At 42.6% G+C, this 72,089-nt stretch overlaps 1 protein-coding gene across 1 annotated transcript; it reads right to left on the bottom strand.

The window, feature by feature from the left end:
- Positions 1 to 15,668: 15,668 nt before the first annotated feature.
- On the bottom strand, positions 15,669 to 50,650 carry LOC306939510 (histidine ammonia-lyase-like; the record flags this gene model as incomplete). The annotated part of the gene is made up of 16 exons (XM_079524097.1): positions 50,617 to 50,650; positions 50,347 to 50,413; positions 47,925 to 47,962; positions 47,630 to 47,755; positions 47,357 to 47,496; positions 46,651 to 46,698; positions 45,870 to 46,017; positions 44,715 to 44,810; positions 44,475 to 44,533; positions 42,416 to 42,496; positions 42,158 to 42,223; positions 40,679 to 40,844; positions 39,052 to 39,186; positions 17,292 to 17,400; positions 16,287 to 16,356; positions 15,669 to 15,725 (listed from the first exon to the last, which is right to left on the bottom strand). The coding sequence occupies exons 4-16, from the start codon at positions 47,718 to 47,720 to the stop codon at positions 15,669 to 15,671; spliced, it is 1,266 nt and encodes a 421-aa protein (XP_079380223.1). The 5' UTR covers positions 47,721 to 47,755; positions 47,925 to 47,962; positions 50,347 to 50,413; positions 50,617 to 50,650.
- Between the last annotated feature and the right edge of the window lie 21,439 nt (positions 50,651 to 72,089).

Raw genomic sequence — 72,089 nt, 5'->3', positions numbered from 1 at the left:
TATGGGTGCACGCCGGAATTACCGCAATTTTCGGCATTTACCATTTCCGCAAAACCTTGAATTTGAACGTGTGCCATGACAAAAATCACGTTAGGTCGGGAGCTGTCGTACGCTTTGTCCTCACCTGTTTTTCTGTCGTAGAACAGCGGAGCAGCATTGTTTGACCAGCTGAGAGGCTGTCACAGGCATCGAAACATATGTATTCACTCCTAAAATGTTAATATAAAACTATGTATATATGGGCTACATGTAAAAAAAAAAAAAAGAAAAAAAAAAAAAAAGAAAAAAGTTATAGGCCTACATCACGATAACAACGATGTGTCTTTGTGCCATATGAAATTGGTAGGAGATTACCAACTTTACAAGCAATTAAAATTGCGCTATTAAAACAATGTTGCAAGTTTAGATGCTTAAGCCCCGGCCAATAGGTGTGAAGTGTGAACGGTTTGGGGGACCATTTAAAACAAAGGCGGCTTGCATGCTGTGGTTTACTAACCAGAAAGGCAAGCGAGGCGAGAGGAGAAACAGACAGGGTAGGCCTACAGCTTTATTTAATTAATGCAGGTGTTCGTTCTTTATATATTTAAGATACAACACACCAGCTGGGCTTGCAAGTTGCGTGTGCGTGCGTGCGTCTGTGTGTGTGTGTGTGTGTGTGTGTATGAGAGGGGGGTGAGGCGGGGGAAACTTTTTTATTAGCTTTTTCCATTGTGTAACTATGGTTACCATGCGTTGTTTGGTCGTATTGCAGTTGTGCATGTCGCAAAAACGAGGGCGAGGCTTGATTTCATAGGGCGTGCCAGATTGATTTCAGCCGTCACATTTATCACTGCTAGGAATGAAATTCCAATCCAATCCAATTTTATTTATAGAGCACATTTAAAACAACCAAGTTGAACAAAGTGCTGTACAATTAGGCAAAGCAGTGATAAAACATAATATAATACAGTAATAAAAACATACAATAAAATGAAACACTCAGGAGTAGGCCTACACATTATTCACGGTTTAAAAGCCAGGGAATAGAAATGAGTTTTAAGATGTGTGTTAAAAACAGGTAGTGTTGGAGCCAGCCTGACATGGCTAGGAAGCTGGTTCCACAGTTTAGAAAGGCTCGGTGCCCTCTTCTCTCACACCTTGCCTTGGGGATGACAAGGAGCATTTGATTGGCTGACCTCAGTGATCGAGATGGAACATAGGGTTTTAGGAGATCTGAAACATACACTTGCGCTGATCCATTTAAAGATTTAAAAACAATTTACAATTTACAATTTAGGCATTTAGCAGACGCTCTTAATCCAGAGCGACTTACATTAAGCAAGAACAAAAAGCATGGGAATACATCACATATGTAAAATGCATTTATCGCGAAACATGCGTAAGCTAAGAACGTGACTAGAACATATCTATATAATGACACTATACATATAAACTATAACTAGAACATATCTATATAATGACACTATACATATAAACTATACATATATGCTATACTATGCTGTACATATGAAGTGCTATGACTACATACAATGCACTTATTGTGCTGTCTACATGACATGCTATAAGTCTGTTTCAAATGCTATATAAGTCTAAGAAGTGCTGAAAAACAAACAATAAAATCTTAAAAATGGATTCTAAAACGTACTGGGAGCCAGTGTGCATCTAAAACGGGAGTGATATGTTCATATTTCCGGCTTCCTGTTAAAAGTCGTGTGTCAGCATTCTGAACAAGTTGAAGGCGGGAGAGGGAGGCTTGGGTGATGCCGGCGTAGAGGGCATTACAATAATCAAGGCGAGTTGTAATAAAAGCGTGTATCACTCGCTCTAGGTCCTTAAAAGATAAAACTGATTTGATGTGTGATAAAAGCCTCAAATGATAAAAACTAGATCTAACCACAGCATTTCAGTCAGACAACTCAAGAAGGATGTAATATATATATTTATTGAATATAGATGAGCAATACAGTATATTTATTATGGTTTGGCGATGTATTGGATCTGCTTTTTAGGTACTTAGATCAAGCGCATCAGTCCCGACCATAGGGACTCTGAATCCCCCAAACACAGCACAAAACATCCGAATCCCCCAAAAAGCAGATCATTCAACACCAACCTTAAGCTATACATGTGTACAACAGAGCACCTGTTGTTTCCTGAAACAGGAAGACCATACCGATATCCATTCCACGCAGAGACAGAAAAAATAAAAAGTGTGGGCTTGGATCAGACATAGGTCATGCTAACATTATGTGATGACTAGGTCAATGTGTTCAACAGAGCGCCTGTTGATCCCCGAAATTCAGGGATCACCATTCTATCATAATAATTAATCTGAAATCTGAAATCAGTACCCAGTAGCCTACCACCTGGAGCTGAGAGTTAGTGAGCCTTGCAGAAAGCGCAGTAAACTATGCCGCCTGGCGCGGCGCATATAGCATGATCATAAAGCAGCAGCAGTAAACTATGCCGCCTGGCGCGGCGCATATAGCATGATCATAGAGCAGCAGCAGTAAACTATGCCGTCTGGCGCGGCGCATGTAGCATGATCATAAAGCAGCGCAGTAAACTATGCCGCCTGGCGCGGCGCATATAGCATGATCATAAAGCAGCGCAGTAAACTATGCCGCCTGGCGCGGCGCATATAGCATGATCATAGAGCAGCAGCAGTAAACTATGCCGCCTGGCGCGGCGCATATAGCATGATCATAAAGCAGCAGCAGTAAACTATGCCGCCTGGCGCATATAAGCATGATCATAGAGCAGCAGCAGTAAACTATGCCGCCTGGCACAGTGCATATAAGCATGATCATGAGCGCAGCAGTAACTATGCCGCCTGGCACAGTGCATATAAGCATGATCATAAAGCGCAGCAGTAAACTATGCCGCCTGGCACAGTGCATATAAGCATGATCATAAAGCGCAGCAGTAAACTATGCCGCCTGGCACAGTGCATATAGCATGATCATAAAGCGCAGCAGTAAACTATGCCGCCTGGCACAGTGCATATAGCATGATCATAAAGCGCAGCAGTAAACTATGGCAGAAGCAGTTTAAGAGTATTTATAATACCCTGCAGCATAGGGAGATAAATAATGAATATATGTAGCATGTGTGTAGCATTTGGAACTTTTGGTGCCGATCCTGAAGAGTGTGACGTGTAGCGATCAGGAGGCAGCCCACGGCCTTGACACAGAAGATGCAGCTTTTGCAGAACCAAGGACCGGATATGGCTTCCCGGAATCCATCATGAACAGGGGCTCATGACATTTGCGGATGGACAGCATGGCAGAAAACGAGGCATGGAAGAGAAAGGACAAAGACCAGTGTTAGTTGCTGTCACAGATATACCTTAATGAAATTAGTTGTTTTGAGTGATTTTATGGTGGGCATCCAAGCAAAGTCAGAAGTGGAAATATCATGCATAGGATTCACCACATCTTGAAATGAAATGAAATGAAATGAAATCTATATTTACCCAGGGTATCTGGGCTAAGCTCAAGAACTTGTTTCCAGCCAGGCCCTGCTCATAGAACACATTTCATCGTAGTGGTTGATGCCTTGTTCAAGGGCATTTCAGCGGTGGTAATTTTAACGTGTCGGACGGCTGATTCGAACTGGGAACCTTCCGGTATCTAGACCGCGCCGCTATCCGTTCGGCCACCGCTGCCACAACTTAGAAACCCATAGAAGGAAGTGAGACATCTGATTGTATGAGATCTATGTAAGGTAAGACTGAAACCCTTGGAGTTTGAGAACCAGTTGAAAGGTATTGAAAGAGTAATAGGATTGCCAGTAGATTACTCACTGAATGATCTGGAGTAAGCTGAACGTCAGCTATAATGCCTTTGAGATTAAAACAGTTAACTAAAGCACTACAAAATAGGATACACAGAAAGCAACTTGGAAAGATGAATAGGACCCTGCAGAGTCATAGGTTTTAAGCCGATTTGGCTGAAGCTTGCAGCTGTTTAAGAGAAGGCAGGAATAGTTTAGCATGGTTTGATTGAAAGTTACCAGGCTACTTCGAACCCATCAGCATGGCCTCTGGGCTAGAACATGAAATTAAACAGGACAAGCATCTCTACGTTGACAAACCTGGAATTAAAACAGGTCTTAGAATGAAACTATCCATAACACAGGTCCACGTTATACCACTGAGTAGCCTGTTGATAGATGGAACAGAGGAGCGTCCTTATTGATGGGTGATTGCAGATTCATTCATTATGACTGATCCGTTTCCCATTCCAGGTTTTATCCGACCAAAAGCAAGCCACCGCTGCTTATAAGGTAGCTCCAATAGCACAGAAGACTTACATCTGCCGGCAAATATTGAATTCAGCCATTTATCTGCAACCCATCTCCCTTCGTACTCTTCCCCCAACCGTAAAAGGAGCTGCGTCCATGTCAACAACTAATGCTACAGATGTTTCGGCCGAAACACTACTTAAGTGGCTGAGCGACTGCGTGTGATATGGAATTGAGAACTAAGAGAACAAATGCAGCCTAGGTGAAGATGCAGATTGATTAACTGATGACCTGCCTCATCTGAGTGGTTTCAGTAGCAGCAGCAGCAGCAGCAAATCCACAAATACCGCCAATGTGAGCCTATCCGGTAATGGCCGCAGCTGCGATGAAGACTGTATGCGGCAACCCACAGGAAGGACCTTCCCAGCACCCAAGGTTCATCCCATCAGTATGATCACCATAAAGGCCTGTCGCTCAGGAAATGGAAAACAGAAGCAGTATGAGGTCAGCGCTATGAATGAATATCATTTTAAAATGACATGGATATAGCTAAAGTTGACGTTAAAAGCAAGTTAGCTTCAGTCATAGTGTAGTATCATCTAAGCCGTAACGCTAATAGAATTAAAATCATCATCATTTAGCAGCAGTGTTAGCAACGCGGTAACACCATACCTCTTTTCCTGGGCTGAGCATAGGAGAAACACCACACCTGTTTCTGGGCTAAGCATAGCAGAAATGTTAGCAATGAGCCAATGCCTGTCTCTAAAGACGTTTATTTTAATGTTAAACACTACCCTGGCGCTCCATATGCACTTACCTGAAAAACAGAGCCAGAGAGTAAGACGGTAAGAATGGCGCAGCTCTTCTACAAATGGGTAGAAGGACCGAAGTAGGCAGAAATGCATGGACCCATGCAACAGCCCAGCTTTAGTGATCTTAAATCCCTATATGTTAGATTGTTTGTAGTAACCATACGACAAACATATTAGAGACTTTAGTCATCACTGAATAATACTTTTAAAAACAGTTGTCATGTTGCACACTTATTTGCGCCGCTGAAAGCTCGTTGAAAACAATGTATTCAAACTCTGCTTGTCCGCCTTTCAGACTGCATGAACAGCGCTCGGTTTCTAACCCCTCATCGTAACTCTTCTATTAGATGGCTCTGCTGTAACCTATGCCACCAATTTCTCCAAGCATACTTGCATAGGCGGCCCAGCGCGTTAAGTCCGGGGGTGCTTGAGGCTGAAGCACCCACTGACACAATGGACGCGTTCAGAAATAGCGCACTGTGCGATGCAAACAAAAGGACGAGTGCGCTCCCGCACTGGGGGCAGGGCAGGGGGGGGGGCACCCACTGTCGTTATAAGAACTTTAGCGCCCGCATAGGCCTATATCCCGTGCGTCCGTACCACAGACTTGTTTCTCCAATTATGAGCATGAGCATATATATATATTTTAACCATCCGTGAGCACTTCTGCATCTGATTAATTGAAAAGAAGGACCCCAACGTAACCAAGCCAAAGTGCTTTTCTGGGCATTTTTAAAATCCTCTAGCTGCAGACCACTTATATTGAACTGCGCTTTGACAACTGGTAATAGTTTGCAATAGATCTTCCTGATCATTAATCCCCTATCAATTAGCCTCCTAAAGACCTCATAATACTAATGAAAAAATATGGTTGTGATTCCTGAATGTGCAAGCATCCACCTTATGCCAAGTAAATCGTTTACTTTAAACAGCAGGATCATTTAGTTTATATAGTTAGCATGAATCATTTGGCATTATATTGATTCCTCCAGCCAAAGATATCCAGCATGGCTCTGCCCACCCTAGGCCCATGATACGGTACAATTCACACTGAAATATTCCTTGGGACCCAGCAGCCATGTGGGCCTATGCAAACTAGCAACCTCTACTCCCTCAGTTGCTCTGGTCAACTCCATTTACTTCTGACTGACGCTGCATTGGACATTTCATTCTGATCAGAAAACTTGTGTTGCCATATTGGAAGAGACAAGCAGCCAGGTCCGCGAAAACAAGCCACAAAAACAATCTTGAATCCTTATGAAAACAGTCCAAACAACGTCAATAATTTTAACATATTAAACTGAGGGTGCTTCAAAAGCACCGTGGGTTTAACAACGACGTTTACCCGGCAAGTGACTTAAATAAAACAAGCCCAAGACGCTTATAATGACCAGACGTGGCAACATGCCTGACAGACGCGATGCGGACATACTCAGAGTAATCTAGTAATAGTGGCGACTTCCGTGGCAACAATGGAATGCGGAAGTGATCATTCTATCTCAACGGGATAGTTCCAGCCATAGGAACGATGTTGGAACTGGAGATCAAAGCGTGTCGCCACTCTCCTCCTACTTTACCTCTGGACAAACTAGTCGCAGACAGTGTATACTTTTAATCCGTATTACGTCCACATAAGACTAGTAGGCCTACTACTACGCAGTCAAGACAAGAATGCGCACTAAACGTGACCGCTGTCTGAATGATTATAAAACATTGGCCTGGATTTACATGTAAAGAACGGCGGAGAAGCAGAGCAACTCGATAGCAGGTAAGGCTGCTTCCTTGACTAGTGTTGTGAGCAGGACAGACCCAACGTGACATTCATTGGCTAACAAATGCGATCTCGGTGTTTGAGGCACAATACAACGATAAAATGGCAACAGAAGAGAACATTTAAGCAGCAGCTTCAACTTGATCTAGGTTCCGTCGGTGAACAAAGCAGTGCACGTTCTTCCCACCAATTCAAACCCCCTGACTTACCAGGTTTGCGTGGAAAACCGTGAAAGCAACGTCAGCAGCAGTAGAATTGCGCGGAAGGTTTGTATACAGCGGCACGCTGATACAGTAGCAGCAAGCAAGTTGTATACTGCAGCACGCAGGTATACGGTAGCAGCAGCGAGCAAGCAAGCAGAAGGAGGAATGCAAACCTCCGGTTAAAGTAGCCGGTATGAAGATGGAGTGAGTGTGTGATTGGCTGAGTGAATCATGTGAATGGGAGCGTGATGCTGAGGCGGTACTGAGGTTCCCTGACTGAACTTGCTCTGTGCATGTCTACGACAGGCGCAAATGCTCATTTATTTGTGTATCAAGTTTAAAAGCATTAACCATTTTAACTCCTAAATCGGAGACCATGGGAACCACAAAGGGTTGAAGTGGGCCCAGGTCTAAGGGAGGAGCGTTAATGACACTTGGTCCGAACATTATTACCTCAGTTTTTCTTTCATTTATATTTAAAAAATGTAGGGCCATCCAGGCTTTAATATCTTTTAAACATTCAAAGAGAGGGGATAGGGGGCTATTGCTATTTCTATTTAGGGGCATGTATATTTGGGAGTCATCTGCTTATAGATGATAGGAGATGCCATGTTTTTTTTTAGATATAGTGGATAGAAGATATAGTGAAAACTGGATGGGGCCAATAATTGAACCTTGGTATCCCTGATACCTATACACTGTGCTCCAGGCGTGATATTAAAATAGTATAGTCTATTGTGTCAAAAGCAGCAGTTAAATCTAAGAGTAAAATAATTACAGTGTCACCATTATCTGTGGAAATTAAAAGATCACTAGAAACAAATTTCAGGAAATTTGACTGGGTGCCTGCAGCTCGCCAAGTCTGTGCAGCATTTGAGCCACGGACCACCATTTGATGACATTTAGCCTCTCAGACCCTGTAAGGGTCCATTTGGTTGACTTTCAATGGGGTATTTTGTCTAAGTTTATTGCACATTACGTTGCCACCAACATTCTAATGCTAACATGCTAACATGCTAATACTAACATGCTGATGCTAACATGCTAATGCTAACATGCTAATATGCTAATGCTAACATGCTAATGCTAACATGCTAACATGCTAATGCTAACATGCTAACATGCTAATGCTAACATGCTAATGCTAACATGCTAACATGCTAACATGCTAATGCTAACATGCTAATGCTAATATGCTAATGCTAACATGCTAACATGCTAATATGCTAATGCTAACATGCTAATGCTAACATGCTAACATGCTAATGCTAACATGCTAACATGCTAATGCTAACATGCTAATGCTAACATGCTAATGCTAACATGCTAACATGCTAACATGCTAATGCTAACATGCTAATGCTAATATGCTAATGCTAACATGCTAATATGCTAATGCTAACATGCTAATGCTAACATGCTAACATGCTAATGCTAACATGCTAATGCTAACATGCTAATGCTAACATGCTAACATGCTAATGCTAACATGCTAATATACTAATGCTAACATGCTAATGCTAACATGCTAATGCTAACATGCTAACATGCTAACATGCTAACATGCTAATGCTAACATGCTAATGCTAACATGCTAACATGCTAATGCTAACATGCTAATGCTAACATGCTAACATGCTAACATGCTAATGCTAACATGCTAACATGCTAATGCTAACATGCTAATGCTAACATGCTAAGGGGTCCATTTGGTTTCGCTCAGGGGGGCGGCCCGGTTCTGGCGAGCCGCCCCGCGTCCGAAACGGTTGAGAAATGACAGAGTTACGTGTTTCCCCGAATTTCTCTATTGACTTTCAATGTGTGTGTGTGCGTGCACATGTGTGCATGTGCGTGCATTTGCGTGTGTGCGCGCGTGTGTGAGAGTTGGTCAGGTGACCTTGAATCATTAACAAAGTATCATTTTCACCTGGGCTAGTCTATGCAATGCAAACAGTATTGAAAGGTAAAGCACAGTGACTCTCTATGACAGAACGTATGTCCGAACAAATTGCTCTATCGCAAAAAGTAAAAGTCGAATGCGATTTTTGTTTTCCCCGTGAGTGACCCGAGGCATTGAGGTACGCCGTGTGCGATCGTGGTATTGGTACGATAAAAAACGTGGTTATAAGTGCGAGTTAAGAATTGTGCTTGTGATGAAAAAATTGCTGACTCATTCAGGCATTTAACATGGAGTTTTTGACACATTATGATGGTACACCTGTCGCTTTCAGGGCTGTAGTTCACGTACTGTATGTATCTGGGCTATGGTTGTGACATTGGGTGAAAGAGGACGAGTGTGGCTACAAAATTACCGAAACACATGAGTGTAAAGTGAATATTTTGGCCGTGAGGACGATTTGTTCGGAGAATTTCGGTATAGTCTTCACATTGGCTTCTCACTCTGATCCGCTCTCTCTCTGGGCGTGCGACACTCTGAGTCGAGAATATTTCTCAGACCACACACACTTTGAACTGCGATAGCGGGCAAACCGTGCAACGTATTCGAATTCCGTCTGAACCACCACAAAGTCGATGGCCTCGTGTGCTGTTTGACGTTTAAATCGTGTTTCTACGTAACAGTATGCCAGAGCAATGTGGCTCCAAAGTAACGTGTCGTTTTCTGTTTTTACACGCGTTTCCCCATCGACTTTGAATGGGGCATTTTTCGCGTCGTTTATTGCGAATTACGTGGGCACGGTAACACGAATCGGAAAGAAAAGCACAAGCACACCATTCCCGGCCGAGCCGCACGTTTTGATGTATATATTGCGGGGCTTTGGCAAACCGTGCGGCCGGCCGTAGACGTCGAAGTTTCGCGTATTGATTATAATAATTATTCTGGGTGCCTGCCATGCAATGGCAGAAACACAGGTTGAAATCTAAAACGCATACTTAATAATTATTATAATCAATACGCGAAACTTCGACGTCTACGGCCGGCCGCACGGTTTGCCAAAGCCCCGCAATATATACATCAAAACGTGCGGCTCGGCCGGGAATGGTGTGCTTGTGCTTTTCTTTCCGATTCGTGTTACCGTGCCCACGTAATTCGCAATAAACGACGCGAAAAATGCCCCATTCAAAGTCGATGGGGAAACGCGTGTAAAAACAGAAAACGACACGTTACTTTGGAGCCACATTGCTCTGGCATACTGTTACGTAGAAACACGATTTAAACGTCAAACAGCACACGAGGCCATCGACTTTGTGGTGGTTCAGACGGAATTCGAATACGTTGCACGGTTTGCCCGCTATCGCAGTTCAAAGTGTGTGTGGTCTGAGAAATATTCTCGACTCAGAGTGTCGCACGCCCAGAGAGAGAGCGGATCAGAGTGAGAAGCCAATGTGAAGACTATACCGAAATTCTCCGAACAAATCGTCCTCACGGCCAAAATATTCACTTTACACGCATGGGTTTCGGTAATTTTGTAGCCACACTCGTCCTCTTTCACCCAATGTCACAACCAAAGCCCAGATACATACAGTACGTGAACTACAGCCCTGAAAGCGACAGGTGTACCATCATAATGTGTCAAAAACTCCATGTTAACTGCCTGAATGAGTCAGCAATTTTTTCATCACAAGCACAATTCTTAACTCGCTCTTATAACCACGTTTTTTATCGTACCAATACCACGATCGCACACGGCGTACCTCAATGCCTCGGGTCACTCACGGTGAAAACAAAAATCGCATTCGACTTTTACTTTTTGCGATAGAGCAATTTGTTCGGACATACGTTCTCTCATAGAGAGTCAGTGGGCTTTTAACTTGCAATACTGTTTGCATTTGCATAGACTAGCCCAGGTGAAAATGATACTTTGTTAATGATTCAAGGTCACCTGACCAACTCTCACACACGCGCGCACACATGCACATGCACGCACATGCACACATGTGCACGCACACACACATTGAAAGTCAATAGAGAAATTCGGGGAAACACGTAACTCTGTCATTTCTCAACCGTTTCGGATGCGGGGCGGCTCGCCAGAACCGGGCCGCCCCCCTGAGCGAAACCAAATGGACCCCTTAGCATGTTAGCATTAGCATGTTAGCATTAGCATGTTAGCATGTTAGCATGTTAGCATTAGCATGTTAGCATGTTAGCATTAGCATGTTAGCATGTTAGCATTAGCATGTTAGCATGTTTGCATTAGCATGTTAGCATTAGCATGTTAGCATTAGCATGTTAGCATTAGCATGTTAGCATGTTAGCATTAGCATGTTAGCATGTTAGCATTAGCATGTTAGCATGTTTGCATTAGCATGTTAGCATTAGCATATTAGCATGTTAGCATTAGCATGTTAGCATTAGCATGTTAGCATTAGCATGTTAGCATTAGCATGTTAGCATGTTAGCATTAGCATGTTAGCATGTTAGCATTAGCATGTTAGCATGTTAGCATTAGCATGTTAGCATGTTAGCATGTTAGCATTAGCATGTTAGCATGTTAGCATGTTAGCATTAGCATGTTAGCATGTTAGCATTAGCATGTTAGCATGTTAGCATTAGCATGTTAGCATGTTAGCATTAGCATGTTAGCATGTTAGCATGTTAGCATTAGCATGTTAGCATGTTAGCATTAGCATGTTAGCATGTTAGCATTAGCATGTTAGCATGTTAGCATTAGCATGTTAGCATGTTAGCATGTTAGCATTAGCATGTTAGCATGTTAGCATTAGCATGTTAGAATGTTAGCATTAGCATGTTAGCATGTTTGCATTAGCATGTTAGCATTAGCATATTAGCATGTTAGCATTAGCATGTTAGCATTAGCATGTTAGCATTAGCATGTTAGCATTAGCATGTTAGCATGTTAGCATTAGCATGTTAGCATTAGCATGTTAGCATTAGCATGTTAGCATTAGCATGTTAGCATTAGCATGTTAGCATTAGCATATTAGCATATTAGCATTAGCATATTAGCATTAGCATGTTAGCATTAGCATTTTAGCATGTTAGCATGTTAGCATTAGCATGTTAGCATTAGCATGTTAGTATTAGCATGTTAGCATGTTAGCATTAGAATGTTGGTGGCAACGTAATGTGCAATAAACTTAGACAAAATACCCCATTGAAAGTCAACCAAATGGACCCTTACAGGGTCTGAGAGGCTAAATGTCATCAAATGGTGGTCCGTGGCTCAAATGCTGCACAGACTTGGCGAGCTGTAGGCACCCAGTCAAATTTCCTGAAATTTGTTTCTAGTGTTTAATTTATTATTCTGGGTGCCTGCCATGCAATGGCAGAAACACAGGTTGAAATCTAAAACGCATACTTAATCGTAATTATTATCATCATCAATACGCGAAACTTCGACGTCTATGGCCGGCCGCACGGTTTGCCAAAGCCCCGCAATATATACATCAAAACGTGCGGCTCGGCCGGGAATGGTGTGCTTGTGCTTTTCTTTCCGATTCGTGTTACCGTGCCGACGTAATTCGCAATAAACGACGCGAAAATGCCCCATTCAAAGTCGATGGGGAGACGCGGGTAAAAACAGAAAACGACACGTTACTTTGGAGCCACATTGCTCGGGCATACTGTTACGTAGAAACACGATTTAAACGTCAAACAGCACACGAGGCCATCGACTTTGTGGTGGTTCAGACGGAATTCGAATACGTTGCACGGTTTGCCCGCTATGGCAGTTCAAAGTGTGTGTGGTCTGAGCAATATTCTCGACTCAGAGTGTCGCACGCCCAGAGAGAGAGCGGATCAGAGTGAGAAGCCAATGTGAAGACTATACCGAAATTCTCCGAACAAATCGTCCTCACGGCCAAAATATTCACTTTACACGCATGGGTTTCGGTAATTTTGTAGCCACACTCGTCCTCTTTCACCCAATGTCACAACCAAAGCCCAGATACATACAGTACGTGAACTACAGCTCTGAAAGCGACAGGTGTACCATCATAATGTGTCAAAAACTCCATGTTAACTGCCTGAATGACTCAGCAATTTTTTCATCACAAGCACAATTCTTAACTCGCTCTTATAACCACGTTTTTCATCGTACCAATACCACGATCGCACACGGCGTACCTCAATGCCTCGGGTCACTCACGGGGAAAACAAAAATCGCATTCGACTTTTACTTTTTGCGATAGAGCAATTTGTTCGGACATACGATCTCTCATAGAGAGTCAGTGTGCTTTACCTTTCAATACTGTTTGCATTGCATAGACTAGCCCAGGTGAAAATGATACTTTGTTAATGATTCAAGGTCACCTGACCAACTCTCACACACGCGCGCACACACGCACATGCACGCACATGCACACATGTGCACGCACACACACACATTGAAAGTCAATAGAGAAATTCGGGGAAACACGTAACTCTGTCATTTCTCAACCGTTTCGGACGCGGGGCGGCTCGCCAGAACCGGGCCGCCCCCCTGAGCGAAACCAAATGGACCCCTTGGCATGTTAGCATTAGCATGTTAGCATTAGCATGTTAGCATTAGCATGTTAGCATGTTAGCATTAACATGTTAGCATGTTAGCATTAGCATGTTAGCATGTTAGCATTAGCATGTTAGCATTAGCATGTTAGCATGTTAGCATTAGCATGTTAGCATTAGCATGTTAGCGTGTTAGCATATTAGCATTAGCATGTTAGCATTAGCATGTTAGCATGTTAGCATTAGCATGTTAGCCTTAGCATGTTAGCATTAGCATATTAGCATGTTAGCATTAGCATGTTAGCATATTAGCATGTTAGCATTAGCATGTTAGCATGTTAGCATTAGCATGTTAGCATTAGCATGTTAGCATTAGCATGTTAGCATTAGCATGTTAGCATTAGCATGTTAACATGTTAGCATTAGCATGTTAGCATTAGCATGTTAGCATGTTAGCATTAGCATGTTAGCATGTTAGCATTAGCATGTTAGCCTTAGCATGTTAGCATTAGCATATTAGCATGTTAGCATTAGCATGTTAGCATGTTAGCATTAGCATATTAGCATGTTAGCATTAGCATGTTAGCATATTAGCATGTTAGCATTAGCATGTTAGCATGTTAGCATTAGCATGTTAGCATTAGCACAGACTTGGCGAGCTGCAGGCACCCAGTCAAATTTCCTGAAATTTGTTTCTAGTTAAGTATGCGTTTTAGATTTCAACCTGTGTTTCTGCCATTGCATGGCAGGCACCCAGAATTAAAAACTTTGAGCAGTACAGACTCAGTGCTATGAAAGCTTTACAACCAGATTGAAATGTTTCAAGAATGTTGTGCTCATTTAAAAAAAGTCTGTAACTGTAAAAGTGCTGTTTTTTCTAATTTTTTGGAAATAAATGGAAGCTTGGTGTCCAGGTTGGCTTTTTTGATTAGGGGTTCCACAACTGCTACTTTAAAATGTGCTGGTACAACTCCTGTCGCAAGACTGCTGTTTATTATGTTATGGACTGAAGGTCCAATAGTCCCCCAGACCTCCTTAAATAAGCGGGTGGGGATGGCATCTAACGGGCAGGATGAGGGTTTAATTTTTGCAACAATGTCACTAAGAGCTAAGAGCGACACAGGTTCAAAATGATTAAAAACAGGAACATGAGTATTAACAGACGTCGGGGGGTCGAGAACAGGGGGTGGAAAGAGGGCTCTGATAGTGGCTATTTTATCTATGACAAATGAGAGAAAACTTTCGCGTACCTCCGGGGAGGCTTCCGAACATGTGGATAAGGGAGGATTTAACAATACTTCAATGGTTTAAAATAATACTTGTGGTTTATCAGCATTTGATCAATCTGCACTCCCAGGTATTTTTAGGAGGAGATCTGTTTGATGTTATGGTTGTGAACACTATTCATACTGTGGTCTCCTATGGACCTGGGGTCAACTATGACCTCCTCTGTTTTGTTTACATTCATTTTCAGATTATTTAGATCACACCACTCTATAAACGTGTCTACTCCAGCTCTATGTCTGAGGATGTTATTAGCGCTCTTGAGCAGACTAAGTATCACGGTGTCATCTGAAAACTTGATAACAAACTGATTTGGATGTGAGCTGACACAGTCGTCCGTATACAAGGTAAACAGAAAAGAGGAACTGACTGTTCCTTGGGGCACCCCTGTACTACCAAGTGTCTCCTCTGCGAGAACCGAGTTAAATCTCACCCTCTGTGGTCTCCTAGGGAGATAAGAAAGGAAAAGTACCATTTTATTATAAAAGGGTTCACAACTAACTGAGCTAATTTACGGTATGGTCTATTATTGTTGATACTTAGTTATAACTTTCCTTGGCACTATCATATCAACACACAAGGAAATATAAGGTAATAGCCTTGGTGGCTGTGTCAATACTAGCATCCTCAAAGAAAATCCCAGTCAGTAGTTACTCTACTTTTACAATATAAATTGGGGTACCAGAGATATAAATGCCATTAAATCAGGGGACCGTAGCCTAATGCGTGTGAAACTGGGGGTCCTTGAAATTAATATGTTTCGGAATCACTGCTAGAGCCGTACAAATTATCGGGGTCACTGGCATATGTTTTCAAATGGGGGGTCCGTGACCTAATACATGTTTTGGGGGTCCTTCACACGAAAAAGTTTGGGAACCACTGTCCCAAATGATTATACATTGATTAGGAAACTTCTATCGTCCTTGTTATTGGGAGTACTTGGTTCAGTTGGTCATCTTTTTGCTGTATTTGTCCATGTAGGGTTGAACTGCCTCCCACACCTGAAGCAGGGAGACAAAGTCATTATGACATGATTTCGGAACCAAATGTCTTTACTAAAACGTTGTCATAGTTAGAGAAAATTAGCGAAATGTGTGGCACATCTGCAAAAAAATGCTTACCACTAGCTTTCTTCACAAATGTGTTCATAAAGGTGTCTACTATAACATATACATTTGTTCCAACCTAACTCCCTTGGGAAACTTTGACAAATACTCTTTGGGCTAAATTCGGCCATAGCCACTTGCCCATATGTGTCCAAATGTGCTGACCTCATCACATTTGTGATGATGGCTATGGGCATTTTAGGCAAAGGAGTGTTTTTGTGCAAAACTAATGCTTGCAATGGATTCAGAATCATGAAAACCCCCTAGTTTGACATGTCACATGCTACTTAAAGTATAATGAAATTTGGAAGTTTCCCAAGGGAGTTGGGTTGGAACACATTTATATGTGATTGTAGACCCCTTTATGAACACATCTGTGAAGAAAGCTAGTGGTAAGCATTTTTGTTGCAGATTTGCCACACATTTAGCTAATTTTCCTTTATCAGGGAAACTTGCCTTTTGCTCTTGGAGGAGAGCGTGAGCTGCCTCTATGTCAGGACTCATGCATCGATCTTTATTCCAAGGGCTGGTGAGAGAAATTTGGTCAACAACTTGTTTAGAGATGCAAGTCACTTACACGATTACACGATTTGAATCTAATGCTTAAAGGAGAATTCTTTGTTACGTCCCAACCAAAGAGGTCCAGGTGTTATTTTGTGCAAAAGTGCATTATTGCCTATATCCCCTAATATAAGCCCTCAATGAGGGTCGGGTTTTTGTGCTAATTTGCATATTTTCATTTACATTATGAAGAGAGGATATATACAAAATAAATAGATTTTTGAGCGATGGAAATAAGCGAATTAGCACAACACCCCGTAGCCCCATTCAATTCAATGCAATGAATTGACTGCTTATGGTAGGGAAAATAACCAATAATGCACTTTTGCACAAAATAACACCTGGACCTCTTTGGTGGGGACGTAACAACTACAAATAAAGGTAAGAAAGCCTTCTAGCATGGAATTCTCCTTTAATTTTTAGCATTATTTATATTTATTTAGCAATTTTATCTTCTGGGTCACTGTATTTGGATAGTACAACAGTGGCTGGTTATTATTATTTTTAATTGCACTGTGACCAGTTCAAAAGTCCTCCTAAAGCAGGAAACTTAATTAAACCATTATGTGGCGGGAACCCCTTTTGGTGTTTATAGCATGTTATACTTTAGCTATTGAAAAATAGCAGATCTACAAGCTCATACGAGGTTGTAGGTCTGCTATTTTTGAAAAATCGGGAAAATGTGGCGCAAACCGATTTTAACTCAAAAACATATTTTCAGATGGGGGTCGGCGGCCATTTACATATAATGTTTGGAGTCCTTGACATGAAATATTGAGTGATATAGCCCTAGAAACAGGTATTTCAGAAAACTGTCAGGATTTAGAAGATTTTGACGTCAGACCTAAAGGGGTTAAGAGTCATGTAGTGTGTTGTTTTCTATCACGGTGCAGCTCTTACCTGACCACAGAGCGTAGCAGGTCGTAGACCTTCTCTAGAGGATCAGTGGTCCTCAGAGGACGGAGGAACTCCAGGGCCTGACAGGAGGCAAGTAACTCAATAGCCAGCACTGTAGGTGAAATAATGGAGAATGTTTCAACCTATAGTCTTGTTGTAAGCCAACTTGGCTTACAACAAGTCTTGTTGGTTTACAACAAGACTGTCTCTTGGCTTAGCCAAGAGACAAGTTTCACTCATTGGCTTTCAAACTAACATCCCTATGTTGGGCACGATGTAATCAGTGTGACCCCTGCATATCCCGACTCCGAGTGGGAAGTGTATAGAAGATGTGTATATAAATGTAGATATTAGGGGTGTAAAGATATAGTAACCGCATAAAAAAAAAAAATATTTCAAGAATCGAAGTACAACGGCAACATATGGTATCGTTTGCAATGCAAATAATCGGCATCGAATCGTTTTGCAAAGAAAATAATCGATTGAATCAATACGAAAATACTTGTGCATTGTATTTGGCAATTTTAAGAAGAAGAAAAAATAAAAACGTGTTAAATTACTTCCATGCAATATCGCTTCGCTTGGTCTATTGATAAATGTGCGACGCGTATTCTGTGTTCATGTCAAGGTACGGATTTGTTCAAATATAATGTCCATGTATTTACCAGAGAATCACCGTTTACTTATTCCTAATAATAGTTTAGTTTATTTGATCATCTTCACAGTAAAAATACAACTTATTTGTTAACACACGGTTACAATAACAAAAAGGAACTGGAGGTGATCAAATGGAATAGGCTGAAGCTGAAAGCGTATAAATGCCTATCCTACGAACAACAAAATAAAAAATCCTCATGTGGTTACAGCAATTGAAGGAATTACAATAAACAATCCAAACAATTTAATACCATCGTCAAGAAGATTCACAATCAATTGACGATACATTTTTCCCTTAAATGGTAAATAAAATGGTAAATGGTGCATTTATATAGCGACTTTATCCAAGGCGCTTTACATAGATTGTGCATTACATTCACCCATTCACACACACATTCATACACCGATTGCGGCGGAAGCCATGCAAGGTACCAACGAGCACATTGGGAGCAATTTGGGGTTCAGTGTCTTGCCCAAGGACACTTCGACATGTAGACAGGAGGAGCCGGGATTCGAACCGCCGACCCATGGATCATTGGATGACCTGCTCTACCTCAAAATACCTGCACTATCCACATGTTTCACAGATTTAATTTATTTGCTAAATAGTTACTGCATCGATTTTAAATCATTGAATCGTATTGTATCGTATCGTCGGAATGAACCAATATCTTCCATGTACGTATCAACCACAACCATGTATCGTAACGCTGTTAAAATGTAGTTACCCCCCTAATAGATATAGATGGGCCTGGGCCGTGGCTCAGCGGTCCAGGCACCTTGGCCGGTAGCCCAAGTCTGGCAGTGTGCCATGGGTTCGACTCCCGATCCCGACGGCCTTTACTGCATGTCACCCCCCCCCCCCCCCCCATCTCCCTTCCCATTTCCTGTCAGCCTACTGTCTGTCCCTCTATAAAAAATATGAAAAAAATCACACCTGTGTGAACTGAGTGGTGCAACTCCCCCCCCCCCTCCGTCTCTCATTAGCAGGCAGCAGTGCAGCACTATCTCTCTCTCTCTGTTTCTGGCACAACAGCGCCACTTTTGGTACTCATTGGTACTGGTGCTCATAGTCACATACAGTGGAGTCCCATTCCTTTTTGCCTCAGTCTCAAAAGGACATTTGTGACGGTTACACACCGCCACTCCGAAGCACCCCCATTCCGACAACCCTCCTTTCCGACGCACCCCCTTTCCGACGCACCCCCATTCCGACGCATCCCCATTCCGACGTAACACTCAACCCCGCCCCCCAACCATCCAATACGCACATAACAGCAGAATGCATAATAAATTAATGATACCACAGCAGTGTGATATTTCCTTCCTGAATGTGTAGGCTATATTTCTATCCTTTTATTAAATAAAAATAAACTGTACATGATGTACATCTGTCTCGCCTGTTATTCTTGCTTTATGTCTTCCATCTGGAATAGAGAGATTCCGTTTTTTTCGGAACCGGTGGGGAATGTAATTATGTAAAGTAAGGCTGCCTTGCGCACAGCGCAGGTGGAGAGAGAGAGAGAGAGAGAAGCTGAATAACATTAGGTGCAATTAAAAGTCTGCGGCTAGATGGTTGGGCAAGCATTGGATTATTATTATTATTATTATTATTATTCCGGGAAAGCGCCTTCTTCTATGATTGATACTTTGATAGGACAGCCCACTTGATATACTTTCTGGAAAAGTATAATGAACGGCGCTGATTTACGTGACGTCGCTGTCTGTATGCATGCATGAAATATAAATTATATATTAATATGGCCTATTATTAAAATATATAGCCTCTGGGTGGCTGAAATTCCCCCGCAGGTAAGGTATAGCTAATCAGAGCTATTGAATTCTATATATCGTGTCTCTTTCCTCCTTTTTATGTTATTTTTTTGTTTTGTTTCGGTTTATAGTATATTAGAGTCCAGTGACACACATCTATCAGACACACTAGTGCTTTCGTAGTGTAGTGGTCTGTGTTTACGCCAATGGGTTTTTGCTGGATGTGGCAGCAGGTTCAAGTCCCGTTCATAGCAAACACGTGTTTTACTTTTTAGTTATCCTTCCTTATATTGTGTGTGGAGATAATTGATAGCTTTGATTTACGTTTTGATTTACATTAATCTGACAGCAACATCGTGGTGCATTGATTGATTGATTGATTGAAGAATTTATTAACAGTTTGCAGAATTACAGTACATTTCAAGCACAAACTCAATACAAAGGCTGTTAACTGTGAGTGGACGACCCAATTAAGCATTACACTTGTTTCCAACAGGGTCCACCATGTTCAAATCATCAAAACATTTAGAGACGTACAAATAGACACTTCTATAGACAGAACAGGAATTCATCAAAAAGGAGGTAAAAAGGGAAAAGAAATATATACAGTGAGGGAAAAAAAGGGGGGGGCGGGGGGGGGATTCAGATTTTACGGGGGCCAGTTTCGAATTGCAGCCATCCGTAGGTGCCCTTTGAGAGCGGTTTTGAAGGAGTCAAGGGATTCGCATGTCTTAATGACAGTTGGTAGGGCGTTCCACATTTTGGTGGCATAGGAGCGAAAAGAATTTAGTCCCTTGTTTGTGCCGAATCTGGGTTGTACATGGTTCGTTGCACTCCCTCTGGTGTTGTGGGTGTGGACTTCGTTAACATTAAGGAAGTATCTAGACAGGTACATGGGTATCTTGGTGGTGTATCGAATCTTGTGGACCAGACCCATTGCAAGTTGCTGTACTCTGTCGTCGACCCTAAGCCATTCCAGCCTGTCGAAGTGGGCAGGGGTGAGGTGGGTTCGGGGGGCTAGATCAAGTAGGAGCCTGACCAGTTTGTTTTGGGAAGTCTGGAGCCTGGTTTTAAGGGCCTTTGAGGTGCTGTGGTACCAGGAGGTGCATGCATAGTCAAAGAAACCCTGTACAAGGGCTCCTGTTAAGGTCTTCAAGGTGTTTTTGTTGACCAGTGAGGAGATCCTGTAGAGGAATCTTGTTCTATGGTTGACTTTTTTGATTACGTTGGTGGCCATTTTATCACCGGAAAGATTAGCCTCCAGGATGGAACCTAGGTAGGTAATTTCATCTTTACGTGTGATAACATTGTCACCCACTCTAACCAAGAAGCCATTTGCCTTGCTGAGATTACTAATAGAGCCAAAGAGAATGGATTCAGTTTTTCCCAGGTGTAAAGATAGTTTGTTATCAGCGAGCCAGGTGCAGATTCTACCGAGTTCAGAGCTGAGGGCATTTTCAACCTGCAGTTTGTCCCTGTCCGAGACCAGCAGTGCTGAGTCATCTGCGAACAGGAACAAGTTGCAGTCACAGGCTGAAGTCATGTCGTTTACATATATTAGGAACAGTAGAGGTCCTAGTATGCTTCCTTGTGGAACGCCACAGCTCACTGGGAGGGGGGGGACAGTGTTCCGTTCACTTCCACCATCTGTTCTCTCCCCTCCAGGTAGGATTGCATCCAGCTCACTGATGTGCTATCGAAACCAATTGCTTTTAGCTTGTTAACCAGTATGGAGTGGTTCACGGTGTCAAAAGCCTTTTGGAGGTCCAGCATGACCATGCCGCAGTATTTGCCAGCGTCCACCTCTTGTTTGATGTGGTCGCTTAAATAGAGAAGGCATGTGTCAGTGGAGTGGGATGTTCTGAAGCCAGATTGGAACTCGTACAATAATTTGTTAGTGGCAAGATACTTTTCAACCTGTTCATAGACTATTTTTTCCATCACTTTCGAGATGGAACTAAGAATAGAAATAGGGCGGTAGTTGCCGGGGTCTAATTTACTCCCTTTCTTGTGCAAGGGGGTTACTTTGGCCAGTTTGAAATCTTGGGGGACCTGTCCCTGTTTGATGGAGAGGTTTACTATGTGGGTGATGATTGGAGCTATAGAGATGGCTGAGTCTCTGAGAAATTTGGAGGGAATGTTGTCATGGCCTGTGGCCTTGTGGGGTTGGAGGGCACTCAGTTTCTTAATTATCTCATCAGTTGTTACCATAACTAGTTTAAAATCGTCTTTACAAACACCTAGGTTTTTGTAGAAGGTGCTTGATAACACTTCTATCAAGAAAGACGTATGTTTTAAACAGGCTTGTTGCTATGGTGATTGTCAACATTGGATTGTCAGCCAGAGGAAAGGAAAGAGAAACACGGAAACGGAAACAGATAAACGGAAACAGAAAAGGGGCGTTCCCTTGTTCCCTTCAGTCCTCCGTCCCGGACGGGCTCCCGGGGGTCTCGTGCCCAGGTGGGGGTCCGCGGGGGTCCGCGGGGTATCTCGGCCGTCCCTGGGCTGTTTCGGACGGGGGGAATCTCGTTCGAACCGGGCCGCCGTCCCGGACGCGCTCCCGGGGGTCTCGTGCCCAGGTGGGGGTCCGCGGGGGTCCGCGGGGTATCTCGGCCGTCCCTGGGCCCAGGTGGGGGTCCGCGGGGTATGCACACACACGCACGCGCGCAAGCCGCACACACACGCGTGTGTATAGAGGGAGGGCAGGGGGTCTCAAGGTTCGGGGACCCCCAGGGACCCCCACATGGTAACTCTTTAATTTCTCAACAGTTTTGGACAAGGGGGGGTTCGTTGGAATCGTGTCACCCCCCTGGGGGAGTTTTTGGGGGTCTCAAGGTTCGGGGACCCCTAGGGACCTCAAGGGACCCCCCAGGGACCCCCACATGGTAACTCTTTCATTTCTCTACCGTTTTTGACGGGGGTGGGTTCGTTGGAATCGTGTCACCCCCCTCGGTGCGTTTTTGGGGGTCTCAAGGTACCTATGTAGAGAGAGACAGAGATCATGTTCAGACAGAGAGAGAGACAGAGATCATGCCCCATCATGTTTGAAGAGAGAGACAACCCTAGCACACAACCCTAGCGCACACACACAACCCTAGCACACAACCCTACTTGTAGATTGGCTATTTTGTAAACCTTCTAGGGGCTATATCTCCATGGGGAAATGATATTAGAAGCCCAATTGATTTTTAGTGGCCTCCAACGCGTTAAAATCAATTAAAAATCCAAAATTTGTCCGTTTGTTTTGAGCAGGCAAATTCTTTCTTCTTCTCATCCAGCTGAATCCAATGAACTTGGTCCTGAGTCTCTACGACACTTTTAACTATCAAAGGTCACGCCCGAGACCTTTGTATGGCGTCAAGGCCCTTTAAGGCTATAATCGACAGGGAATAACCAATTTTTCTAAAACAAAGGGTGTTTATCCATGTCTGAAGCACGGGGAATCCAATGGAATTGGTTTCAAGTCTCTACGACACTTCTAAATATTTTAGATATTTTTTTAGACACGTTTTTCTTACCCCACAAACACAAATAATTTTTTTTATTTTTTAAAACTACTTACTCTGACTCACTTTTTCACGCTGGATTTAATGGAATTCGTCCCGTTGAACAAAAATGTTTTTTTCTTTTTCTAAACTCTATAAAGCCTCTAAGTCAAAAACCCTTGGTCATTAGGAGCCCATCTTTTAGTATGTTGTATAGCTTGTCAGGACGAACAATTTGACATGTCTCTCATTTCCGTCCGACACTCCTACACAAAGTTGATGTTTAACCTTCTAGGGGCTATAAAACCAAGGGGAAGTGACGTCAGAGGCCCATCTTCGGATATGTTGTAGAGCTAACCCAGACGAACACGTGGATATGTGTCTCATTCCTGTACGACACTTTTTTCCTGAGGGTGCCAGTTTGAGCGACATACATAGGGGGTATACTCCTTACAGGACCTTGAAAGACAACTTTTTGGAAGAAGCTTCTCCTAGGACAATCTTCGTGGGACCACACTTATATGGCCGTATTAAGCTCCTCAAGATGATCGTGTGGAGGGGTGTCACGTTTCTGTGCGACCTTCCTACGCGATGTTACAGGGTCTAGAAGTCTGGATTTCTTCCTAAAATCACTATAGGGTATTAAGGGTCGGTGTTTCGTAGTCAGGCCCTAATTTATGAGTTCTTTTTGGGAAAAAATACTTTGGAGCAAAATAACACCAATAACCCTAAGAAAACCCCAAAAAACACCACCGGAAGTAGATGTTAAGGCACTTCCCGTTGTCCGATTTGAAAAGTTCTTGCATATTCAAACTCAGCGCATATGAGTTAGGGGGGGTAGCCAAAATCCTGGCGTTCCTAGTGTAATTCTCTGTGGACTTGTAGATCTGTTATTTCCTAGCTTCTTAGGGGCTTTATTTCCATGGGGAAATTGTATTAGGGGCCCATCTTTGGGAATGTTATAGAACTTTCCGAGACGAACATTTTAATATAAGTTTCAGCCCTCTGCGATATTCCTACAAGAAGATACAGTTTTAGCCAATTAGCAGCCAATTAAGGTACTTCCTGTTGTTGACTCGCAATATAACCTACATATTCGGATTCAGCGCCATTGATTTAGTGGGGGTAGAACAAGTCTTGGAAAAAAATGACATTCATGCATGATATTATGAATTTTTGAAACTTTCACACCCATTTCTAAGTCAGCTACACATTTAAAACCAGCACCATTAGATTTCCCTTACTTGAAATAGGGGGGGGGGGGAGTGTATTTATAGGAATCTTTAAAAAATTGGATTTTTGATCACCTGCAACGCATTAAAATCGTAAAAATCAAAATTGGTCTGTTTGTTTTGAGCAGGACAAATTCTTCATCATCTCATCCAGCCGAATCCAATGAAGTTGGTCCTAGGTCTCTACGACACTTGGAACATTCCAAAGGTCACACGTTGACCTTTGGAGGCCGAAGGGACCTTTTAAGGCTATTTTCAGAAGGGAATAACCGATTTAAAAAAAACCAAGGGTGCTTATCCATGTCTGAACAATTCTGAATCCAATGGAATTGGTTTCAACTCTCTACGACACTTGTAAATATTTTACATCTTTTTTTAGACACGTTTTTCTTACCCCACAAACACAAATATATTTTTGAGTGGTGTAAACCACTCCTACAACTGGCTTTTGTGTGCAGAAAAAAATGAGCATGGTTGCTATGTTCAAAATAATTTCTGAAGTAATTAAATCACACCCGGGTGAACTGGATGACCGTAGCAACCATGCTCATTTTTTCTGCACAAAAAAAGCCAGTTGTGAAATCACATCCGGGTGTGATTTCATTACGTCAGACATGATTTCATTACGTCAGACAGACCTTACACCACTCAGTTCACACGGGTGTGATTTTTTCTTTTTCAAAAACTACTTACTCTGACTCACTTTTTCACGCTGGATTTAATGGAATTGGTCCCGTTGAACAAAAATGTTCAACGGGATGTTCAACGGGATGTTCAACGCCAGGGGGCGACACGATTCCAACGAACCCACCCCCGTCCAAAATGGTAGAGAAATGAAAGAGTTACCATGTGGGGGTCCCTGGGGGTCCCCAGGGGTCCCCGAACCTTGAGACCCCCAAAAACGCACCCAGGGGGGCGACACGATTCCAACGAACCCACCCCCGTCCAAAATGGTAGAGAAATGAAAGAGTTACCATGTGGGGGTCCCTGGGGGGTCCCTGGGGGTCCCTAGGGGTCCCCGAACCTTGAGACCCCCCGCCCTTCCTCTATACACACGTGTGTGTGTGTGCGGCGTGCGCGCGTGCGTGTGTGTGCATACCCCGCGGACCCCCACCTGGGCCCAGGGACGGCCGAGATACCCCGCGGACCCCCACCTGGGCACGAGACCCCCGGGAGCCCGTCCGGGACGGCGGACTGAAGGGAACAAGGGAACGCCCCTTTTCTGTTTCCGTTTATCTGTTTCCGTTTCCGTGTTTCTGTTTCCTTTCCTCTAGCTGACAATCCAATGTTGACAATCACCATAGCAACAAGCCTGTTTAAAACATATGTCTTTCTTGATAGTGTTATCAAATGATTTACAATGATACCTTTTAAAATGTAGCCTTTCCACTGAAGGTGACGTCAGTCTATAGGAAATAAATACTTTATATTTGAGTTTATAATAAAGTTTATATTTTGCTCAAAAAATAACTTTGGCTCTTTCATATCGTCACCTTATTAAACTAATTGCCCAAGTCATTTTTTCAAGGTTTTCAGGAAACACAAAAAACTGTGCCAAATGTAGAATATATTATATTTCTTAATTATTTCAATTCCAAAAAATATGACTATTGACATACAAATAAAGGTGTATGGATAATAGACCATGGTTTAGGGTCAGCCACAGAGTGTTTAAAATAATATCAGAGCACAAAGACATTTGATACTGAAGGGGAGTGAATGGGACTGAATGTGAGTGAATGGGACTGAATGGGACTGAATGGGAGTGAATGGGACTGAATGGGAGTGAATGGGAGGGACTGATACTATGGGAGTGAATGGGAGTGAATGGGAGTGAATGTGGGTGAATAGGAGGTACTGTTACTATGGGACTGAATGGGAGTGAATGGGACTGAATGGGACTGAATGGGATTTAATGGGACTGAATGGGAGTGCATGGAAGTGAATGGGATGAATGGGAGTGACAGTCCCATAGTAACAGTACCTCCCATTCACTCCGATTCAGTCCCATTCACTCCCATAGTAACAGTACCTCCCTTTCACTCCCATTCACTCCCATTCACTCCCATTCACTCCCATGCACTCCTATTCACTCCCATTCACTCCCATTCACTCCCTTTCGCTCTGAATTGGAGTGAATGGGATGAATGGGAGTGACAGTCCCATAGTAACAGTCCCATAATAACAGTACCTCCAATTCACTCCCATTCACTCCCATTCAGTCCCATAGTAACAGTACCTCCCATTCACTCCCATTCACTCCCATTCACTCCTATTCAGTCCCATTCAGTCCCATTCAGTCCCATTCACTCCCATTCAGTCCCATTCAGTCCAGTTCACTCCCATTCACTCCCATAATAACAGTACCTCCAATTCACTCCCATTCACTCCCATTCAGTCCCATAGTAACAGTACCTCCCATTCACTCCCATTCACTCCCATTCACTCCTATTCAGTCCCATTCAGTCCCATTCACTCCCATTCAGTCCCATTCAGTCCAGTTCACTCCCATTCACTCCCATAATAACAGTACCTCCAATTCACTCCCATTCACTCCCATTCAGTCCCATAGTAACAGTACCTCCCATTCACTCCCATTCACTCCCATTCACTCCTATTCAGTCCCATTCAGTCCCATTCACTCCCATTCAGTCCCATTCAGTCCAGTTCACTCCCATTCACTCCCATAATAACAGTACCTCCAATTCACTCCCATTCACTCCCATTCAGTCCCATAGTAACAGTACCTCCCATTCACTCCCATAGTATCAGTCCCATAGTACAGGACCTCCCATTCACTCCCATTCTATCAGTCCCATAGTAACAGTACCTCCCATTCACTCCCATTCAGTCCCATTCACTCCCATTTTGAAAGGTGTGTTAAAATGGCCTAAGTCACATTTTATTATGACTTAGGCAAAATAAAATGGCCTAAGTCTCACTCTTGACATAGGCCATTTTTTGTGAGTGGTGCAAACCACTCCAATAACCAGCTTTGTCTGTATACGTGTTTGTGTCTGTGTATGTGTGTACCTGTACGTGGGGCCCAAAAGAATGAGCATGGTTACTATGGTCACTGACATTACATCAGACCACAGCTGATCAAGCTATATAAGACCTTGCACCACTCAGTTCACACGGGTGTGATTTTTTTAATAGGGTGTTACAGGAAGGCCTTTTACGTTAGGGCTTAGGCGATTTTACCAGAGGTGGCCATCATCACCAGGAGTTGATTTAGGCCAAAAACTCATTTTCGGCAAAATAATGACTTAGGCCATTAGTTTAATAAGGTGATGATATGATTGTAGGACATTATATAAAGTTATACATTTCAAACCAGCCATTACCCAGCATGCACCACGATGTTGCTGTCAGATTAATGTAAATCAAAACGTAAATCAAAGCTATCAATTATCTCCACACACAATATAAGGAAGGATAACTAAAAAGTAAAATACGTGTTTGCTATGAACGGGACTTGAACCTGCTGCCACATCCAGCAAAAACCCATTGGCGTAAACACAGACCACTACACTACGAAAGCACTAGTGTGTCTGATAGATGTGTGTCAGTGGACTCTAATATACTATAAACCGAAACAAAAAAATAAAATAAAAAGGAGGAAAGAGACACGATATATAGAATTCAATATCTCTGATTAGCTATACCTTACCTGCGGGGGAATTTCAGCCACCCAGAGGCTATATATTTTAATAATAGGCCATATTAATATATAATTTATATTTGATGCATGCATACAGACAGCGACGTAAATCAGCTCCGTTCATTATACTTTTCCAGAATCTCGACCGTACACACACACACACGTACGCATCGGAGGCGGGGGGCGGGGTGATTGATGTACGTATCGGAGGCGGGGGGCGGGGTTCGGAATAGCGATGTGTTTAATCGTCGGAGTGGCGGGGTCTTACCCAAAGGGGAGAAACCCCGCCATTCCGATCAATGGAAGTCAATGGTCGGAATGGCGATGCGTCGGAATGCCGCTCTGTTCCCATTTGTGACCACACGTGATATAGAGCCTGCCATCGCGGGGGTGGCAATTGTTGAGGACAGCTGAAAAAGTATTTTCTTTGTCCTTTTTTATTTTTCTGTCTAAAATAATCTGAAGCTATATTATTATTCATGTCATGTTAGAGCAGGTCTGTAATAAATGTCAGAGCTGATATCGACATATAAATATGAAATAAATGCTTAAACATGTCACTATGTCTAATGTTATAACCATTGGGTTAACCAATGCTAACTAGACATACGGCTTCCCTGCTATAGTATGCAAATTCCGCTAAAATCCGCCTTTTTGTACACAATCGTTTTGGAAGATAATACTAGTCTTTTACTAACTGGCTAACAGAAATAGCACAGAAAGAAGTATTAACAACGATATTTTGTAAAAAGTGTGTTTATTTTGGTCCGCCTAAAGCTAATTCATGCTAATGTTCCAGCTGGGGGCACTGTTGACCACAACAATGGAAAATGCGGAAATGGCTTCCTATTTCCAATAGCAGAAGAAGAAGACTCGAATGAATGTATTGTAAACATTGTAACATTATGTCACCATAACGTGGTTATTATTAGTTGCTTTGGAATGTACCTGCCATGAAAATTAAGGTCATAATAACGCAGATCGCATCGATATGTAATATAGCGCGATAATGTACTTGTTTTAGCTTACAAGATTGATATCAATATATTAGCTAAATGTAGCTAACGGCTATCATTGTGGGGTTGCCAGTTTCTGCGAGAGAAATAAGCAACCCGGTATATGAAAACAAGCCCAAAATAAGCGAAAATAGCGGATCTACATGCATACAAACAACACAAATCTTGTGTCTGGCATAAATTATTTTCAGATGGGGGTCTGCAGACAAATAAAAATAATAACAGGCTAATGAAACAGAGGAATTAAGAGAAGAGCCAAGAGGGCACAATTTGTGCTGGGAGGGTTTGAGAGCAAACTGTCCTGTTGTCTGTTGGTTACTGTTTTTTTATTTTTTTATTTATTGCATTCATATAGCTCTTTTATTTGTACTCATCTGGAACATTTACATAGGCCTAATTTATCTGCCACTGTTATTTTCCCTTTTTCATACTACAAAAGGCCAAATAAATACAGTAGCCTATTTTAAAAAGGAGAGATAACAGGCAAACGATCAAGATAACAACATTCTCTAATTGTGTAGACTTATTGTAAATTAAGTAATGCAGATGTTTAACAATTATGTATATCTTGAGAGTGTAAAATGAAACAAAATGGACCTTTTTAAGGTTTCTTTTTACACTTGATAGTTAAAGATCTAATAAGGGTCCACTTGGTTACCAACTCTCCATAATCAACTACACTTTAAAAACAAGCCCAAATAATCAACTACACTTTATTTTTGTCAAATACATTTTTATTAACAGGTTATAAATTATTATAAAATTGGTACAGTAGGCCTATGCATTATTTTTCTTTAGAAACAAGGCCAACTAATTATAATAAGCAGACATGGCAACACTGCTGGTTGACTAATGGAGAAATGAAGGGAAAACAGCGCCCCCTAAAGTCACAGATCACTGAACTAAAGCTTAGAAGTCCATTTTCTCTGCTTGGTCTTTTTTCCACAACTCCTGCAAGACATTTTTCTATAAGCCATATCTCCAAAACTGGTGGGTCAAACTGAACAACCAATATGTCAATTTGAAGCTATGATTCCCTGCTTTCACATGACATGAAAAAACGGAAATTCAAAAAAATCCAATGGCAGCCCCTCGGTCAAATCTGGTCACATTTATCAGAACCCAGAGGTACCTCTGATAGACACACCCACAGACCCACCCCCAGATTCTCAGCCACACCCACAGGTTTATTTTAATATGTGGAGTGGCCATTCAACCACCAGGTGGCTTCAAGCCATGATGAGCAGAGCTGCACTGAGTATAGCTTGCAATATGCAGTGGAGTGGTGGAAAAAGTATCACATTTTGTACTTGAGTAAAAGTATCAATACTGCAATATAGAAATACATTGAAATACATACTGTTACAAGTAACAGTCCGGTATTCAACATTTACTTGAGTAAAAGTACAAAATTATTGGTATCAAAGTGTTTGATACCAAGTTTTCAAATGTATACAAATCTTTTGAAAATAGCAAATCTACAAGCTCATAATCTAGCACATCACGACGTATTGTGAGCTTGTAGATCGGCTATTTTCAAATAGTCTACTATACTGAGGAAGTGGTTAATGCATGTTTTTTTATAATAATCAAAATCTCCAAAGTAACTAGTAACTAAAGTTTGCAAATAAATGTAGTGGCGTACAAATACAATATTTGCCTCTGAGATGTAGTGGAGTAGAAATAAAAGTATTGGAAATTATGAATACTAAAGTAAAGTACAAATGCCTCAAAATTGTACAGTACAGTACTTAAGTAAATGTACTTAGTTACTTTCCACCACTGTGGAATGGTGAGTGGTGACTTTCTTAATATCATTTAAATATAAAAACTTAAATTAATTGGTTTACCATGCAGGCCAAAATAAGATTTTTTTTTGTCCTAAGTCAATGGTTTTGTTATGTCATCAGGAGTAAGTCAGTAACAGTTTATATTTACCCCTGACTGTCATGTCATGAAATGTAGTGGAGTAAAAGTACAATATTTGCCTCTGAGATGTAGTGGAGTAGAAGTAAATAAAACCTTAACAACTTCAGCCCTATACACAATTTGGCCATTTCATCTACAAGCTCACAATCACCACGGTGCGATGAAGTGTGAGCTTGTAGATCTGCTATTTTCAAAATATTTGTATGTATTTGAAAACTTGAAATGAAAAAAAAAGTTGTTCTCTCTCTCTCTCAACCCCCTCTCTCCGGTCTGAGAGGTGTGAAGATACGAGATCTGGAGACTGGCTAGTGGCTGGCTACCCCCTGCAGCCCACCTAGGCTTTTTCAGTGTGTATTCTTTGTCCAGACAGAGAGAGAGAGATAAACAAGCTTCCTTTTCAAGCAAAAAAGTAAATCAAGTAAAAAGACTTTCACTAATGCTTATTGTAGAACTTTACACAAATTATTCTTCAGTGGTGGAAAAAGTACAAATGTTTTTACTTGAGTAAAAGTATCAATACTGCAATCAGCCATTTATGTCCATTTATGCCCATCTAGTTTCCCTGTAAAGTAGCTTGAAAACTTATAGTTGCATGTTGCCGTATTGGGCTTAATTGTTTCTGAAGCTTGGTTGCTTATATAAAAAACCCCAACTTGTAGCAAGCTTCACAAGCTTTGCTTTAGAGTTGATCGATTAATATAAGAATTGAGAGTTGAGATTGAGAATAATGGTATCTATCTAGTGCTATCTGGCCCTACACAGAGAAACTGTATGGGGTTCACTCAAAAACCTGAGTAGACCCAGACATGTTTTAAAGAGAAAACAAATACCCCTTTAAACTAACTTAAAACCAAGTAGTGGAAAAAGTACTAAATGTTTTTACTCGAGTAAAAGTATCAATACTGCAATGTAGAACTATTTTGTTACAAGTAAAAGTTTGTAATTCACCATTTACTTGAGTAAAAGTAAAAAGTATCAAAATGATTATAATAATTAAAAGTACAGGAGCAGTCTGGGGACGCATGGTCCTCCAGCCAGAGGTGTCTGCATGGTGGGGGTGGGGAAATGTTTTTTCTTTTCTTTTTCTATCAGTGGTGAGAGAGAGAGAGAGAGAATTTCCCACATTATTTTTGCCCTTGCAAAGTAGCCTGTAGTGCTGGTTTGCAATAGTTTGTCAAAGTTTTAAAATCAGTGTTTTATACTATACAATTGTATAAGTACAGAACAAAGAATGTTTGTTTTTGCCATCTTTGTTGAAGAGTCTGAGAAATGATGTTTTAGTTTATTGTATGCCAGTGTTAATTTTTAGTTGGCTAAGACTAGATAGTTTAAGCAGCCTGAGACTGAGCTTAAATCAGAAATAAATTTGCTACTAAAAGTAACACTAAGACTAAGTTGCTAAAATACTTTGTCTTACTATAATTACTAGGTTCCCCCTGCCGTTTACCTGTGCCAAGCAAGTGTGTGTGTGTGTGTGTGGGGGGGGGGGGGTGGGGGGGTGCAGGCCTAATGTCTAACACCTAATAGGTGTCTGAGCACTAGGCCTGGCCATGCTAAAGGCAGTATAACCAGTTTCCTCAGCTACAGCCTTCCCAATGGGCTCTATGCAGCCAACACTTCCGCGTTCAGTTTGGGCCGCCGGAACGCTTCCGGTCGGCAGAAACTCATTCACTGTGAACGTACGGTCGTGATTTTGTAGGAATAAAGTTCAGTACTTTATACAACACTATTTCATTTGATAATGTGATGGCATAGTTTTTCGTAGTTTGTATTATTTGTGTTGCGACGTTGACATGATGACATGAGTTAGAAACGTCTTAAATCTCCTGTTAAAAACGAGAGCTCTTCATGGATTTCTCCGTTGTTGCCATGTCCGCTTGTTATAAGCGACTTGTCAACTCATGTCATCATGTCAACGTCGCAACACAAATAATACAAACTATGAAACACTATGCCATCACATTATCAAATGACTCACGGTCGCAGAAGACAAGGGGAAAAACAGCTCCACAGCAGTTGTTTTAAACTTTGAAAATCTGCATACACACACAGGTAGAGAAACACACTCTGTTCTTTTGCACTTATTCTTTTTATAACCCCTTAAAACTGTCTCTTTCATTCTAACTACTTTTGTATCACTCTGCCTTTCTGTCTTTCTTACTCTGTGGTGGGTACTTAAGACCTGGCGGGAGCTTCTCTTTTGATCTGAATTTGGAATCACCCATCAGGGAGAACAGATAGACCACTCACTGAGTGATATATCTGAAACCCCCTGCTGGTGAGATCTAGGCTTAAATTTAGGCCTCAAGCAGTATATATCTGCTCTCAGTTCACTGACTCTCTCACTCACGGTCGCAGAAGACAAGGGGAAAAACAGCTCCACAGCAGTTGTTTTAAACTTTGAAAATCTGCATACACACACAGGTAGAGAAACACACTCTGTTCTTTTGCACTTATTCTTTTTATAACCCCTTAAAACTGTCTCTTTCATTCTAACTACTTTTGTATCACTCTGCCTTTCTGTCTTTCTTACTCTGTGGTGGGTACTTAAGACCTGGCGGGAGCTTCTCTTTTGATCTGAATTTGGAATCACCCATCAGGGAGAACAGATAGACCACTCACTGAGTGATATATCTGAAACCCCCTGCTGGTGAGATCTAGGCTTAAATTTAGGCCTCAAGCAGTATATATCTGCTCTCAGTTCACTGACTCTCTCACTCACGGTCGCAGAAGACAAGGGGAAAAACAGCTCCACAGCAGTTGTTTTAAACTTTGAAAATCTGCATACACACACAGGTAGAGAAACACACTCTGTTCTTTTGCACTTATTCTTTTTATAACCCCTTAAAACTGTCTCTTTCATTCTAACTACTTTTGTATCACTCTGCCTTTCTGTCTTTCTTACTCTGTGGTGGGTACTTAAGACCTGGCGGGAGCTTCTCTTTTGATCTGAATTTGGAATCACCCATCAGGGAGAACAGATAGACCACTCACTGAGTGATATATCTGAAACCCCCTGCTGGTGAGATCTAGGCTTAAATTTAGGCCTCAAGCAGTATATATCTGCTCTCAGTTCACTGACTCTCTCACTCACGGTCGCAGAAGACAAGGGGAAAAACAGCTCCACAGCAGTTGTTTTAAACTTTGAAAATCTGCATACACACACAGGTAGAGAAACACACTCCGTTCCTTTGCACTTATTCTTTTTATAACCCCTATAAACTATCCATTAAAGCTACCCCTCTACTCTTCAACCATCTCTGCTCTTGGTTCTTTTACTTCCTCCCTATCTTCTATACATACTGCCCTGTTAGTACACGCGTGAATGAACCTTGATCCGTAGCTCACACCGGCTGACCAACGACCACTTTAGCCTGGTGCCCAAGCCAAAGACCGGACATCCAGACACATCTAACGAAGGAGGCAGCCTCCCAGGGTTTTGTATCAATCTTCTTATTATTATTATTTGTATTATTATTATTATTATTATTATTATTATTATTACGTGTTTATTCTTATTTCTTATTTTTATTTTGTGTACTATGTGTTTTCCCACCATCCCTATCCTGCCCTTTTCATGTCGCCCTAGACACTACTTCCCCCGCCACAGAAATCCCTCAAATCTCATATACCCAGCTCGCTCACCCAGTCACCACATTATGGTGGAGGGAGGCCTTTGGAACTGCCACGCAGCTACCAAAGAGGAAATGCCTGAATTGATCTCAGCCCACGCCACCCTCAAGTCTCTGCATTTCCTTGCTCTAACCGAAACCTGGATCACCCCTGATAACACTGCTACGCCCGCCGCCCTCTCTGTTTCACACAAATTCACACACACCCCTCGCTCAACAGGAAGGGGGGGTGGTACAGGGATACTCATGTCCCCGAAATGGAATTTCCGTGTCTTAAATCTCTCTCACCTTTCTCTCACCACATATGAATTTCATGCTATCTCAATATCACAACCAGTCCCCCTCACCCTCATTGTGCTCTATCGCCCCCCAGGAACCCTTGGGAACTTCCTGGAAGAACTAGACTCTCTGATCAGCTCGTTTCCGGAGGATGGCACCCCCCTGATTCTACTGGGTGACTTTAACCTACCTACGGCAGAGAAGTATCTTCCCGTTACGTCCCTCCTATCCTCGTTTGACCTCTCCCTTTCTCCCTCCCCTCCCACTCACAAGGCTGGTAATGTTTTGGACCTCGTGTTCTGCAGAGCCTGCTCCCCCTCCATGCTCTCTGTTACTCCCTTAATTAGGTCTGATCACCACTTCATAACCTTCTCCCTCTCTCTCTCTACTCTCCCACCTAAACCTACTCACCCTCCGACCGTCACCACCCGACGCAATCTCAAGTCCCTAAACCCCTCCTCCCTCTCATCCTCTATTCTCTCCTCTCTACCCTCCCTGGAGTCCTTCCTCTCTCTCTCACCCGACTCCGCAACCACATCCTTCCTCTCCTCTATCTCATCTGCATTTGACCAACACTGCCCTCTCTCGACCAGGCCAGCTCGCTCATCCCCACCGGCCCCCTGGTTATCTGAAACCCTCAGATCTGAACGAACACCTCTCAGGGCAGCTGAAAGGAAGTGGCACAAGACAAAGCTACCAGATGATCTCTCCCACTTTCACTCACTCCTCTCTGCCTTCTCCCTCTCACTAACCACTGCTAAAACCTCCTTCTACCACACCAAAATCCAATCCTGCACTTCTAACCAAAGGAAACTCTTCTCCACCTTCTCCTCCCTCCTTAAACCCCCTCCCCCCACTCAACCCTCATCCCTCACCGCGGAGGCCTTTGCCACCTACTTCGAAAAGAAGGTTGATGATATCAGTAGCTCCTTTACCCCCCTCCCCCATAAAGAAGCACTCGACTCAACCAATGCTAACCATAACATACCATGCATGTCCTCCTTCTCTCCTCTATCCCCAGACGAGGTCCTGAAACTAGTCACATCCACTAGACCTACCACCTGTCCTCTCGACCCCGCCCCTTCTCCAATCTTCCAGACCATCGCACCTGACCTGCTCCCCTTCATCACCTCCATTATCAACACCTCATTAACCTCAGGCTGTGTCCCATCTGCCTTCAAGTCAGCCAGGGTATCACCACTCCTCAAAAAACCAACTCTTGACCCCTCAGATGTCAAGAACTACAGACCGGTATCACTCCTTTCCTTTCTTTCCAAAACCCTTGAACGTGTTGTCTCTAACCAGCTTTCTCTCCATCTCTCACAGAACAACCTGCTGGATCCCAACCAGTCAGGATTCAAGAAGGCACACTCCACGGAAACTGCACTCCTCGCAGTCACAGAAGCACTACATGCTGCCCAGGCTGCTTCCCACTCTGCAGTCCTGATTCTCCTAGACCTATCGGCGGCATTTGACACAGTGAACCACCAGCTGCTCCTAGACACCCTAGCTGATCTAGGCATCGGCGGGACGGCGCTGAAGTGGTTCTCCTCCTACCTCTCTGACCGGACTTACCAGGTTTCTTGGAAAGGTTTGCTTTCATTCCCCCGCACCCTCCAAACTGGGGTCCCACAGGGATCTGTACTTGGTCCCCTCCTCTTCTCACTGTACACTAAATCCCTCGGCACCATCATCTCTGCTCACAATATATCCTATCACTGCTATGCCGATGACACACAACTGTTTCTATCCTTCCCCCCCTCTGCCACCCAGGTAGAAGAACGCATCACTGCATGCCTGGCTGACATCTCACAGTGGATGTCTTCCAACCACCTCAAGCTGAACCCAGACAAGACTGAGCTTCTGTTCTTCCCAGCTAAGTCCTGCCCTATGCGGGAGCTAACTATCTCCGTAGACAACGCCCTGGTAAAGTCTGTCCCGACAGCCAGGAACCTTGGTGTTGTCCTGGACAGTCAGCTCTCGTTCAAAACACACATCACAGCTGTCACTAGATCCTGTAGGTTTACACTCTACAACATACGACGAATTAGACCGTTCCTCACCCAGGAGTCAGCCCAGCTCCTAATCCAGACAACAGTCTTGTCAAAACTTGACTATTGTAACTCCCTCCTTACTGGCCTACCGGCATGTGCACTTAAGCCCCTCCAACTGATCCAAAATGCCGCAGCCCGCTTGGTCTTCAACCAGCCAAAATTCTCACACGTCACCCCCCTTCTCCGCTCCCTCCATTGGCTCCCGGTCGCTGCCCGCACAGAATACAAAACTCTGATGCTGGCATTCAAAGCAACCAAAGGCATGGCCCCCCCATATCTCACAAGTATGATCGTACCCTACAAACCCTCCCGCGCACTCAGATCAGCCAACGCAGGGAAGCTGGAGGTACCTTCACTAAAAACGCCGGGACAACGCTCCACACGTCCCAAACTCTTCTCCCTTCTGGCTCCAAAACTATGGAATGCACTTCCCATCACAGTCAGAACTGCAGCCTCACTCCCAATCTTCCGCCGTAGTCTGAAAACCCACCTCTTCAGACTCCACCATGGCCCGTAGCACTTGCCCTAGCCTAGCCCCTTAGATAGCACATTATGTAGACTTAGATAGTATTTTAAACAGACTTATAGCTTGTTACGTAGACAGCTCTAGAATTGCACTTTATGTAGTCATAGCACTTTATAGTACACATGTATAATATATTATATAGTATAGTATGTATAGTTTACATAGATACTCCACTGTTACGTTCTTAGTCTACGCATGATTCATGATAACTACTTTGTATATATGTGATGTATGCCATGCTTTTGTTATTGCTTAATGTAAGTCGCTCTGGATTAAGAGCGTCTGCTAAATGCCTAAATTGTAAATTGTAAATTGTGAAATAGTGTTGTATAAAGTACTGAACTTTATTCCTACAAAATCACGACCGTACGTTCACAGTGAATGACAAACTTTGTGTTTTTTTTAAATCAAATACACACGCAAAGCATGCAGAGCCATTACATTAAATGATAAGTGGTATCCGTGTTTAGCTAGTTCTACTGTAAAGTACACAACTGTGAAAATGACATGATATTATCATATATCATAGTAATACATTTGTCTCCTGTGTTGACTCTACTGTGCAAAGTACACACTGATTGAATATGTTATTAACATTTGCAACAACAACTTTCTAGTTATTTTTAGTACACTTTGATAGCAATACTTTTGTACTTTTACACAAGACAAAAAGTTATCAGCCTGCCGCCTGCCTGCCACAAGATCATTTCACAAGATCAAGTGCTTCCCCTCCCCCTGTCCCCCCCAGGTATAAAGACAATAGCAAGCCCCATGCATTAATGTGTCCTGTGCCCTGCTGAGGACAGGCTAAATACAGGCATTTTTGGGTACAGAGCCTGCTTTTAACTAATTATAATAATATATAATGAAATTAATGTCATAAGAATACACAACTGTATTACAGATGTAATGTACTTAACATACAAAAAAAAGTAGAAAATACACTTTATGCATAATGTATCATTTAAAGTTTTCAATCTTTTGAAAACAGCAGATCTACATTTCCACAACTATATATATATATATATATATATATATGAGATACTACGGTAAATTAAAATTAAAAGGTTGAGTATGGGTATATTGTTTCACTCCTTGACAGCAGCAATGACAATCCCTAAAACTGCAGTGCAAATTACTTAGCTGGAATGTATAGTTGCTGTGGCCTCTGTCCTACTGCCACCTACTGTCCATTTATTATATTACACAGTGGGTGAAAAAAACACACCCCTTAAGGCTAAACCCCACCCAACAGAGGTGTGGCTACCAGAGGTATTTTTTGGGCTGACTGACATTGATAGGTACCTACACATGTCAGCCCGGCAAAAAGGAATGGGACTCCACTGTAGGTAGGTGAACGGACACATAGGTAGGTGAACGGACACATAGGTAGGTTAACACGGATATTGCTGTTCCTTGGAGTGGTTGCACCACTCAATAAAGGCGAAAGCCACAAAAAACATTAACAAAAATAATAATAATAAGATATAGATCACCATTTACATGTGTACAGTACCTTGTTCTACATGCTCTACTACTCTCAGAGCTTTCCTAGCAGCCCAGCCACCCATAGACACATGGTCTTCTGTCGCTGCGCTGGTAGAGAGGGAATCGACTGAGGACGGGTGGCAGAGGGTCTTGCTCTCAGACACTACAGGGGAAGACAAAGACACAACACCTCTGTTACAGCAGGAACATACTCCCTCAAAATTCACTCCCTTGGTAATTAGAAGGTGACTGCTGCATGAGATACTGTCGGGTATGGAAATGACATTCACATCACAGGAATGCACCACAGGGGTTGCACACTCCCATCACTCCCAGCAGTTCTCACAACGTGTGAGCAGTGAGCTTGTAGCATTCCTGTTTTCTTGAAAATGTTCTTGACAACAGTGTATAAATTAATGAATTGCATTTTTATAGTGCTTTTCCAAGTGCTCAAAGCGCTTTACAATGGTTCATTCATTCATACATTTGGAGGTGAAGTGGCGAACAGTCGACGCCAGCGTCCTCACTTCCCACATTCACACACCAATGGTGGCAAGCTCACACCGACCGACTCATTTGAGGCAATCTAGGGTTCAGTGTCTTGCCCAAGGACACTTCGACATGTGGACAGGAGGAGCCGGGATTCGAACCACCGACCCAGGGATCATTGGGCGACATGCTCTACCTCCTGAGCCACAGTTGCCAATTAATGTATATGTCATGGCAGACTCATGTTGGGCCTGGGAGGGACACAGCACCTTTTCATGCTGAAAATATGAATAGTTTCAATCGGAGAGCTTCTGAGCGTAAAAGTTAAAAGTTCATAAAGGCTTTAAGCCTTTTAATTCATAAGCCTTTAACCAATTATTATGGCTAGCCTTCTCCATCTCTTGTAAATTACAAACATTTACACAAAAAAAACTTTATACCCCAACATTATTACAATATAATCCCACCAAAAAAATGTTAAAGCCACCCTTTTTAATGAAACAAATATATATGTTAAGACCCCCCTTTTACCAGTTTATGCCCCTGCTTTTGAGGCCCATTCCTTGCTTGCATCTACTTTGAGGCTGATGATGAACACAAGCTAAAGCTGTCATCTCTCTCAGGCCAGATGGTCTTTGTGCACGGCAACAGCACATCAGCCAGAAAAACAAAAAAAGGCCAATTATGCACAGGTTGGAAACACATAACCGAAAGAATAAGGTCACGAATACAAGCGGCCGAAATTAGTTTTCTTCGACGGGTGGCTAGCATCTCCCTTAGAGATAGGGTGAGAAGTTCAGTCACACGAGAGAGACTCGGAGTACCGGAGAACCGCTGCTCCTTCGCCTGGAAAGGAGTCAGCTGAGGTGGTTCGGGGCATCTGGTTAGGATGCCTCTCGGGCGTCTCCCTAGGGAGGTCCTCGATGCACGTCCCACTGGGAGGAGACCCCGGGGCAGACCAAGGTGCAGTTGGAGGAAACACATCGACTCACTGGCCTTGGAACGTCTCGGGATCCCCCAGGAGGAAGTCACTAATGTTGCTCTGGAGAGGGAAGTCTGGAGCACTCTGGTGGAGCTGTTCCCCCCGCGACCTGACTACGGATAAGCGGTTGAAGATGGATGGATGGATGGAAACACATTGGAGCCTTTGTAATCACATTCTTTACCTAAGGCGGCAGCGGTGCAGTGAGCCATCATGAAGCCTGAGTTGAAGCCTCCGTCTGCAACCAGGAAGGCAGGAAGCTCGCTGAGGGAGGGATTAACCAGCCTCTCAATCCTCCGCTCACTGATGCTGGATAGTTCGTGGATTCCTATGGCCAGGTAGTCGAGTACCTGCAGGGAATTACACAAACCAAAAAAACAAGAACAACAATGTTCTATGACTGACATGGCCACCCCACATGACCCTGCACCACACCCAACAAACGGGGAATAGGCTACCACTCATTTTCAACATTTTACTATGTCATTAATATACCTTAGAGCTGTTTTGTGGAAATAATAAAAAAGTCCCCCCATTCTGTGTTTCCTAGAACTGGAGGCATGAAAAAAATCATTGACATTGTGAATCACATCTTGATGATATCATCAAGATGTGATTCACAATGTTAAAGATTTTTTTCATGCCCCCTAATTAATAGTAAAATGTTGAAAATGAGTGGTATTCCCTTAACCCATTAAGGCCTGATACAAATACAAATGTCTTTTCTGCAAAAACTTGTTGCTATAATCAATGGTTTTCAAACTTTTTCATGCCAAGGACCCCCTAATTATTATGTATTTGGCCACCGAACCCGCATCTCAAAGGATTTCTTTCCAGGGACCCCCAGAAGCAAAGATATGAGTAAAATAAATGATCGCTTAAATATATACTGTATATATTCAAAGATTTTATATATTCCAGCTTTCTCACTCCGCGGCAGAAAGTGACGTGCTGTGAGATTGTATATCTGCTATTTCTTTTAATAAGTAACCAATGTCCTATACATAGCTAAAATCTAAAATGACACAGATGCTTTTTTAATGCGTTAAACTAAAGAAACTATTTCCCAGAGCTTTTATAATGGTTATTAAGGTTAGGGTTATTACACCAACACTTTCTGATATGAACAATAAGGCCATCACATGGCTAGCACGTGACGCTGATCATCCCCTGTATCGCTTTTTCAACCTCATGCCATCAGGACAAAGGTACAGAACCTTGCCATGGAAAAAGGTTCGTTTCAGTAGGAGTTTTGTCCCCTCAGCCATCGCGGCATTAAACAAACTGCCCCGCCGATAGGATGGTTCTGTACACAGTGGGGAACTCATGTTGTTGTATTGTCTTGGTGTAATGTTTTTCTGTAATATGTGTTGTTTTTGTTGTTGGTGTTGAACAGACCTGTGAAGATGAATATCCTTCGGGACAATAAAGATTATTATTATTATGGTGGCATTGGATGTATATTTTTAGGCACATTAATGTCACAAATAAGATATATGGCTCCAACAACATTAATTCCAGTAATAGCAATAGTAATATCCAACTATAGACTAGCCTATAATATAGGCTAGTCACACATATTATGTGTGTCACTCTGCCTAAACAAACACCCAACTACGGGAGATAAAGAAGTCAGTATTTATTCCATGTGCAGTGCCTTCACCTTGGCTGGATACTCGCCGTGGAAATTCCCACCAGACATTGTCTCTCCACTTTCTGCAAAAACCAGCTAGAGACAAATTAAGGATTCATCATGGAACTTTTAGTTTGGGTCATTATGAGTGTGGTTTGCCAAACATTGCCCCGTTCTGGGAGAACATTTGTATTACCAGTCAATCAGCCCTACCACATTATCACACAGACACAGACATTTTATTGTCTGTGTCTATCAGCTTTAGGGAGACAAACAATAGATGGATACTGGGTTGTCAGTGGCACTGTTCAGCTCTGTGGAGATCACCGTCTGGACGAAGTCTATGGTGTCTTTCACCACTCCGTGAACCTTGGTACAGGGAGAAGAAGTTAATTCAAAGATGACAACTCTCTACTGCACAGTGGAAGCCTTCATACCTCATTTCATTAAAGGCAACTGTACATTTGAATACATTATTTAGAAGTACAGTAATTCTTAGTAGTTTCTGCACTAAACCACTGGTTGTGGGATCCGTGGGCCCCCAGGGGTCCTTGAGGTGATTCAAGGTTCAAGGTCTGTATTAATGTCCCAGAAGGGCAATTAGGTTTACAGCAAAAGTAGTGGTTTAAAACATACAAACAATACATAACAATACAGGACAACAACAGACATGAGACACCATAGCATAAACAGAGGTCTGATTCCAAGGGATCCCCAGGAAAAGGATTGATATCTAGGAACCAAAATGGTTCATTTTAGTTATGGGACCCTTATGGGTCCCTTATGGGTCCATTAGTTAGGATTCGGAACCACATTTGGTTCCATTTATACACTCTTTACAAATGTAAAAACCACAACAACAAAAAAAAGACTATTTAAAAAAATGATGATTTTTACAGTGTGAGTCTGTGAGATACTAATCGTATCACTAAAAGCAGAGAAAAGCACTATAGTGTGCATAAATGCCATCCACAGCTTGTCAGCTTATGGCTATAAACAAAGGTCTTGGGTTGTGCCAAGAGTGTACAAAGGCATACACGTACTCAACCAGGGCTGGACTGAGACAAAAATTCGGCCCGGACATTTTTGCGGAATTTGGCCCAGACTGGCCCACCACAACCAGTGCGCAGTGACTTTTTGGGTCGAGGCCCATACAAATTCTTGAAGGCTTTCTTACCTTTCTTTGTAGTTGTTACGTCCCCACCAAAGAGGTCCAGGTGTTTTTTTGTGCAAAAACTCCTTATTGGCTATTTCCCCTACCATAAGCCCTCAATGAATTGCATTGAATTGAATGGGAATTGAATGGGGCTATGGGGTGTTGTGCTAATTCGCTTATTTCCATCGAAATAAGTAGTAGGCCTAATGTGTGCCGCTTGGGATATTATTTACATTATGAAGAGGGGATATATACAAAAAAATAATAATTTTGAGCGATGGAAATAAGCACAACACCCTCAGGAGGTAGAGCAGGTCGTCCAATGATCCATGGGTCGGCGGTTCGAATCCCGGCTCCTCCTGTCTACATGTCGAAGTGTCCTTGGGCAAGACACTGAACCCCAAATTGCTCCCGATGTGCTGGTTGGTACCTTGCATGGCTTCCGCCGCAATCGGTGTATGAATGGGTGAATGTAATGCACAATCTATGTAAAGCGCCTTGGATAAAGGCGCTATATAAATGCACCATTTACCATTTATATAGCCCCATTCAATTCAATGCAATTCATTTAGGGCTTATGGTAGGGGAAATAGCCAATAAGGAGCTTTTTGCACAATATAACACCTGGACCTCTTTGGTGGGGACGTAACAACTACAAATAAAGGTAAGAAAGCCTTCTAGTATGGAATTCTCCTTTAACACCACCACATTTACAGTACAACATAAATGATACACAACCAACAGACAACTAATTTAACATTTGGCCCAGATCGGCCCACCAGGGGATCGACCCACCGGGCATCTGCCTGGTACGTCCTGTTAGCCTGGCTAATAAGCCAGACTCAAATCACACTGTCGTTTGGTATTTGAGTCTGGAGATGCTGTGTATGGATCTTGTTTCCCGGGGGGGCGGGTTCAAACATTTTCTCTTTGACGCAATTGGTCAGAGCTACTGTCAGTCAAAGGTATCAAGCATTGAACGTCACTGTACCAAAGCCCGCCCATATTGCATACCGTGTCCCGATTGGCCACACCAGTTCTCTGGTGTAGGAAATGGGCGTACAATTGAGCCTCTCCAGACCGTAATCCGCCGGCAGGCAATTTTTTTTTTGCCAACGGCTGATTCGGTCTGGCTTATTAGCCAGGCTAACGTCCTGTGGCCAGTCCACCCCTGTACTCAACCAATCATACCTGAGAGATACAGCGCAGGGTGTATGCATCCTGGACACGTTTGCATGATCTATGGCTCTCTGGGACGAAAGGAAATACATTGCAGGAGGAAATAAATGGCAGGAAATGGCAGTGGTGAATGAAGTCATTCCTAAATTGGTCATGGTCGTATACCCCATAGGATAAAAGGTGTGTGTGTGTGTGTGCGTGTGCGTGTGTGCGCGCACGTGTGTGTGTGTGTGTGTGTCAGTGTGTGTGTACCTGAGATCTGGGAGGGGAAAACTTCAGAATCAAGGAGAGAACACATCCTCTGTGCGACCTCCATCTGACCTGGGTGTGGTCTCACTGCATGTATAGCTGACAAAACAAAACAATACAATTAACAAACATTACTTTATGTATGTACTAGTAACTAGGTTATTTCCATTATCCACTAATCGGTCCATTATTTTCTCAATAAATAATTTACAGTATATAGATTGAGAGACTGAATATAACATGGCACCACTTCTCTCCTTTCAACTCAATGAATCTGTCGCCCCATTACCAGGGACGGCTGCTCCAGGGGGGGAAGGGGGGGAGCCCCCTCTGGTGGAGGCTTAGCCCCCCCCCCCCTAATCCCCCCCTCAAAACAAGCCCAATTGACTGACTTCCTTTTTCTTTTTTTTTATCCCACGATTTTGTAACCCATTTTTCACCCCTGTGTCAATTATCTAATGTGATCCTGGGCTCTACACACCCTCCGCCAACCTAGTCCCCATAATATGGGACATGGGGAGAGCAACGGACTTGAACTCATGCTTCCTTCATGCCTGAGTGTCCAAGTTGCTCCTTTACACCTGACGGGGGATTTCACTGGTTGGACGTAGCGCGTGGAAGGAACACATTATTCCAACCAGTTCCTTTCCCCTCCATCAGGCGCCCCGGCTGGCCAGGGGGAGGCAGTTTAGAGACCAGGATTACTGCATGTTTTTTGTGAGGGTACGGGGAGAACATGCAAACTCCACACAGAAAGGCCCTTTCGCCAACCCCGCCTCGGGTATGGACACTGATGGAGGACGAAACGCGCCGCCAGCACCCACAGCGTTCCGAGCGGGAATCGAACCCATTGACTGACTTCTATGTAAACCAAGATTCATTAGCCCCCCTCTAAATAGCCAGCCCCCCCATAGCACCCCCAGTCACAATTTTTACGGAGCCGTCGCTGCCCATTACATTGAATGGTGTCCATGACGTTAAAAAATAATGTTAAATGCCCACCACAAGTTACCAGAACCTAGAACCGTAATTTACCAGAGCCAAGTATTTTCACTTGATGAATGACAATAAATAAATTATAAAAAAAAGCGTGTGTGTGTGTGTGTGTGTGTGTGTGTGTGTGTGCGTGCGTGCGTGCGTGCGAGCAAGCGTGCGTACCACTATGGAAAGCCTTAGTTGTTCCTTTGAGGGCCTCCACAGTCAAGGCAGCAATGATGTCAGCTTGTCTGGCCACAGCCATAGCTCTCTCCACGGCCTCCGCTCCGAGAGACGTGATCATCTGAGTGCCGTTGATCAACGCAACCCCCTAATCAATAACCACAATCACCATGAATAAGAATGATTACTCTACTGATATTTCAATGTACCACTGTAGACTCCCCAGCTAAATGCACGTGTTAATACACCATCACACTCATTTGAACCACGTTAACCATATTTTATAGCTTGTTTGGCTATTCAAATATAGCAAATTGTGCAATATGAGCTATTTATACTTTTTTTTTAAGTGGGCATTTTTTAACTAAAATCTTTGCTTCTGGGGGTGCCTGGCACAAACACACTTGAAAACTATACTGGCTTAACCCATTCTGGACAGGAACCCCTTTTGGTGTTTTAACTAAGCATTATGTTATACTTTAGCTATTGAAAAATAGCAGATCTACAAGCTCAGCTATGAACTTGTAGGTCTGCTATTTTTGAAAAATCGTGAAAATGTGCCTGAAATCTTTGAATATATATTGCTACAGAGCAGGTTTTTAACTCAAATCTTTGCTACTGGGAGGGTTCCTGGAACAACATATTTTCAGATGGGGGTTGGCAGCCAATGTCCTTGACATGAATATGTTTGAGCACCATTGACATAGAAACATAGGATTTAGAAGACATTGTTTTAATTTCGACGTCAGGCCTAAATGGGTGCATGCCAGTCCAGGTGTACCTCCTTTGGCTTCAGCACTAAAGGTGTGAGTCCATGGCCCTCCAGAACCTGAAACACACATTTTGGACACAATCAGTCAATTCCTAGATCACTGGTTCTCAAAGTGGGGTCTGGGGACACCCAGGGGTCATTGAGGAAGTTCCAGGGGGTCCCCATACAGCAAAATGTGTTATTATAATACAGCATCACAAAATAATTGTAACCACTTTTATTTTTATTTATTATTTTATACGTTGGCTATTCAAAAATAGTAGATAGACAAGCTCGTACATCCGAAGATTGAAGCTTTTTTTTTTTAGCATTTAAAAAAACACACAAATCTCCCTGGCACAAAACCCTTTCAGATGGGGATCCGTGGCCAAATACATTATCAATTTGGGGGTCCTTGACATGAACAGGTTTGAGGACCACTGTCCTATAGATCATTCAAGGAGAGTGTGTTGTGTATAGTATAGGGCCAGTGCATAGGGAGGAGTTTCACTCAGAACGGGGTTATTCTGGTTGCCATTTTTCTGCCTACCAGTAAGCTAGTAGGCTATAGTAGTAGGCTGCTATAAGCTATATTTTCCAGCCTCACTGTGGAGAGATATACCATTGTAGATATACAATTAAATAAACACGGTATGGTTTGGGTGTCAGATGACAAAATAACATAACCTTGATCCACAACAGTAATGGGTAATGGGGCGATAAGGGAACAACTCACTGCAGTGGCGTCTGCCCAGCCCGTCTGTGGCGACCACATCCTGCCCTCGCCCATCAGGCCCAGGGTGAGATGGGCCAGGGGTGCCAGGTCTCCACTGGCCCCCACCGTCCCCTTCTCCGGCACCCAGGACAGACAGCATGCTAGGACACGCACACACACACACACACACACACGTCCCACACACACAATGTGAAAGATGTTTGGTCATTTAAAATCTGATTTGTGTTGTATTTATTTTCTATAATACCATGAATTAATGTTACATAATATTACCATTGAGAGCCTTCATCATAGCGTCAACAGTTTCCATGGAGACGCCACTGTGTCCTTTAGCCAGGACGTTGATTCTAAGAGCCAGCAACATGCGTGTTCTCTCTGCACTCAAGGGGGCGCCAACTCCTAAACGCACGTGCATGCATGCATCACAGACAGACGCGCAACAAATACAAAATGAGGAAAATAAGGTTGAAATTGAACGGGGCCATTGATTGGAGCATCTGTAGATAGATAGCCATATTGTTGAATACAATTAAATATAGGACGTGGCAACAATGATCACATATCCTACCAGCGCTGTGAGACCGAATCAGATTTGCCTGCAGCTCCCTGAGAAGAGGAGACAGTTAGAACTGTTAGTTAGTGCACATTGAAGCCAAATAGGCCCACGCACGCACACACACACACACACACACACACACACACACACACACACACACACACGGCCACAACTTGTCCGTTGTGGCCATGTAGATTGTATATTTTATTTTTGTATTTTTTTTAGTATACATATTAGGCCTAGACAATTTCAGGTAGAAAAACACAGCACAAACAACACCAATCTTAACCCACTTTATCTTGGAATTTAAAATGCTCCTCAGTAGCCCTAGTTAAAAACCAACCTTGATATCATTGTTGTATTGTCATACTGTTATTGTATTGTCTGTTTTTGTCTCCACCAGGCCGAAGGCATGGGGAGAGAGTATGTTTTGCACTCCGTCCGTCCGTGTGTCCGTGTGTCCGTCCGTCCGTCCGTCTGTGAACAGCTAATCTCTGGCACCGTTAACCCGGTCGATGCCAAATTTTGCACACACACTCCCTGGATGCCAACGATGAACCTCTGCCCCAACATTTCCAGAAAGGCCTGTTATAGCGCCACCAGGAGGCCGCTTTGTACAAAACAAGATTTTGGACAGTACACCTACAGATTTTGTCCAAACATCACACAAATTGGTACACAGTCTTTCTAGAGCCATTCAACGAAACAGGTCCTGATTGGCTAAGATTGGCTTCCAAAGTTCGCAGGAGTGCTCAGTTTCAAACAAAATGCTGCAAATCATGAACACATCGTGTGATTTCCGTAAAATTGTGCATACACATTCCCACTAGGCCGAGGAAGAAATGCCACGTGAACATTTTCAATTCAGCCTCATGGTGGCGCTATAACTGGCTGAAAAGTGTTTTTACCTCTAACTGCACGGATCTGTGGATAACTTTGTATGCCAACTCCCTAGAGGCCAAGGAAAAACCTTTGCCTGGAATTCTTCACATCTGCTCTTTATAGCGCCACCAGGAGGCCGACATATGTAAAACACATTTTGTAATATTACTCCTTCAGATTTTATCCAAATTTCACGCAAATCGTTACACATGCTCTCCATAGTCATGTGATCAAGACGGGTTTGTTTGATTTCTCATAATCCACCCTCATTGGCTACGATTGGCTTCTAAACTTTTCAGGAGTAGCCCGCTTTGTACCCGTTTTGTACAAATCGCCACAACTACTCAACGCAGTGTCCGATTGCGGTGAAACTGCATGCATATTCCCACTAGGCTGAGGAAGAAATGCCACTTGACAGTTTTCAAATCAGCCTCATGGTGGCGCTACAACAGGCCAAGCCTTGTCTCACACACACACACACACACACACACACACACACACACACACGTTTATATATTACTCCTAAACATTTTGCCAAACATCACACACACTCCTATCCTCCTGGTGGAGACCTGTGCCCAGAAGGGCACTTTTTCTAGTTTTTGTCCTGTTTTTGTTTATTTTCTGTTTTTGTTGTAGATTTTTCGGCGCGCAACACCGTGGTATGACATGGTATATAATATAAAGGCATGACCATATAGAGCGTCGCAGTCCCGCCTCCTACCCTGGACCAGGAAATGAAACCCAATGCATTTTTCCCATAGACATTTCTTAAAGTATTTATTTAAAGACGGTTACGCCGCGGACAAAGCCAACTCGAGTCGTGACAACTCATGACAACACAAACAATATTTTGGACCAAACAAATAATTACAAAGAAGAAAAACAACAACAAAAGTGTTGTAACCTGCCGTTTTTTTCTTCTTTCTAATTATTTGTTTGGTCCAAGGCAACCTTTATTATCAAAAGAGCCAAAAAAAGTATTACAATTCTATCTGGAGCCGCAAAATATGTTTGCTTTGATAAAGCAAAACTTTAATTGAATTATTTGTGATTTTTCTGGTCTTTCAATGTTACATTTTATTGTTTGCTATCAAGTATACCAGTAAGCCAGCAGCATTGGGTGGTGAAAGAAAACAAAGATGTCTTAGCATTAACACATTCTTTATTTTTCCTTCATTCAATTTGTTTCTTATTTTTATCTGGTGTATAGGCAACATTGTTTTGCAATATCAAAATGAAAGAATAACTAAAAGAAAAAAAAGAAAACCTCTTATTCCTTTTCATACTTCTTTGCCCAAGCAACTGGGAGCCACGGGAGAGGGCCTAAGAGCCACAAAGGTCTTCTGAAAGAATATTATATTCAAATATTTGTGCCACATTTTCAAAATTTTTCCAAAATTGCAGACCTACAAGCTCGTAGCGCGCCACTCGGTGGCTCTGATGGGACAGAGTTAACACAACACCTTGGACATTGTTTATACAGGTGATGATAGACTGTTTTCTTCTCACAGACATGGTGATAGACTAAAGTTAATTTACAACCACTTACGTGAGCTTTTCCTTTGGCACCAGTATGTTGGCAAACTTTCCAAACCCAGTGTTGACTCCATAAACAACTTCAGCAAGGGGAAAAGTGTTGAAAAATGCCTGTTTTATATCAAATATGAACAATTAAGAAAAATAAGAAATTCTTAAGCTGGAAAGAAAGAAAGAAAGAAAGACGCGCTCGCACGCACGCACGCACGCACGCACGCACGCACGCACGCACGCACGCACGCACACACACACACACACACACACACACACACACACACGATACCTCTGTTTTCTGTTATGATGGTCTCAATTACATTTCTTGCTCGAATAACTCTGGCTTCAGCCTCAGCTGTCAACTGAGGAGTCAAAACAGGTCAGGTCAAGAATTGTGGTTTCAACTATAACACGATCACTTTTTTAATGATTCACTGACTGTTGTAGCTGCTCTGTAGGCCTATTCCTTACCGTAACCTTGAACATGCCTTTCCCCAACAAGACAAGCCGAGCAGTGGTCAGACTGTTCCCATCTAGATACATGTACTGACATCACAGAAGAAACACTTACTTTGATTGATTGATTGAAATATTTATGAACAGTTTGCAGAATTACAGTACATTTCAAGCACAACTCAATACAAAGACTGTTAACTGTGAGTGCACCCAATAAAGCATTACACTTGTTTACAAGAGGGTCCACCTTGTTCAATTCATCAAAACATTTAGAGACGTACAAATAGACACTTCTATATAGTCAAAGAACAGAACAGGAATTCATCATAAAGGAGGCAAAAAGGGAAAAGAAACATATACAGTGAGGGGAAAAGGGGTTGGGGGGTGGGGATTCCGATCTTACGGGGGCCAGTTTCGAATTGCAGCCATCCGTAGGTGCCCTTTGAGAGCGGTTTTGAAGGTTTTGAAGTACTTATACTTACTGGCACATATTGTAGCACTGGCACTATAGTTACTTTATTACAAAAACTACAGAAAGAGGAGTACCCACCTCTTTGGGTTCTTTATATGAGCTTGTCCTGGTGGGGATTAGTTAAGGGAGTAGATCTGAAGAGGCTTGAATAAAGTTGTACTTGACCATCAAAATATAGCACACATTAATTAAATACCACACACACACATACACAACTCTGCATTAGTTGAAGGATACAAAGGCAAAGCTTTAGCTGGTAGAAATGGGTCCTCTGCCTCTATTACTTAAGAAAAACACAGGCAATTTAATTGAATGCATCTGCACTGTAAAATCCTGCATGGTAATTTAGCTGTGAGTTAAAATAGGCTATTGTTGTGGGCATCTCATTTGTTGAGCTGTGTGAACAGGTAACCAGTTGCCCTTCATGCATTTAGCCTGCATTTATTCTGAATATAATAGTAATACTATAGGCAAAATTCGAGGACTCATTTAGTAAAAAGTGAGCACATTAAGCCATCACAACTGGGAAAGCATCATGTGTCATTTCATACTTTGGCAATTCAAAAATAGCAGATCTACAAGCTTGTATTCTTCAATTTCTTTTTAATATATATAAATATATGCCTATATATAATCTTTTAAAGATTATATCTATTATATGTTTATATATATAATTAATTATTTAACTAATATCTTTGCTTTGCTTCTGGGGGTCCCTTAAAACAAAAGAAAATTGAGATGGGATTGGCAGCCAAATACATATAATTGTGGGGGTCCTCCTTGACATGAGTTAGCACCACTGATATAGCAACACTTTTGTAAAATCGGCCTTCTTAATGGGATAAAGATATGGCTGCATTAATTGACCAACAAAATCCTTACCGAGCTGCACAAAGTCGTTGTCCTCCAGGATGTCCTTGAGCAGATCGTCAGGGTGGAGGAGCTCTCCTCCCTGGCACCTCCGCACCATGACGCCCACCTCCTCGTGGGCCTCCTCCTCCTCCAGCCTCATAGCCTGGCCGTAGCGCCGCAGAGCCTCGGAGCCCAGCCACCGGACGGAGGCCGTGGGGCGGCCGCAGGGCACCCGCAGCCATTCACCACGCACGCACACCGAGACGCGATGCATCGCTGAGGACGGAGACGGAGGCTATAGGATGGTGACAAAGGGGACGGAGAAATACTGATGAAACAGAAGTTGAACAATGTGTGGCCCCAGAGAGTTAACATGTGACACCAATCTGAAGGATGTATTGCCAAACCATGGCACAATAAACATTAACCCTGCATAAGCCCTGCCTGACTCATTAACACACGCACGCACGCACGGGTCGCACGCACGCACGCACACAGTGACAATGTCCGACAGGCTGACTGGCCTAAAGATTTATAAATTGCTCTGCTCTGTGGTTTTACTGGCCAGCCCAGGCCAATAAAACCGGACACACACACACACACACTCCGTGGCAAACCGTGCCAAGGAGATGGCAGTGGCACACAGTAGGGTTGAGGTTCACCATGTCAATAACTCTGGATTCCACAGACATTCCAGACAAGAAACCCGCAGCCATGGTGGAGTCAGATGCTATATGGGAGGAGATCGATACTGGAGGAACCATGAGGGCATTCCAGTGGACAAAGCAAACCAAGAGAAAACTGGTGATAAGCAACCTTTCACTAGTAAGAGACCACACCTTCGCTCAAGTTTATAGTAAGAGAAATCTATGAAAATCTGGGAACTAAATCGTTACCAAGAAATTTCTTCACCAATGTGTTTCTAAAGGTGTCTAATAACATGTACTAAAAGTTTGAAATTCAACTCCCGTGGAAAATTGAGTTATTACCATAATATGTGACCATACCCATAACATCCTATATAAGGCAAAAAAGTCCAAATTGCATCATTCTTTAAGTAGCATGTGACATATGAAACTAGGGGGTTTTCATGATTCTGAATCCATTCCAAGCATTAGTTTTGCACAAAAAACACTCATAAGGTCCAATAAGGGTCCACTTGGTTACCAACTCTCCATAATCAACTACACTTTAAAAACAAGCCCAAATAATCAACTACACTTTATTTTTGTCAAATACATTTTTATGGTTATAAATTATTATAAAATTGGTACAGTAGGCCTATGCATTATTTTTCTTTAGAAACAAGGCCAACTAATTATAATAAGCAGACATGGCAACACTGCTGGTTGACTAATGGAGAAATGAAGGGAAAACAGCGCCCCCTAAAGTCACAGATCACTGAACTAAAGCTTAGAAGTCAATTTTCTCTGCTTGGTCTTTTTTCCACTACTCTATAAGCCATATCTCCAAAACTGGTGGGTCAAACTGAACAACCAATATGTCAATTTGAAGCTATGATTCCCTGCTTTCATATGACATGAAAAAACGAAAATTCAAAAAAATCCAATGGCAGTCCTTCGATCAAATCTAGTCACATTTGTGTCTGATGCTTGGAGGTTCCCATCCCATATCCCCGTTAAATGCTAGCAATGGAGTCAGTGTATGGACTCCCAGAAATAATATAGTGGCTGATAGAGGGAAATGAGGGACAGGCCAAAAACCAACATGAAAGTCATTTGAAATCATTTCACATTTAGCTAAAATGGAAGATGTTTAACTCAGTCAACACCTGATACAAAGGATAGCCTACAAACACAGGACATTATGATGTTCATAAAATATATATATTCAAAGATTTGAGGCACATTTTCACGATTTTTCAAAAATAGCAGACCTACAAGTGCATAGCGTGGCACTCGGTGCCGCGCTATGAGCTTGTAGATCTGCTATTTTTCAATAGCTAAAGTATAACATAATGCTTTAAAACAACAAAAGGGTTTCCCGCCCCAAAATGGGTTAAAGCAGTGGTTCTGAACCTTTTCAGGCCGTGACACCCCAAAATATTTTTTTTTATTTTTTTATTTTTTTTAACTGGGGACCCTCCACCCTTACAAGCATTTGGAATGTGAGGAGTTGAGACAATTACATCTAGCTTGACTCGGCTCCACAGATAAATATCGGGAAAATAGGTGAGCTAGATCGGCTATTTTCACAATTTTTGCCTGTTTCTTATATTATTTGACAATTTGACCCGTTTTTATCGTATAGTTTTGACATTTAATGCCTTACTAGTCTTCTTTAATTTAATTTCATGTATTTTTTCTTTTTCTTTTTATTAATTAAAAAGGTCATAAAAGTCCTTAAATTGTCACTTCGAATTGTCACCTGGAGACCCTCACGATATCATGTGTACTTCCCTGCCCTGCCCAAACTGCTCAAAATAATGTATTATGTGACATTACCAGTGACAACCCCTTCAAAATAATGTATTATGTGACATTACCAGTGACAACCCATTCAAGATATTGTGTAAACTGAAGCTGATCAAGACCCAGCTCAGAATGTGTGGAAGGCAGGCACTTTTTTAAATGTTTTATTAAGAACAGGTTATAAAGTGTTACGTACAGTGTACATTCTTTTTTTTTTTTAAATGAAAAATAAAGAGGAAAAAAGAAAGAAACAAATAAGACAGTCAGAAGGAAAAGAATATAGCTGCAAGCAGCGATAAAGCGGGACCAAGATAGAAGAAGAACAATGCGCAATAAGAACAATATGCACAAATAAGACTGACGAGCTGAGTTGTCTGTACCCGGGTTTGAAACAACAACCTTGCGGTCCAAGGGCAAGAGCTCGACTGACTGAGCTACACGGAGACAATCAGTTACTCCATTGTTAACAGGAAAATCATTCAGTGTTAGTTCAGCATAAGTACTCAAACTTTTAGAAATTAGCAGATCTACATGCTCATAACATGTCCCGGTACAGTACAGTACGGTACGGTATGGTACAGTTCAGTACAGTATGGTGCAGTATGGTACAGTACAGTACGGTGCAGTACGGTACGGTACAGTACAGTACAGTACAGCACAGTATGGTACAGTATGGTACAGCACAGTATGGTACAGTACAGTACGGTATTACACATTGCACTTATTACACTATTACACTACTATTACACTATTACACTTATTACACCTATTACACTATTACACTACTATTACACCATTACACTATTACACTAAATACACTTATTACACTATTACAAAATTTGACTCAATACACTATTTCAATATTACACTTATTACACTATTACACTACTATTACACTACTATTACACTATTATACTATTACACTACTATTACACTACTATTACACTTATTACACTATTACACTACTATTACACTATTACACTTATTACACTTATTACACTATTACACTATTACACTAAACACTTATTACACTATTACAAAATGAGACTTATTACACTATTTCAGTTACTAGTATCTCTATTATTGTGATGCCATGTCCTAGTGCCTGATGGGTCAAATGTAATCTACTTCAATATTTCTATAGTTGAGTCATCACAAATCTTGCAGCACACAATGCATACACTGAGTTGTCTTTACCCGGATTTGAAAACACAACCTTGTGGCGAGAGCTCTACCGACTGAGCTATGCAGACAGTCAGTTGACTCATTCTAAACAGTAACATCATTCAGTATTCATATAGGTATTAGGTGCAGAAGAAGTTTCACAAAACAGCAATTTTCTTTGTTTCTTAAAAACTTTTTTCACTACGATTATTTGTCCGTATAGGTCCAAAGTTCACGTGTAGAAGTTTTCGTGCATTTTGAGAAAAGATTCTGGGAGGAGTTACATTTGAACAGTTTTTCATATAATTAAAAATGGCGGGTGATCTAAAAGTCAGAGGTCAAAAGTCAGAACACGAAAGTTGTTCGACATGAGGAGACACATATGTGTATCAAAGTGTCATTGCTGACGGTCAAACGGTTCATGAGATATGCACGTTCAAAGTTTGCAAGTTTGCAAGTTTTGCATCAATTGAGTGCTATAGCGCCACCATTTGGCCAATCGTGATGGGTTTCGCATAGTCACCGTTTGGCATGGCCCTCTATCAGATTACCGGGTTTCGTGAAAACCGACTGCACGGTTGAGCCAGAACAGCTATTTTTGGCGGAAGGAGAAGAAGAAAAATAAACACAAAAACAATAAGTGACCAAAGTCACTACGTGACTTCTTGGTCCCTTAAAAACTCTCAATCCCTCCCAGCCATACTGCTCAGTGACATTGCATAGCATAGAGTAGTAAGGTGAAATGCTTGAAATGATGATGATAGACAGTTGACCACATCAATGGTATGCTGTCCATTGCTTCTATTCAGGTAACGGGCGAGGGGCAGCCAAACCTTATCAAGTTGTTGTTGGCTACCACCTTATTCTCTCAAGGTGAAGTGTACTAGTCATTCCATAACCATTTTGACCTGAGATCAGATTCTAAAAATGTCTTCTACAAAAATAGCAGACCTACAAGCTCGTAGTGCGCCACTCGGTGGCGCGCTATAATAATAATAACTTTATTTATATAGCACCTTTCTAGGCATGAGCCACAAAGTGCTGCACAGGAATAACAAGAAAATTCACAATAGAAAAATAGAAAAACAAATAAGTGACATGATCTAACATAATGAACGCAATAAACAAGAAATACCCAAACAAATAAACAAATCAAGATAACACAAGATCAGTAAAAGGCAAGGAAAAGTTATTTATAGGAATGCTTTTTGAAATAAATGGGTTTTTAATAGGGATTTAAAACGTGTGAGGGAGTCAGTGAGGCGAATTCATTCTGGAAGCTCATTCCAGAGCTTTGGTGCTCGGATGGCGAAGGCCCGATCACCCTTTGTGACGTAGTTCGCGGAACGGATTTTTAGGAGCCCCTTGCCTGCAGACCTCAGGCTGCGAGGAGGGTCGTGGGGGGTCAAGAGCTCCGCAATATAGCTAGGGGCAAGACCTCTTTGAGCTTTAAAGGAGATTAAAATAATTTTAAAATCAACTCTATAGTTGACCGGAAGCCAGTGAAGCAACATCAAGACAGGGGTGATATGATCACGCTTTTTGGTATTGGTTAAAAGCCTAGCGGCGGCATTTTGCACTAATTGCAAACGGGAGAGTGATTTTTGTGTTAGACCTGAGTAAAGAGCGTTACAGTAATCTAGACGGGACGTGATAAATGCATGAATGACCTTTTCTAAATCGGCGCTAGACAGGAAGGACTTGATTTATGAGATGTTCCTAAGAAAACAGGTTTGAACCACTTTTTTTAGTTGAGCATTAAAATTAAGGTCTGAGTCCATTAGAACACCTAGGTTCTTTGCAGTGGATTTTACATTTATGGAGAGGTTGGCAAGATTGTCTTTTAGAATTTGGGTGGATTCTGGAGGGCCGAAGAGGATTATTTCTGTTTTATCTGAGTTTAGTTGAAGAAAGTTTTGGGACATCCAGGAGTTTATGTCCGCCAGACAGGCTTTCACACTGTCTAGGCTCCCAGATGTGGGTGACTTGATGGGGACATATAACTGCGTGTCATCTGCGTAGTGAAGGTTATGGCTATGTATAATTTGACCTAGGGCAAGCATATAAATTGAAAATAAAAGAGGTCCAAGAAAGGACCCCTGGGGGACACCAGAGGTAAGGGGAGCGGATGAGGAGGAGGCATCGCCAGACACAACAGAAAATGTTCTGTTGGCGAGGTAGGAACGCACAAGTTCTAGGGCAGTTCCACAGAGGCCGAGCCATGTATGCAGGCATTGAGCTAGAATGGCGTGATCGACTGTGTCAAACGCCGCACTTAAATCCAAAATAATTAGGATTGCACTATTGTCGGTTGCAAGTAGGAGATCGTTTGTGACTTTTATGAGGGCAGTCTCGGTGCTATGTAGGGCTCTGAAACCGGACTGATTTTTTTTTTAAATGTCGTTATTGTTCATGTGTTAGTTGGGAGTAGATGATTTTTTCTAAAACTTTGGAGAGAAATGAGAGTTTTGAAATGGGCCTATAGTTTTTTAATTCGGAAGGGTCGAGGTTTGGTTTCTTAAGGAGAGGTTGGACGATGGCATGTTTGAATTCAGAGGGAAAATTACCAGAGGACAGAGTGGAGTTTATTATCTGTAGTAAATGTGGTAAAACGGTGGGAAGTACTTCCATTAAAATTGAAGTTGGAATCGGATCCAGTTTGCAGGTGGAGGATTTCATTGAGAGGATAGTGTTTTTAAGGGTGAGTGGGGTGGGGCTCTAAGAGGCGCTATGCAATCCAGAATGGATCTTGAGGTGGTGTTAAAATTTTCTATTAGCCCTGCAGGGTTTTTATGGAGATTGGCTTCTGGAAGTGGTGCTGAGGACTGGAAAATATCTGCGAATTTAGAGGCAGTAGTACTGTTAATAATGCGAGAGTGGCGAGGTGGTAGGGAGACGTCAGTAGTGGGAGGAGATAGGGGCAAATTAAAAATAATGGCTTTGTGATCGGATAAAGGGAAGAGTAAAAATTGTAGTTCAGTGGGGGAGATTCCTAGGGAGAGTACAAGGTCGAGAGTATGACCCTTTATGTGGGTGGGTTCATGAATGGACTGGACCAGATTAAATGATTCGATAAGATTGATACAATTATTAACAAGGGCGTGTGAAGGGCAGCAAACGTGGAAACGTTAAAATCGCCCAGAATTAGGGCGTGGTCGTATTTAGGAGTGATAATATATAAGAGTTCAGAGAACTCATCAAGGAAATAACTACTTTTAGGTGGCCTATAGATTATGACGCAAAGCAAAGGAGTTTTGCCGTGTATCAAAAAACTAAGCATTTCAAATGATTTATAAACGCCAAGGGAATTCACAGGAGACCATTTAAACGTATCCTTATAAATAACTAATAATAATAGACCACCAGCCATCTGGCCAGACGGTCTTGGTTGATGAAAAAATGAATAGTTCACGGGAGTGGCCTCAATCAGGGATTTAGTATTTGCATTTGTTGTCCAGGATTCGGTGATGATGAAAAAAATCCAAATTGTTATCCTGTGTGAAGTCGCGCACTTTTGTTTGTGAGGGATCTGGCATTTAATAAGCCAAATCTAGTAGGTGTAACTAATGATGGAGGGCAGAGAGGCGATGATGATTGGATAGTGATTAAATTATGGCGGTTGGCAGAGCGGTCTAAAAGAGGGCCAGAGGATCTACAAGAAATAATAATAATTGAATGATTATGTAATGATCCTAGCCCGTTAGAATGAGGTATGGTGTTAAAACAATCAGTCAGGCCGTAGGGGGCGCCAGAGATGGCTATGAGCTTGTATATCTTTTATTTTTCAATAGCTAAAGCATAACACCAAAAAAAAGTTAATGCTAACACCAAAAGTGTCAGTGGTTCTCAAACGTTTTCATGTCAAGGACCCCCAAGATTATATGTAATTGGCCACCGACCCCCATCTGAAAATATGTTGTTCCAGTGGACACCCCCAGAAGCAAATATTTGAGTTAAAAACATTTGCTCTGAAAGAATATATATTCAAAGATTTGCGCCACATTTTCACGATTTTTCAAAAATAGCAGACCTACAAGCTCGCCGCGCTACGAGCTTGTAGGTCTGCTATTTTTCAATAGCTAAAGCATGACATAATGCTTAAAACACCGACAGGGGTCCCCCCTCACCATGTGTATGTATTGAGAAGTGGAGAGTTTGGTCAGGCCTTCGACACATGTGTCGAACTCAGAACTCGAGTCAATTGCAATGTTAATCTACAGATTAATGTACTGTAGCCCTAGCCTACTTTTTCTTTGTGGACCTGTACATATTTAGTAATGTACGATTTTTCCTGGTCCCACAGCCACGACCCCATCTCATGGCAACCTAAAGTCTTGACACCTGATTGTCTTTCCACATTGTTCTTTTTCTGTTAGGAAGTAAGTGATGCTGTGATGGAACAGGAGTTTTGTTGTCCCAGCTGTGCTTCCCTGCTTGTCCACCAGAGGTCTCCTCATCATGTCCATTTGCCTGTGTCTCAGACTTTGTCCAGGAAAAGACGAGGAGTGGCAGCGACGCAGCGTGCCTTCAGGATAATTCCGCTTGACTTCCTCTTCACGCTGGAGACGGGTCGCTCCAACGAACTGCAGCGACCAATGAGGCATCTACTGTATATGTTTGAGTCGAGCAACCACTGCTATGTTCGTCCCTGGGTCCCTGGCTGGCTGTGTCCCTGTGTCCCTGGGTCCCTGGCTGGCTGTGTCCCTGGGTCCCTGTGTCCCTGGGTCCCTGGCTGGCTGTGTCCCTGTGTCCCTGGGTCCCTGGCTGGCTGTGTCCCTGGGTCCCTGGCTGGCTGTGTCCCTGGGTCCCTGGGTCCCTGGCTGGCTGTGTCCCTGGGTCCCTGGGTCCCTGGCTGGCTGTGTCCCTGTGTCCCTGGGTCCCTGGCTGGCTGTGTCCCTGGGTCCCTGGCTGGCTGTGTCCGAGCACCAAAATAAAAAATGGGTTGGTTTTCACCACCATGTGTCACTGTTGCGCAGCCTAACACACACACACACACACACACACACACACACACACACACACACACACACACACACACACACACACACACACACACACACACACACACACACACACACACATTAACTGTATTGATTTTGGGTGTGACAGTACAGTACAGTGACAGTACAGTACAATACAGTAGAGGGACCCCCACACGGTAACTATGTCATTTCTCAACTGTTTGGGACGCGGAGGTGCTCGCCGGAACCGCCCCGGCCCCCTGGGTGCATTCCTGGGTGTCTGGATGTTCTGAGGATCCCCCGGGTGAAGTCCCACACGGTAACTATGTCATTTATCAACCATTTTGGATGTGGGGCCGCTCGCCAGAACCGGCCCAGCCCCCTGGGCACGTTCCTGTGGGTCTGGAAGTTCCGCCACTCACTTCACACAGGTGTGATTTTTAATATCTGTGACATCAGGATGCCGACTTAAAAAACACTTTTTTTATATTTCTCGTTCAGGTTCTGTCCAAAAAGTACGCAGATTGGTACACATCATCTCTAGTCATGTGATCAAATCTGATCTGTCCGACATTTCATATTCCATCCTAATTGGCTAACATTGGCTTCCGAAGTTTGCAGGATTGTCCCGTTTTGAACAAATGCCTCACATCATGAACGCAGCGTTTTTACGATTTACATGATATTTTCCCCCCACATTGGCCTGTTATAGCATCTTTGTAAAACACATTTTTGGTACAAAATGCCTCAAATCATGAAGTCCAGTTGCCATCAAAGGCGTAAGAAGACTTGGCGCCATTTTCAAGTGGTAAATTAAATGTGAAATACATCCTCTATTGAGAAAACAACAATATATGTTGACAAAGACACTTCAGACATTTGGTATTATTTTAAACGTAGGCTAACTACAGTTGAATATCAATGGACTTCTATGGGCTGGCCTGCAGTACACCGTTCTAACAGACCAGAAGTGTGGCCGCTGTCTCATTTGGGGGCGTGAAATTTGTAGTCCCCGTGCGACACTATCCCATTTCTGTACCTGGGTGGACGGGGCAACAACATACATTCTGAATCACATATCCTCGTCTCCCAGTCACTATGAGTCGGGGTAAAACATGGACATGATAAACAAAGTATAACAGTACCAGCCTTGTGTCTCTGATGTAAATACATTACGTAAGGGATAATATCTGGCTAGGTGGTCATTGTCGGGAGATAATTCACCGACAGGGAGTTTAACCACCGAGGCGAAGCCGAGGTGGTTACACTCCCTGAAGGTGAATTATATCCCGACAATGACCACCTAGCCAGATATTATCCCGCTTATTACATGGCTAACTAACATAAATTAATCCATTGATCCAAAACACAACAAAAAAAGTATTCCATAACTTCGCGCTGGCTGCGTCTGCCCAGCTGCAGGGCTGAAGCACTGTCGGAAAACAAGGAAGTGAGTTGATCAAATAGAATCCATTTTCGGGTCCAGCTGCTTCGTCTATTTCTCGCTCAAATGTTTTCAAAAACATTTTTAAGAGCAATGTTTAGCTGTAAATTACATTGTGTGTCAGTAGTGTGTGTGTTTACATGGCTGTTATGTTGGAAACGGCAGTAAATCAAGCGGGCGCAGCCGCGCAGCTGGTGGTGCTCAGAGGGTTTGATTAGGCAGCGGTCATTATACAGCGGAGCGGTCATTATCATGAGATAACTCACCGCTGAATTAAGCGATTGACCAATCAGAATCAAGCATTCAACCAAGCCATGTAATAATGATCAATAAGGTGACTTGACTGACTTCAGACGAAACAACACTTGCAGTGTTGCCAGGTCTGCTTATTATAAGCAACTTTGGGCTGGTTTTCCTGTAACATAGCTTAATATTCATATGCCGTTGCTTTATAGTTTGGGCTTATTTCTGAAGTGTAGTTGCTTATTCAGGCTTGGTGTCATGATTCTTTTTAAAAATAGCTGATGTAATAGGGCTCAACGCTCAAGTAGTGAAACTGGTTGCTTATTTTGGATTTGTTTTCATAGACCTGGTCCACTGTACAGAGGAGTAATTTACACTTCACTACAACGTGGATAGCGTCGCTCCCGACATCAGCAACCGACCGGACATATTCGGTTCTTCATCAACGGGTTCCGATGCGTCGATAAGGCAAGCGACGGGAACTTGTCATCGGGAGTCTCCTGCCGACAAGCTCGCGACGCTTTCAAACTGGCCAACAGCCGACCGTCGGTGCTATGTGGAGGTAGCTTTACACTTGCTTTCGAATACTTCACACTTGCTTTTAGTTGATTTTAAAATGATCTGTGTTAAGTAGGCTAATTCATGTCCTCACTGTTTTGCTTTATTTACTGCCTTTTTTGCTATTATTTTAAAGGGGCCACACCATGAATTTAGTATCATATACTGTACATATGTAAGGGATAATATCTGGCTAGGTGGTCATTGTCGGGAGATAATTCACCGACAGGGAGTTTAACCACCGAGGCGAAGCCGAGGTGGTTACACTCCCTGAAGGTGACCACCTAGCCAGATATTATCCCGCTTATTACATGGCTAACTAACATAAATGAATACATTGACCCAAAACACAACACAAAAAGTATTCCATAAGTTCGCGCTGGCTGCGTCTGCCCAGCTGCAGGGCTGCAGCACTGTCGGAAAACAAGGAAGTGAGTTGATCAAATAGAATCCATTTTGGGGTCCTGCTTCGTCTATTTCTCGCTCAAATGTTTTCAAAAACATTTTTAAGAGCAATGTTTAGCTGTAAATTACATTGTGTGTCACTAGTGTGTGTGTTTACATGGCTGTTATGTTGGAAACGGCAGTAAATCAAGCGGGGCGCAGCTGGTGGTGCTCAGAGGGTTTGATTAGGCAGCGGTCATTATACAGCGGAGCGGTCATTATCATGAGATAACTCACCGCTGAATTAAGCGATTGACCAATCAGAATCAAGCATTCAACCAAGCCATGTAATAATGGCCTTTAATACATTTGTAAACACGCTGAAGCCTAAAGAAGCACTCAGATAATTCATTGTCATGATCTGTCAGTGTGCTATTCCAAGGCATTTCACCTGCAATACCAAAATGTCGGGTTATTGGAAATGGGGCGCTATGTAAGGGATAATATCTGGCTAGGTGGTCATTGTCGGGAGATAATTCACCGACAGGGAGTTTAACCACCGAGGCGAAGCCGAGGTGGTTACACTCCCTGAAGGTGAATTATATCCCGACAATGACCACCTAGCCAGATATTATCCCGCTTATTACATGGCTAACTAACATAAATTAATCCATTGATCCAAAACACAACAAAAAAAGTATTCCATAACTTCGCGCTGGCTGAGTCTGCCCAGCTGCAGGGCTGAAGCACTGTCGGAAAACAAGGAAGTGAGTTGATCAAATAGAATCCATTTTCGGGTCCAGCTGCTTCGTCTATTTCTCGCTCAAATGTTTTCAAAAACATTTTTAAGAGCAATGTTTAGCTGTAAATTACATTGTGTGTCAGTAGTGTGTGTGTTTACATGGCTGTTATGTTGGAAACGGCAGTAAATCAAGCGGGCGCAGCCGCGCAGCTGGTGGTGCTCAGAGGGTTTGATTAGGCAGCGGTCATTATACAGCGGAGCGGTCATTATCATGAGATAACTCACCGCTGAATTAAGCGATTGACCAATCAGAATCAAGCATTCAACCAAGCCATGTAATAATATCTGTGAATCATCAGCTCCCCCTGCCCTCCCCACTGCTTATCCCCGCTCACCTGAGTCTTGGTGGAGTGTGGGACGGGGGCATTGGCACAGGGGGAGGGGGTGTTGGAGATGCTCTGAAGCAAGTTGTTGATGTTTATCATGTTGGAACTTAATTGTGAGAAGGGGGAAATACTTCACGATGCAAATACAACAATGATTGACAAAGTAAAATATAATCTCTCAAGACAAGTTCAGAGCTCTGCAGCTGATCAATGAGCATTGATGTTGTCTGGAGCCCCGGAATCGTTTTGGATTTTGGCTGCAGTGTTTGGTTTCATTCATCCATCCCCATGACTCGCCCCATTAATGTGCCGTCAGGGTTTGTAGGCTGTCATATTTGTTGTAGCGACATGTGGACAATAGAGCTGGGATACCTGACCGAAACCCGGCTAGGGTCAGACACATTAGCATAAGTGGTGGTCGGGATTCGACTCGGGTCGGCAATGTTGTTGATAGAAAATAAAGTGTAAACATAAAAACAATCTGACTAGTCTGTCTTTCTGTGTATGTAGCACTCTGAAATGAATTGAGAATTGAATTGAGTAAACAGGAGAATAAACTGTTCACTAATGGAGAGGTCCTAACCACCTCCTGACAGTAGGGGGCGCCTACGCTGAAAGGAACTACACTAGCAGCTACACACTGACTACACTCACAGCTAAACAGGAAGTGAATACTTCAGATGCTAGTTGGAGACAACGTGGTGTTCTGTGCAAGTGTGCAGCAGAGTAAACAGTGTGCCATTTTCTTCTGTTTTTCAGAAATAATAAAAAAATAATTAAATATGATACAGTGGCTGGTTTATTCTAACCTGACTCCGCCAGATTGCGGCAGTATTGAGTTCACAAGTTCCCTCCTCCTGCCTGCATCTGGGATCTCTCAGGCAGAAACGATGAACCCGGAAGCAGCGGGACAAAAATCTGATATCTCCATAATAATTTTGAGTTGTAGTCTTGTTAGGTTGTGTTTACATTGCGCTGTGGCACAGCTTCAATATGTCATATGTCTCACGTTATGCCCCATACATGTTAGGCCCCATACAGCCGCATATCGCTCCGGACAGAATTGGTCCGGAGTACATCGTCTCTTCCTGAGAGATCCCAGACTCACCCTTAGCTGGCAGAATGCAAATGTTGTCCAGCAGGGGGAGTGGTTCTACCAGGCTAGGTTTATTCCACGTCAGACCTGTAACATATGTATATCGATGGGGAATCCAAGCTAATAGAAACTGCAGGCTTTCTAGTCCTGAAAAGTTGCAATGTGAAAATGGATAAAAATCGAAACATTTTTGTAAAAACAAATCTGCCTAATGATGTCACTGGTGGACGGGTTTCTGAACTGCCCACAGCCCTCCTAAGAGACACAGACTGAGTAGAAACAAATGGTGCCATTTTATCATGATTAGTGAGGACCTATTATATGAAGATACAGTAGGTTGAAAAGTGGTGAAGTGGTCCTTTAATTAAGAAGGAGCGTCAGGAAACAGCTACTGCGACAGAAAGGTTCTGTTCCTCTTCCTAGTGAACTACAGATATTGCTACTGATATTATTTGGCTGATAACTGTTTGAATAATAGAAATAATAAGCGTACCGGTACTGGACAATACTTTTAACCACATAAAAAAAAAAAAAAAAAAAACCCAAGTTCACATTTTGAGATGTAACAATAAAGAATTAAGTACAGGAAGATTTTTTTCTGCTGGATTCTATCAAGATAGTTGACAATAACAACACTCATCATTACCAACCTTTATTGCAGGAATATACAGACAGAAACACTCTTCTAAAGTTGTGATTCCTATTGGTTCCCAAACTGTGGGTATTTATTTATTTTTACGTAATATTTAACAATTTGTATTGTATTGTTTTATATGTGAAAACAAACAAAGCATAACTAGCATCTACCAATTAATCCAACAAGTAGTGTAGTACATACTACAAGTTTCTCTTTCCCTGGAACAGGTTGGAGTCTTTCAACATGTCTACCATATCTTACACACCTCTGCTGTATGAGTTGCGAACATACCATTGTCACAATTATAACTGTTTGTACCATGACTGTTGAGTTTTACTCTATCAGATGGACCATGGAGCCCTATCCCTGCATAGAGAGATTGTGCGAAGGTGGTGTGAACTGTATGGAGGAGGGTTGCTGTGTTGTCACAAACACTGTAGAAGGACAGAGTCCCTTCCTTGTGGTCCAGGTACACCCCCACCCTGGTGAAAGTTAAACTAAACGTATAATACCCTGGATTATCCATGGTGGGATCGGTATTAATAACTCTGGTGGAACTAGTAGGCTTTGACACTTTCGTATCAATTCCGTTGTGTGTGAACCAGCAGTCGTCACCTAAGCATCTTAAACACCAGGACTTTGAATTGAATCCGAGGCCTGACTGAAAACGCTCATGTTTGTTGACGTCTTCGTAACAGACTGCTATATAAAGACATTCACACTCATTCCATTCTACTTCAAAGTAATGGCATTCGGTAAGACTCTCCCTACACAACACCTGACGGTAAAATGAAAATCTCCTTGGATGATCAACGTAGTCAAGGGATCGGGAGTTTCTGGTCACCTTCCTGTTCTCCTCTGACACGACGAGGTTGGCGTGTACCGTATTCACATCCAATGAGAGTGGAGAGGAATCTGTGAGAACACATGACAAAACATGATGAATGTCAGTGTCATCAATTGCTGTTTGTCAGATAACACTCAGCCTGAACATGGACTCACATTGTAAGAGTTCCTCTCTGGTCTGAGGCTCTGCTGGATGTGAAACATCAGCTGGAGACCCAATAAATAAGTCAGATGAAGAACACGTGACATCACACTGTGTGTGTGTGTGTGTGTGTGTGTGTGTGAGTGTGTGTGTGTGTGTGTGTGTGTGTGTGTGTGTGTGTGTGTGTGTGTGTGTGTGTGTGTGTGTGTGTGTGTGTGTGTGTGTGTGTGTGTGTGTAACCTGTGTGTGCTGTGTGTGTCCAGGGTGTGTTGAGGACCAGGTCCAGGTTGTCTCTCAGAGCAGACACATCTTCTCTCAGCTGAGTGAAGGAGCTCAGAGTGGACACGACATCACTGGGTAAGACTGGAGGTCCACTGGAGCTGGACGCACTCTGGACGCTCTGGAGAGAACACATTATTATTATTAGTAGGGAAACCAGACTATTCTTTAGTTATTGTGATACTTTTTTTCCCCTCCGGAGTAATCGAATAATCAAATCGAGTAATCAAATAATCGAATCGAACTTCCGTTGTGATTGGCCGAGCTTTGCATAACGTTTGTAGCAGCTAATTGGCTGTTGTTGGTTATGGAACCAATCTATGTTTTACAAACAGACTATTCCGGAGTAATCTAACTTCCGCCGAGCTTTGCATAACGTCTGTAGTAGCTAATTGGCTATTCCGGAGTAATCCAACCATTATTATTATTATTATTATTGCATCGTAATCCTTTTCATACCAAGGGCCTTTAACTTACTATGTTTTTTGGCTACAGACCCCCATCAGAAAATATTTTCTACCAGGGAAAATGTTTCAAAAATATTCCACGTTTTTGCAGAAATGTAAAAAATAGCAGATGTACAAGCTCACAACGTGTCGATGTGATCTGCTATTTTCAAATAGCCAACGTATTCAGGTTTAAACCTTAGAGTATATATGAATAGAGACGGCACCCGGAGGAAACCCTGAGGCGAAATGGACATAGTGGCCGAATTTGGTATTGCAGTGCTGGGCCAAACTCATGAACGCACTGGTCCGTTGACTGTCATTGTGCACGTTCATGATGACACGGGAACGCTGTTTCAGTGCAATGATAGTCAACGGCCAGCGCGTTCATGAGTTTGGCCCAATCAATCCCAGAATGCACTCTGTGTACTCTAAGGGCCGATTCATACTCCTATTTTACCGCTGTTTCGGCGCTGTAGTGCCGAAATGATTTCGGCTCGTCAGAAATCTTCAGTAGCACCGAAGAGCCGACTTTAGGACGGTACCCGCCCCCCGAACCTCAAATGACGTCACATTGTAGGCTCTACAGAGCCGAACCGACTTTTATTCGGCTCTAAAATAGGAGTATGAATCGTGCCTAAGGTTTAAACCTAAACCTGAAATGCACAACGTCATCAGTGTTGGACAGAACCTGATGCAATGCACAATGTCATCAGTGTGGTACAGAACCTGAATGAAATGCATGATGTCATCAGTGTTGGACAGAACCTGAATGAAATGCACAATGTCATCAGTGTGGGACAGAACCTGAATGCAATGCACAATGTCATCAGTGTGGGACAGAACCTGAAAGCAATGCACAATGTCATCAGTGTGGGACAGCTGGTCCAGCTCAGCGTGTGTCCTCTCCAGCTGTGCGATGTCTTCCTCCAGCTGTCTCAGGACGTCCTCAACCTGGGACATGGCTGTCTTCTCCTGCTGTCTGATCATGTCTTTAACCTGGCTGTGTCTTCTGTCCACGCTCGCCTTCATCTCTGAGAACATCTGCTCACTGGCGCCTGTGGAATCTTTTGTGTGTGTGTCGCCTCGGAGGAGCAGGAGAAAGAACAAAGAAAAACCCGTGATGATGGTCTCATGACATCCGCATTTATTTGTCAAACACGAGAGTCAGGATCGTAACAGAACATGCATGTTAAAAAGTACATGCCTTTGACTGTATCTACACCAGCCTCCTCCCAAAATGAGTCTAGTTGATACAGCCCTGAATGTTGACATTACATGGTGTTAAATACTCAAGATTCGCCGTCCCCCAAGAAGTCCCTCCCCTCTCTGGGCATAAACACTTCCTGACTTCTAACCAATGAGGTCTGAGCCTGGCTTCCTGTTAGAGGCAGGCACTTCTAGACAAAAGGCAAGTCTTACGGTAAACATTTGTTCCACTGGTGAAATGAGAATACCACAATAATGAATTAAAGATACAATGAAGATATAAACCTAACGGAAATATATGAACAGAACTATATAAAAACTAAACAGAATTATATGAAACTAAACAAAAGTATATCAACCTGAACTGACTATATTTAAGAAATGAATGAGCTTGATACATATCACTATATTCCTGAAATACCCTGTGTTAAGAGTACATTTTAGATTAGTACTGAATGCAAGTCTATGTATTAGTTTCCTAGCGTTTATCTTTATTCCATAATAACAGAAGAGTGTTTTAAGAAGGTAATTCCAACATAATGTTTTTAGAGTCAACATGCATTAGACGCAAGCCTGAAATAAGATGCAGTAAAACTAGCCGTCTGTCTCGCACCTTCTGTGGGCTTCAAGGGAACTTAGAACAAAAGCATTTGCATTCTATCTCCTAGTAAGGTGTTGCTAGCTCAGACGTTAATAGCCCCTTTTGGTCCCGCTCGTTAGTGTAAAATACCTTATTCATGGAAATAGGAGTCGTCAAGTCTACTAAAATCTTCACTTTGCAATGAAACCCCAGTTTGTTAGCAGTCTAATTTTAACATTGCTCAAGTAGAATATATGCTTATATGATTCATAATTTACCACATTCCCCCTTTGACAGACTCAGTCTGTCACTATGAATTATGAATCATAATTTGGACCAAAATATTAAAACTTTAAAAATCAATTATTTTGTTTCTTCCTCTTCAAAACCTTTAAATTTTTCAAGGTCCCCCCTGGGTGCTCTAAAAACATCAAACTGAAATTAAACAAACAAGCAATAATTCGAACCTCCATCGTATCATTCTGCCATGTCCGCTAGTTATCACAGACATGGGAGACTTGAAAACACGATCAAAGCTAAAATTGAATGATACATCAATGATGACCAACAAACTAATTTTGAACCATAATTGCAGTCCGCCCTCACCACTCATAATTGGAAAGCTAGAATACAATTAAGACTCAAATAGAAACACAACATCCGTCGTGATTCATCAAAACTAAATATGAAAACAAACACAAAATCATACCAAATAATACAGTAATACATCTTTTTTTTTTCTCCAAAGTTTTATGCAAATCCCACGTCGATGGTCCACGCGCTTTAGACTTTCTTTTTTTCGACTAAAATATAAACGCAGATGAATCCTGGCTCTGGACGGCCATGGACATCCCAAGGGACGTGTAATCAACAAGAATGTGGAACGATGATCTTCATTTCGAACAAATACTCCCCATCCATGTAGCGTTGCATATTTCTGAGCAATCAGAAAGTTGGGTGACTAAAAGACTGTATACCAGCTTTAGACACAGATGACGTGCAGCGTGTAGAAGTGACCTGGTGATTTGAACTGAAGATTGATGTCGTCTGACACCTGGTGCAGACGTCCGTATTCCATAGATGACGTAGTATCGGCAACGAAATCTTCTGGTTAACCGCTTAGCAGCTGCAGGATGCCCTGTAGATGTTGACCACTGTTGTGTAGAGGAGAGCAGAACTCGCCTTCGGCACAGGTGTCAATATTGACATGATGTCGGATGTCCACTGGTACACTGGCATACTCCAAACTGGGTCACTGCAACTGTTTTTTCTCCGTCATCCTCCTGTTTAGAAATATAAACTAACTCCACACCAAGATTTAGAGTAGACATTCTTTTGCAAAACACAACCATGCATTAAAATATTTGGTTCACACATGTTAGTATTGACTACTCAGTGTTACTTACAAAGTCCTAAAAAATCATCTACTCATATTAAAATCAAATTGTTCCTTGTACTCTTGTCTCGCCAACTCCTGATAAATGTAACAATGTAGACTCATTTTTCGTTTGCCTTATTAATGCAATGGTCGTTTCTTGAACAACCAGATTACTTCTATACATGAATAATGCATCCTAAATTAGACTGCACATTTGTTGACAATAGTCATTTCTCCAAGCAATTATAAGCCACAATAAGTTTAAAACTCATTGCATGTTCCCTCTAAACAAAAGTAATTTATCGTGACACTCTGACTCCTCATAAGATGTTTATAAATTTTTAAAGAATTTAATCAAACTGCATTGAGTGCAATCTGAAAAAATACCCCTCATTATCAATTTGACCTTTATCTGATTAACCAATACCCTCCCCCCTTCTGACACTCAAAATAGAGTGACAGAATTTACACAACACTGATTGTGTCAAAACGTCATAACAGCTTCCTGCCACATGTACATGTACATGTCCAATGTCCATGTCCTTTTACGCCAAACCGTAGCCTACCGAAAAGCATAAACCACGAACACCCATACCAATGCTGAGACAGAAGGAAGGAAACAGAAAGTATTCAGAAATTGCACACTCCAAACAGGGGAAAAAAATCGTCAACCTGCCATGTCGTCGCCCGTCTTTTTTTTTTCTTTTTTTTTTCTTTCTTTCCAGCCAACAGTTGCCACCACATCACCAGGAAAGAGGTTGTTCTCTCACAGAGTCCAAAGTCAATGGAAGCACTTAAAAATAAAAATAAAAAATAAAACTGTTGCATCCCGCGCAAAATAGGACAGACTCACTGTGATACTCGTTGATGGGCTGCAGTGATGAGAGTCCTTGTGACAGCCGAACTTCACTGCGGGTCACGTGATGGTGAAGGCCGCGGAGGACAGCTTCGCATCGACAGAGCGGACCCAAGTCCCCACTGCCTTCCAGACACTGCCGTTGCTACTGGCAAGCCCTGACGTCGAAAAGGGGAAAAACTGGGTCCTGGCCCGTCAC

The sequence above is a fragment of the Electrona antarctica genome, assembly GCF_951216825.1.
Source record: "Electrona antarctica genome assembly, chromosome: 16".
NCBI lineage: Eukaryota > Metazoa > Chordata > Actinopteri > Myctophiformes > Myctophidae > Electrona > Electrona antarctica.
Note: the sequence above shows the minus strand (reverse complement) of the source record. Positions and strands in the feature narration are given on the sequence as shown.